This window comes from Myotis yumanensis, unplaced genomic scaffold (assembly GCF_028538775.1).
Source record: "Myotis yumanensis isolate MYYU_CA2020_CCGP unplaced genomic scaffold, mMyoYum1.0.hap1 SCAF_23, whole genome shotgun sequence".
Classification (NCBI taxonomy): domain Eukaryota; kingdom Metazoa; phylum Chordata; class Mammalia; order Chiroptera; family Vespertilionidae; genus Myotis; species Myotis yumanensis.
In genome coordinates this window covers 5,510,598-5,581,426 of record NW_027223774.1, presented here as the reverse complement: position 1 = coordinate 5,581,426, position 70,829 = coordinate 5,510,598, and the positions used below count along the sequence as shown (strand labels likewise).

Sequence of the window (70,829 nt, the reverse complement as noted above, 5' to 3'; positions counted from 1 at the left end):
AAATATAATGAATAGGACAATATATTTAACCTAGAGTTAAGCATTACTAAACATCTATATATAGGGTGTCCCAAAATTCATGCAAGATTTGCAATCTTGCGTGAATTTTGGGACACCCTATATATATAGAAGCCTAAGCGACCTTTATGATCAAATGACCTGTCAACAAGTTGCTATGTTGCACACTGACCACCAGGGGGCAGATGCTCAACGCAGGAGTTGCCCCCTGGTGGTCCGTGTGCTTGCACAGGGGGAGCTCAGCTCAGCCAAAAGCTGGGCTCACAGCTGGTGAGTGCATCAGCGTGGCAGGAGCCTCTCCCACCTCCATCCCCCCCCCCCCCCCCCCCACACACACACCTGCACGGCAGCACTAAGGATGTAGGATGTCCGACTGAGGGTTAAGCTGTCAGTCAGACATCCCCCCAGGGTTCTAAGACTGGCCTGAGGGACACCCCCCAACCCCCAGTGCATGAAATATGTGCACCGGACCTCCAGTTAGTCAATATACATGTAAGAGAAATCTTACAGATATAATGTGTGTAGCAAAGATCTTACCCAAAATTGAATCCATGGAGGTCACCATAATGTTAATTGTGGAAAGCAATGTTACAAATATTAGGAGTAATGATGTGGGTAATTCAAACGCAATGAACAAGGAAAGGCTGTCCCCAGTAGCAGCGAGATGCAAGCAATCAGGGCTGCCCCCTCGCTCCTGCCCCGCCCTCCCTCCCTCTGTCCCTGCACAGGCCTGGCCGCCGGGCTCGGCCCCGCCCCCATCGCGGAGTCGCTCAGCTCAGGCTCTGGCCCCGCCCACCCCGCGGGGAGGCGCATGCGCAGTTCCTTGCAGACGCGGAAGCGGCTGTGGAAGGGAAGGTGGCGCTTCCCCCTGAGGTGGGTGTTTGTCTTTAAAGCTGACGCTCCCCGTCCCCCTCCCCGCAGGGAAGGCTGAGGGCGCTGCAGGCGCTGAAGTCCTTGTTGGGGTCCCCGCCCCGGAGCCTCTCTCAGCGGTGAGTCCGCGTTCCGGGAGGCTGCGCGGTGCGGGCGCCACGTTCCTTTGGGAGGAAACGGAGGCCCGGCCCGGGGTCTCTCCGCCTGTGGCCGTGGCCACCGCCTGCCGCGCGGTTTTCCCGCTGAAAACCGTTCCCGGGGCCGCCGGTCCTCCCCGCGGGGCTGAGAGTCTGGGTCAGGGGGTTCCCGCCCTTGGCGCCCCTCCCCCCGCCCGGCGCTTTCCGCCCAAAGAGCCCGGATGGCTCCCGGCCTGGGGGTCCGCACCCCCCTCTTAGGCCCACCCCCATTTAATAAGGGGTCTGCCTGCCCGGGGAGCACAGTGTCCATGGGGGGGGCTCAGGGGGAATAACGCGGTGTCCCCTGAAGAGGCGACCTGCCCGCAGGGAGGGGCTTTGTGGGCGCGGTGACTGCGGGGGGCGGGGACCCAGGCTGGGGGGTCAGGAGAGGGAGAGAGAGACAGACACGTGGGCGGGAGAGAGCGCAGCGAGGGGTCCACAGAGAGTGGGGCTCAGGGATGAGGGAGCAGAGGGAGCAGCCCTGAGTCAGCAGCTGTGGGAGCGGGACAGACGGGAACAGGCAGCAGAGGGGCCGCGGGCGTGGGGAGGGGAAGACGCAGACGTGTGTGGAGATGGAGCCTCAGAGACCAGGGGAAAGAGCCCCTGAAGGGAAGGAGGTTTCAGGAGTTTCATGGTCCAGGTGTAGGACAGACAGAGAGAAATGGGGAGAAAGAGCAGGAGGGGGGGGGGGGGGGGGGACACAGGAAAGGACCACAGTGGAGAGAAAGGGAGCAGGAGACAGAGACAGATCCACAAACAGAAATACATAGTAGTGGGAGGAGGGGAACCCTAATTTGAATGAGAGATGAGCTGATGGGATGTGGATGGTTAAGTTGTGATATATCAGGCTTTATAGATACAGATTTTAAAGTATATTTTTTATTGATTTCAGGTTCACAGGGAGAGGGAAAGAGAGACAGATAGAAACAGCAATGAGTAGAGACAATCATTGATCTGCTGCCTCCTGCATGCCCCACACCGAGGATCTAACCTGCAACCTGCCCATATGCCCTGACCTTATGGTTCATACGTTCAAGCTCAACCACTGAGTCTTGCTGCCTAGGTGTGCTTATATATTTAATTTAACATTGGCTGAATTGTTTTAGTTATACAGATTTGAATAAGAATGACAAATCTCCAGATTATGAGACTTGGTAATTTTATTATTATTTGCTTCCAATTGCAACCCTTAGTCACTCAGAGGGGAGAGACTTATCTGTTGGTCATGGGTCCCTTGTCATTTCCTGGGATGGCAAGGAGGAGGTCACCTGAACCTGTCATCCATCACCTGATGCTTTTTCAAGGAATACTAGAAGCCTTAGCTTTGTTGCTGTGGTCTGTGGGGGTTGTGTGTGCTTCCATGGATTTACTTTTTCTATATGTGACACTTCATTTATTATTTAAAAACATCTGAGATAAATCCTCTGGCTCTTCTCAGATCCCCTGAGGAGCTTTAAGAAATGCCCTCAGGTGGGCTTTCCCCTGTGGAGTTGGACAGCTGCTCTGGGTGGGGCATCATTGGTTACTGAGGAGCTCCATGTGATTGGAAGGTGAGGCCAGGGCTTAACAGGAGGGGTACAGGATGCCTTTGTGAGAGTGGGGACCAGGCTTTGTTTAGGGGAGGTAAGGGGGTGCTCTGTTTGTTTGGGAGATCAAGGCAGCAATTCACGTTCTCATTTCTTTAGGACTTAGTGGAAGTCTTTGGAAGGAGAGACACATGAAGACAGACACTAGAAAATTCCCAGTGTGGTCTCCAAGGAGGAGCTCATTGTCACCTCACTCTCTCCTGTGACAAAGGACAAGAGGGCATGACCTTTTCCTCATTTGCAGGTCCTTCTGACTGTGTGTGAGGTGAGCTGATTAATAAGCTGTGCTGACTTCTTTGAAGGCACATTCTGTGACTCCTCAACATATTGTCACCTGAGAAAACATCTCAGACTCCGATCAGGACCAGGACTAAATGGCTGCTTCTCAGGTAAAAGATGTGTCCTGTGTCAGTGGCTATGTTTGCTTTTCCTTGAACATCTGTTGATATATTTCTCTTTCCCTTCCCACACCTGTGTCTCCTCTTCTGCCCCTGTTACAGTCTGTCCTGTTACTCACAGCTGGCTGACTCAGTGCTGCTTCTCCCTGTGCCCCGTCATCCCTAAACCCCCCTTTCTGTGCCTGCAGTCCTTCCCACCAATTCTTCTCTTCTGAACCAGTCTCTCTGTCTGAAGTTGGCACCCCCTTTGTTGCCCACACTTCTGTGCACTAGGACCCCTCCCCCTCTTAGTCCCCTTCATCTCTCTGGGGCTCCTTCCTCTCCTTCATATTTCTCTACTTTTGATGTTCTTGCCTTTCCAAGTTTTTTTCCTTTCCTTATTTCTTTTTTTTTTTTTTTTTTTTTTTATTTTCCTCTTAAAGTATTACAAAGGGTATTACATAAGTATCCTTCCCCCCCCCCCCCCCGCCCTTGACAAACCACTACCCTCCCTTACCCCCCAGTGTCTTATGTCCATTAGTTATGCTTATATGCATGCATACAAGTCCTTCGGTTGATCTCTTACTCCCCTCCCTCCTGCCCCCCAACTCTCTCTGGCCTTCCCACTGCAGTTTGACAATCAGTTTGAGGCAGCTCTGCCTCTGTATCTATTATTGTTCAAAAGTTTGTAATGGTCTTTATTATCCATGAATGAGTGAGATCATGTGGTATTTTTCCTTCATTGACTGGCTTGTTTCACTTAGCATAATGCTCTCCAGTTCCATCCATGATGTTGCAAATGGTAGGAGTTCCTTCTTTTTAACAGCAGCATAGTATTCCATCGTGTAGATGTACCACAGTTTTCTAATCCATTCATCTACTGATGGGCACTTAGGCTGTTTCCAGATCTTAGCTATGGTGAATTGTGCTGCTATGAACATCTGGGTGCATATATCCTTTCTGATAGGTGTTTCTGGTTTCTTGGGATATATTCCTAGTAGTGGGATCACAGGGTCAAATGGGAGTTCCATTTCCAATTTTTTGAGGAACCTCCATACTGCCTTCCATAGTGGCTGCACCAGTCTGCATTCCCACCAGCAGTGCACAAGTGTTCCTTTTTCTCCACATCCTCTCCAGCACTTGTCGTTTGTTGATTTGTTGATGATGGCCATTCTGACAGGTGTGAGATGGTACCTCATTGTTGTTTTGATTTGCATCTCTCGGATGATTAGTGACTTTGAGCATGTTTTCATATGTCTCTTGGCTTTCTGAATGTCCTCTTTTGAAAGGTGTCTATTTAGATCCTTTGCCCATTTTTTGATTGGATTGTTTATCTTCTTTTTGTTAAGTTGTATGAGTTCCCTATAAATTTTGGAGATTAAGCCCTTATCAGATATGACGTTGGCAAATATGTTTTCCCACGAGGTGGGTTTTCTTGTTGTTTTGTTGATGGTTTCTTTTGCTGTGCAGAAGCTTTTTATTTTGATGTAGTCCCATTTGTTCAGTTTCTCTTTAGTTTCAACTGCCCTAGGAGCTGTATCAGTGAAGAAATTGTTTTGGCATATGTCTGAGATTTTGTTGCCTTTGTATTCTTCTAGAATTTTTATGGTTTCCTGTCGTACATTTAAGTCCTTTATCCATTTTGAGTTTATTCTTGTGTATGGTGTAAGTTGGTGGTCTAGTTTCATTTTCTTGCATATGTCTGTCCAATTTTCCCAACACCATTTATTGAAGAGACTATCTTGGCTCCATTGTATGTTCATGCCTCCTTTGTCAAAAATTAATTGAGCATATTGGTTCGGGCTAATTTCTGGACTCTCTATTCTATTCCACTGATCTATATGTCTGTTCTTGTGCCAGTACCAGGCAGTTTTGAGAACAGTGGCTTTGTAATACAGCTTGATATCTGGCATTGAGATCCCACCTACTTTGTTCTTTCTCAGGATCGTTGCAGCTATTCGGGGTCTTTTTTTATTCCAGATGAATTTTTGGAGAGTTCGTTCTAGATCTTTGAAGAAGGCCATTGGTATTTTAATGGGAAGTGCGTTGAATGTATAGATTGCTTTGGGTAGTATGGACATTTTAATGATGTTGATTCTACCAATCCAAGAACATGGTATGTTCTTCCATCTGTTTATGTCTTCCTCTATCTCTTTTTTCAACGTCCTGTAGTTTTCTGAGTAGAGGTCTTTAACCTCTTTAGTTAAGTTTATTCCTAGGTATCTTAATTTTTTTGGTGCAATGGTAAATGGGATTGTTTTTCTGATCTCCCTTTCTGAAAGTTCACTGTTGGTGTATAGAAATGCCTCAGATTTCTTGGGGTTAATTTTGTATCCTGCTACATTGCCAAATTCATGTATTAAGTCTAGTAGCTTTTGGATGGAGTCTCTAGGGTTTTGTATGTATAATATCATGTCATCTGCAAATAAGGACAGTTTTACTTCCTCTTTTCCAATTTGGATGCCTTTTATTCCTTCTTCTTGCCTAATTGCAATGGCTAATACTTCCAGTACTATGTTGAACAGGAGTGGTGAGAGTGGGCATCCCTGTCTTGTTCCTGTTCTTAGGGGAAATGGTGTTAGTTTTTGTCCATTGAGTATGATGTTGGCTGTGGGCCTGTCATATATGGCTTTTATTATGTTGAGGTATGATCCTTCTACTCCCACCTTTCTGAGAGTTTTTATCAAAAATGGGTGTTGGATTTTGTCGAATGCTTTTTCTGCATCAATTGATATGACCATGTGGTTTTTTTCTTTCAATTTGTTTATGTGATGTATCACATTTATTGATTTACGGATGTTGTACCATCCTTGCATCTCTGGGATGAATCCTACTTGGTCATGGTGTATGATCCTTCTGATGTACTGCTGGATCCGATTTGCTAAGATTTTGTTGAGGATTTTGGCATCTATGTTCATGAGGGATATTGGCCTGTAATTCTCTTTCATTGTGATGTCTTTACCTGGTTTTGGTATTAGGGTGATGCTGGCTTCATAGAATGAGCTTGGAAGCGTTCCTTCCTCTTGAATTTTTTGTAGTAGTCTGAGGAGGGTAGGTTTTAGTTCTTCCTTGAATGTTTGGTAGAACTCCCCTGTGAAGCCGTCTGGCCCTGGGCTTTTGTTTGCTGGAAGCTTTCTGATGACTGCTTCAATTTCTTCCATAGTTATTGGCCTATTGAGGTTTTTAGATTCTTCCTGATTGAGTTTTGGAATGTTGTATTTTTCTAGGAATTTGTCCATTTCCTCCAGGTTGTCCAGTTTGTTGGAGTAGAGTTGCTCGTAGTATTGTTTAACAATCATTTGTATTTCTGTGGGGTCTGTTGTTATTTCGCCTCTATCATTTCTGATTTGGTTTATTTGGGACCTCTCTCTTTGCTTCTTGGTGAGCCTGGCTAGGGGTTTGTCAATCTTGTTTATCCTTTCAAAGAACCAGCTCTTGGTTTCATTGATTTTCTGTATTGTTTTTTTGGTCTCTATTTCATTGATTTCTGCTCTAATCTTTATTATCTCCTTCCTTCTGCTCACTCTGGGGTTTTCTTGTTGCTCTCTTTCTAATTCTTTGAGTTGTAGAGTTAGATGATTGACTACCATTTTTTCTTGTTTTTTGAGATAGGCCTGTAGAGCTATAAACTTCCCTCTCAGGACTGCTTTCATTGTGTCCCAGAGGTTTTGGATTGTTGTGTTTTCATTGTCATTAGTGTCCAGGATGTTTTTAATTTCTTCTTTGATGTCATCGGTAACCCAATCAATATTTAATAACATGCTATTCAGCTTCCAAGTGTTTGAGTATTTTGGGTTGTTTTTATTGTAGTTTATTTCTAACATTATGCCATCGTGGTCTGTGAAGAAGCTTTTTATGATTTCAATCTTCTTGAATTTGTGGAGACTTTGCTTGTGACCCAATATGTGGTCTATTTTTGAATATGTCCCATGAGCACCTGAGAGGAATGTATATTCCGCAGCTGTGGGGTGAAGTGTTCTGAAGATGTCAATTAAGTCCATCTGATCTAGTGAGTCATTTAGGATTGCTGTTTCTTTGCTGAGTTTTTGTCTAGCGGATTTATCCAGTGATGTCAGTGGTGTATTAAAGTCCCCTACTATGATTGTATTGTTGTCGATCTCTCCCCTGATATCTTCCAGAAGTTTTCTTATGTATGTGGGTGCTCCTGCATTGGGTGCATATATGTTTACCAGGGTTATATCTTCTTGTTGTATTGATCCCTTTAGTATTATGAAGTGGCCTTCCTTATCTCTGGTTATGGCCTTCACTTTGAGATGTATTTTGTCAGATATAAGTATTGCTACCCCAGCTTTCTTTTCCTTTCCATTTGCCTGAAAGATATTTTTCCATCCCTTCACTTTCAGTCTGTGTGAGTCCCTTCTAATGAGGTGGGTCTCTTGTAGACAGCAGATGTATGGGTCATGTTTTTTTATCCATTCAGCCACTCGATGTCTTTTGGTTGGAGCATTTAGTCCATTTACATTTAAAGTTATTATTGAAAGGTATTTGTTTGTAGCCATTTCTTTTTGTGTGTGTGTGTGTGGCTGTTTTCTTTCTGAGCTTGATATTTCTTCTTTTTACACCAGTCCCTTTAGCATTTCTTGCATGGCTGGCTTGGTGGTGATAAACTCCCTTAGCCCTTTTTTGTCTGTGAAGCTTCTTATTTCCCCTTCAATTTTGAATGATAGCCTTGCTGGATAGAGTATTCTTGGATTCAGTCCTTTGCTTTGCATCACTTTGTAGATTTCCGTCCATTCTTTTCTGGCCTGATGTGTTTCTGTTGAGAAATCATTTGATAATCTAATGGGAGATCCCTTGTATGTTACTTTCCGTCTCTCTCTTGCAGCCTGTAAGATTCTCTCTTTATCCTGAACATTTGCCATGGTAATTATGATGTGTCTTGGTGTGGGTCTTTTCGGGTTCACCTTGTTTGGGACTCTCTGGGCTTGTGTGACTTTTTTCTTCCCCACCTCAGGGAAGTTTTCTGATATTATTTCTTCGAATAGGTTTTCTAATCCATGTTCATCTTTCTGTTGTTCTGGCACCCCTATTATTCGTATGTTGTTTCGTTTCATGTTGTCCCAAAGCTCCCTTAGGCTCTCCTCCTGTCTTTTAATTTTTTTCTCCATTTGCCGTACAGTTTGAGTGTGTTTTGCTTCCTTGTCTTCTAATTCACTAATTCGGTCCTCCGCTTCTCCCAGTCTACTGTTGATACTTTCAATGGAGTTTTTTATTGAAGCTATGTCACTCTTCATTTCTTCTTGGGACTTACTTAAGTTGTTGATTTTTTCATCTGTTTCTTCTAGCTTCTTGCATAAGTAGTTGAGTTTTTCATCTGTTTCTTCTTGCTTCTTGAACATGTGGTGCATGTACTCTAGGAACCTTATTCTGAATTCTTTTTCCGTCATGTTGCATATCTCTGTCTCACTTAGCTGCTTTTCTGGCGAGTCCTCCTTTTCTTTCCTTTGGGGGTTTCTTTGCCTACCCATGTTTGATCTCGCTGACATATGTAGATGTTGAGGTGTTCAGTGGCTGCTCCCTGGGTGGCAGGGGCTCCTTGGGTTGTGGTTGCTGCTCAGACGGTTGTGGTAGCAGCTGCTTTCCAGTTGGCAGCAGCTCCTCTGGTGGGTGTTGTTCACAGCTGTGTTGGCTCTTCTGGCTGGTGGGGGGAGGCTTCACGTACAGTTGCTGTTCCACAGACAGAGGGTGTGGTGATCAGGAGGCTGTGGTGATCAGGAGGCTGCGGTGATCAGGGGGCTGCTGTTGCTTGGATCTGCTGCGTTGATTTAAAGGCACAAAATACAACAGAGCAAGGCACAACGTACCAGGCACTGAACACAAGTATATTCACAATATTAATAACTCCAAATAAAGGTGACCACCCGAATTAAGAGAATTAGGGGATAAGGGAGAAAGAAGAGAAGAAGATAAAAGAGAGAACAGAAAAGAAAAATAAGAAAAAAACAAACAAAAAAGGAGTGCAAAAATAGAATTGGGAAAAAAGAGGGGGGAAAAAAAGAGAGCGAAAAAAGAGAATGAAGTAGAAGTGGGGAAGAGACTCCCCGTATGAGGAGCAAACTCCAATAGAACTGCCACTAATCTCAACAAATTCCAGCAACAGATCCCTGGAGATGAATGCAAACTACAAACCACCAATAATATCCAGAGGGGTAAGGGAAAACAGAAGCACAAAAATAACTGGGGTGGGGTGGGGGAGGGAAGGGAAAAACCAGCAGGAAAAAAAAAGAAAAAGAAAAAGAAAAAGAAAAACAACCTCACAACCAGTCCTAAAAAAGAAGAAAAAACACAAAACAAAACAAACAAACAAATTAAAAAAAAAAAAAAAAAAAAGCCCAATATATTCAACAATCAAGAAAACAATAGAAAGATAAGAGAGAAAAAAAATGGTTGGAAAGTGAAGAAGGATAAAGAATAGGTGTATAGGCCGAAACCGGTTTGGCTCAGTGGATAGAGCGTCGGCCTGCGGACTCAAGGGTCCCGGGTTCGATTCCGGTCGAGGGCATGTACCTGGGTTGCGGGCACATCCCCAGTGGGAGATGTGCAGGAGGCAGCTGATCGATGTTTCTCTCTCATCGATGTTTCTAACTCTATCTCTCTACCTTCCTCTCTGTAAAAAATCAATAAAATATATTTAAAAAAAAAAAAAAAAAAAAAAAAAAAAGAATAGGTGTATAAGGATTTAGAGCAGTAGATTGGAAATAGGATATATAAGTAGGGTGGAATTAGACAGGGGGTAAAAAGAGGGAATTGGGAAAGTCTGGAGCAGGAATAGGGTAAGAGAAACAGGACACCAAAAGGGGAAAAGTAAGGAAGAGGGTTTTAGCAAAGAGGTGGAATTGAGATAGGGAAAATTAATGCTAAAGGAACGATGAAAATAGAATGGAGAACACTAATCCCAAAAGAAAATAAAGAGAAAATAAAATGGCACTTTAAAAAATGGTAAAATGGTAGGAGTAATAATACTGGTTAAAAATAAAAATGTGGTAATTGAAAGGGTAAAATCAGGTGATGGAAAAAGAAGAAAAAGAGAAAAAAAAAATTGGTTTCTTAGTAAAAAGGTGAAAAAATTAAAAAGAAAAAGAAAAAGAAAAAATTTGCAGTAGTGATGGTCTTTCGGTTCTTCTACTCTTCAGCCTGGTTCGCCATAGTCCTGCCAGGTATTTAGGAGAGTGTTGAATTTGCCTGCATTACACTGTTCCTCCGTGTTGTAAATCACAGTCCTGATTTTAAAGCAGGCCGTATTTGTGATCCAGTCTGCCTTAATTTGTATTCCCCTAAGAGTCAGTTTGTGGCTCAACCTCTGGGTGGCAGTGTTTTTGGGTTGGCCTCTGAGGCTATACAGCTTCTCTATCCTTTTTTAATCCTTACCCTGCTCTGTGTTGTTGGTGGGACTGAAAATCCCTCTATAGGCCAGACCCTGGTAACTCCCAGGGACTAATCAGCTTGTTTTAGTCCTTTATCTCATACAGGGTGGAATCTGGGTGTGGCTGTGCTCCTTGCCTGGGGGGCTGGAGGGAGGAATTCCACCCTCTGGAGGAATGGCTGCCCCAGTCCTGGGCCCAGGGGGGTCTCAGCACTCAATTCGCTGCCACCTCCTCCGGCTCCCCCTCTTTCCTCAGCCTCTCCCCAGATTCCCCTCGTCTGCACCTTCACCCTCTCTTCAGCACAGGTGAGTGTCTGTATCCGAACTGTCCTATGAGCAGGGTTCAGTGAAAACAAAGAAACAGACAAACGCCGGCCGGCCGCGGAAACGCTCCTCTTACCGGTCTGGGAAACGCTCCTCTTACCAGTACTGCATGGTCTGGGAAACGCTCCTCTCTTATGGGCACTGCATGGTCTGATCAGCTCCTCAGGATGCCCCCTTTAGTCTCAGTTCTCCGCAATCACAAAATCCAAATCTCAAATCTCCTGGCGCCAGCAAACCCGCGGAACTCCTTACCCTGGTCAGGGTCTGTGTCTGTCCCAAGAGACGCGGCTGTCTGCCATGCGGTCTCCCTCCGACCCTCTGGGCTCAGGTCTGGCAAACTTTCCTGCCCAGATCCCTGGTTTTTAACCTTTCCAGGGGAGGTCTGCCCTTCCAGGCTGCAAGCCGTCTCACCAGCTGAGTAAATTTGCCAATTCGGGGTGGGTGTTATTAGTTTCAGCTGCTTACTCCGTTTGCTCCGGGACAAGACCTGGGACGCGTCTGCCTATATCGCCGCCATCTTGCTTCCTCTCCTTTCCTTATTTCTTTCCTTTTTTCTTATGATAGTCAGGGTCAGCATTTTCTATATTTCCCTCTCTTTTTTAATATATGTTTTATTGATTTCAGAATGTAATGGAGGGGGAGAGAGAGAGATAGAAACATCAATGAGCAGAGAGAATCATTGATCAGCTGCCTCCTACACACCCCCCCCCCCCCACTGGGGATTGAGTCTGAAACCTGGCGTGTGCCCTGACCAGGAATGGGAACCTGCCCTCCTGGTTCATAGGTCAGCGTTCTTCCTCTGAGCCACTCTGGCCCGGCTATACTTCTCTCCTTTGTCCCAGAGCCTTCTCTGCATTCATTTTATGAAGCCTCCCCAAGGTCAGGAAGCATTCCCACCTTTAATTAATGACTTTCAACTACTCAGAACATCCCTTTTGTGACAGATCCACCTGGAAAGGCAGCCATTTATAACATCCCTATTAGGATGGGGTCAGAGGCTCGTATATCTTGAAGAAGGGAAATGTAGGTTTTAGGTTCAAGTGGCTGCAGCATCAGCCTCTTGATATGGGGTAAGAAAATGCACATTTGACTGCTCAGAGTAGCTCAGAAAGTTCTGAAAGAAGAGTAAATAGAAGAGATTTGCTCACTAGATTAGTACAAAAGACTTGGTAGGTAAATGTACTATTAGCTTACAGAACATGAGAGGTACACGGGCATTGACACGTGCAAAAATTAATGTTTATTTGTGATTATTTCCACATAATTATTTCTTAATTGAAGTATTTTTGCCAGTAATGTCAGTACTGGAATGACCTGTCCTTCCATGTACCTTAGTCACCTGATACCCATTGTCTCAGTCAACATGATGTTCACGTGGCAGAGGTGTTGCACTCACTGTAGAGTTAATAGTCCCCCTTGCTCAGTAAGAAGGGTTAGTGGGGGTTTAATCAAAGTTGTGCAAAGACCATTACTTCATATCTGGACAATGTCTCTAAGTTTGTGTTTGCTTTTTAAAATGAAGGGCTTAATTTTATTTCCTACAGATCATTGGCTTTTGCATGGGAGCTTTAAATAATCAGGACTTGATTCTTTAAATTTTCATTATATTTTATACTCATGTAATGGACATACCCTTCATGATCACCTTTTGAATTTTCTAGAAAGTTTCCAAGAATGATATTATTAATGTATGTTCAGTTACATTAAATTTTTACAATATAGGTCTGCACTAATGACACACAAAAATTTTGAAAGGAACGTACTAGTAAGAAAAATTTGTTCCTCCAGTCTGGTGTGGTGGTGGAGGGTTTGATTCCTTGTCCAGGGCAACTAGGTCCTGGATCCGTATGATAGGCAACTAATCCATGTGTCTCTGTGTCTCTTTTACATTGATCTCTCTCTCCCCCCCCTCCTCCCACCCTCACTTTCCCTCCCTTCCCTGCTCCCTCCCTCCCTGTCTTTTCCCTTTCATGCCTCTACCTCCCTGCATTCCACTTTCAAAATGTCAATGAAAAAAATCTCCGCAGGTGAGGTTTTACAACCACAAAAAGGAAATAATAAGTAATTTGTCTTGTATCCTTATGTTTCTCCTTATTGTATTTATATAAAACCCAAAGGGGATCATACACAAATAGATTCATGAGATTTATGGAATCACTAAACCATCTTGATTTCTTAGTTGTAAAGTGTGTGTCTCTGTGCTTTATTTCAGCTATTTTTTTTTTTCCCCAAGTACATTTTTATAGATTTCAGACAGGAAGAGAGAGGTCGAGAGAGACAGAAACATCAATGATGAGAGAGAATCATTGATCAGCTGCCTCCTGCACACCCCGTGCTGGCATTGAGCCCACAACCTGGTTGTGTGTCCAGACAGCAATCGAATCTGACCTCTTGGTTCATGGGGCAGCACTCAACCACTGAGCCACACCAGCTGGACCATGCAGAATAATCTTATTCTAAAATTACTCATGTTAGATTTTCCACTAAGATTATGGTTCATATGTGTCCTATTCCATGAGAACTGTAAATTCCATTAATGACCCTTTTAGTTCAAAATTCAGTATGAATTTTTTCCTCTGTTTTCTTTTTCTGTGTATTCAGAGGTATGGCACCTGATGCGGACACATTGACATCACAAGTAAAAAAAGTGAGTTTGTTACACGTGGAAACACAGGCCCCATCTGAGAACCTGGATCACAATCTGTGTCTTTACAGAAGTTCATTTCATTGTGGTCTGCTCTACACTTGAGAAGAAGTTCATATACTTCCAACACACCATCACATTTACAGCTGAGAAATATACACTATTGACCCTGAACGATGATGCAACACAGCACTCAGAAATCCATATGCCAGTGTCCATGCCTTGATTTATTGTTTAAAATATATTTTTATTGATTTCAGAGAGGATGGGGGGGAGAGAGAGAGAGAGAGAGAGAGAGAGAGATAAAAACATCAATGATGAGAGAATCATTGTTCGGCTACCTCCTGTAAACTCACCTAGTGGGGATTGCGCATGCAACCCAGACATGTGCTCTTGACTGGAATTGAACCCGCGATTCTTTAGTCTGCAGGCCGACACTCTATCCACTGAGTCAAATCAGCTAGGGCTATGCCTTAATTTTAAAGTTTATTTTCTTGTAAAGGAAAATCTGTACTGTGCATCTGTGTACATGTTTCATCCTCATTTGTTAGTGTCAGAAGACACATCAGAGAATGTTACTGGGGCAAAGTGATCTTATTGGGTGATTCAGGATACTCCCCTAGGACCCAACCTCTTCTCCTAACACTGTTTTCATGTTGGGTGACATTATGAACTCTTCTGGTGACCTCTTGGTCAATGTGTCTTTTTGTTCAGGGACCATTGACATTCAGGGATGTGGCCATAGATTTCTCTCAGGAGGAGTGGGAATGCCTGGACCCAGCTCAGCGGAAATTGTACCTGGATGTGATGTTGGAGAACTACAGCAACCTGGTCTCCGTGGGTGAGGATGACTCCTTCCCGAGTTCCTACTCCACCCCCACAATTTTTTCCTTTATTATTATAACATCTCTAAGGGGTTTCTGCTTTCTATGGTAGATTCTTGCTCTTGAGGAACAAATTGGGCCCTAGCTGGCTTGGCTCAGTGGATAGGCCCAGTGGCCTGCATACTGAATGGTCCCGGAATAGATTCTGGTCCAGGGCCAATCCCTGGGTTGCTGACTGGCTCCCCAGTAGGGGGTGTGCAGGAGGCTACAGATCACTGATTTCTCTCTCATCATTGATGTTTCTCTCTCTCTCTTTCCCTCTCCCTTCCTCTCTGAAAGCAAGAGAAAAAAAATATTTTTTTAAAAAGGAACAAATTGGAGATTCTTTGGTGTAGAAAAGAAAGGCTTTGTGAAATGAATTAGGAACTCAGTGTTTGTACACTTTACATGTTGTCTACACTAATTAAGGTAATATCAGAAAATAATATTTTGGAAAATAATTTTCTAGAATATTCTAATATTCTACCATTTCTTCTGGCCAGAGGACAACCTGCATTGGAAATGGGAAAGCTTCTATCAAAATTCACACTCCATTTTCCTGTTTTAAATTAATTTTAAGATTTTGTTTATTTCAGGGTGGAAGGGATAGTTAGAGATAGAAACTTCAGCTGGGCATTATTTGATTTTTTTGTATGTGCTCTGTCAAGAGGTCAATCTTACAACGTTGGTATATCAGTACGATCCATGAAGTAACTGGGCTAACTGGGCAGGTAGATTGGATTCTTTCACTTAGATCTGTGTATCTAGGTTTCTATCATGTCTTTTCATGGCTTGATGAATTATTTTTTTACAGTAGTGAATAAGACTTCATTGTATGTACTTCACTGTATTTATAATCCATTCACTTGTTAATGGACCTCTGCATTGCTTCCAGTTTTTATAAATTATGATTAAACAGCCCCTTGTAGGCTTTTGTGTAGATAAAAGGTTTAACTCTGGCTTAATAGTATGGAGCCCAATTATTGGATCCCATGGTGAGTGTATATTTAGTTTTATAAAAACCGCCAGACCATCTCCCCAACGGGCTGTAGCATTTGGCATTTTCAGCAGCAGTGATTGGGAGTTCCAGGTGCTCCACATCACCAAGGTACTTGGTGCATTCAGTGTTCTGGATTCTGACCTGTTCAGTGGTGGTTGAGTGTTGCTTGCCTGTGCTGTTGTTACTTCTCATTGTTTTAATGTGAATTTCCTTAGTGACATAAGATGTGCAGGATTTTGTTAACTGATATTCTATGTGTATGTCTTTTATAGTGCTGTGACGTTAAGGTGTTTGGCCCTTTTCAGTCATGTTGGTTCTTTTGTCCATGTTGAGTTGGAAGATTTCTTTGTGGTTTTGCATAATTGTCCCGTACATGTTGACTTTTTTACTAATGTAGTTGTGGCCCTGTGCACGGATTCGTGCACATTGAAAGGAAAATAATTAGAAGAAATATTTTAATATTGTTATTTTCCCTCTCTGTATAATAGAAGTGTCTGAGATGAAAGAAAATGAGTTAATTGTATATGAAAATAATATATACCATAAATTGATTTTTAAATAAATAATAACATGATACAACAACAACGACCTCGTATGAAAACAAGAAAAACATGATATAAAACAACAAAAACATGATATAAAAACAACATTGATACAAACGACTAATAAATTGATTAAACTTATTCTGATATCTCCCTATATAACACATTAAAGAGTGAAATACCAACAAACACCTAACAAGATGACAATCATTTAAGCATAAAACCTGTTGGGAAAATTGGACAGATATATGCAAGAAAATGAAACTAGACCATCCACTTACACCATACACAAAAATAAACTCAAAATGGATAAAGGACTTAAATGTACGATGAGAAACCATAAAAAGTCTAGAAGAATCCAAAGGCAACAACATCTCAGACACATGTCGAAGCAATTTCTTCACTGATACAGCTCCTAGGGCACTTGAAACTAAAGAGAAAATGAACAAATGGGACTTCATCAAAATAAAAAGCTTCTGCACAGCAAAAGAAACCATCAACAAAACAACAAGAAAGCCCACTGCGTGGGAAAACATATTTGCCAATGTCATATCTGTTAAGGGCCTGATCTCCAAAATTTATAGGGAACTCATACAACTTAATAAAAGGAAGATAAACAATCCAATCAAAAAATGGGCAAAGGACCTAAATAGACACCTTTCAAAAGAGGACATTCAGAAAGCGAAGAGACACATGAAAACATGCTCAAAGTCACTAACCATCCGAGAGATGCAAATCAACAATGAGGTACCATCTCACACCTGTCAGACTGGCTATCATCAAGAAATCAACAAACGACAAGTGCTGGAGAGGATGTGGAGAAAAAGGAACACTCGTGCACTACTGGTGGGAATGCAGACTGGTGCAGCCACTATGGAAGACAGTATGGAGTTTCCTCAAAAAACTAAAAATGGAACTCCCATTTGACCCTGTGATCCCACTTCTAGGAATATATCCCAAGAAACCAGAAACACCAATCAGAAAGGATATATGCACCCAGATGTTCATAGCAGCACAATTCACCATAGCTAAGATCTGGAAACAGCCTAAGTGCCCATCAGTAGATGAATGGATTAGAAAACTGTGGTACATCTACACGATGGAATACTATGCTGCTGTTAAAAAGAAGGAACTCCTACCATTTGCAACATCATGGATGGAACTGGAGAGCATTATGCTAAGTGAAACAAGCCAGTCAATGAAGGAAAAATACCACATGATCTCACTCATTCATGGATAATAAAGACCATTATAAACTGATGAACAATAATAGATACAGAGGCAGAGCTGCCTCAAACAGATTGTCAAACTGCAGCGGGAAGGCCAGGGAGGGTTGGGGGGCAGGAGGGAGGGGGTTAAGAGATCAACCGAAGGACTTGTATGCATGCATATAAGCATAACCAATGGACATAGACACTTGGGGGTAGGGGAGACCAGGGGATTGTCAAGGGCGGGGAAAAAAAAAGACACATATGTAATACCCTTTGTAATACTTTAAGCAATAAAAAAAAAAAAGAAAAAGAAAAAATTGAAGAAGCAAAATCATAAGGGGTTGACTGTTGTTGTCCAGCCCCGTGCACGTGCCTGGGGTGGAGCCAGCATAGGGTGGGAGCTGGAGACAACACAGTGCATTGGAAGCTTCAAACTCAAGAAAGAATAAAAGGGCTACAGTGGGTCAGAAAAGGATGAGAAATCACGTGGCTGCAACAGCAGACACCTGGGCTGCAGCGTAGGGGATGTGGGGCCTGAATTGAGGGGAAAGTTGGGAGGCTTTCTCCTCCAGGCCAGGGAAGCCATAGGCACCGGTGCAGTTTCCAGAAAGTGCGTGCGCAGTGAGAAGATGGGGACCAAGGTCAGAGGCCCAGGAGCACTGTCCTTTGGGAGAAAGAAGAGCCCTTCAAGCTGAGGCTGAACAGAAAGGTGGCAGCAAGGAGCCAGGGCATCTCGAGAACTACGGAGGGCCTGGCAGCAGGGTCACACACTGCTGGGAGGGCACCACTACAAGGAGCCACTGATGACCTGTCTGGAGCCCTTCCATGGAGATAAGGCGGGAGCCAGACTGCGGTGGCGGAGCAGTGACTCCGGAGGGAAATAAGGTCAGCAGTGGAGGCAACCCTCAGAAGTTTGACTGAGATGATAAGGAGCAGCAGCTGGAAAAACACACGAAGTCCAGGGAGGCATGTCATTAAACTTTTAAAATGCTCTTTTAAAGTTCCTAATCTGGTTTAGCCCCAAGAAGGCAGAAAGAGGGGCCTCAGACCTCCCTTCTCCCCCCCCTCCCCCCCATGCTGGCAGCTGAGCCCCTCAGATGGTCACTGGGGCTGAAGCATGGCTGCAGTGGCATGGGGAGGCGGGAGGCAGGATGCTGTCTCCTGACTTGTTCAGAGCTGCTGCTAGATGTGATGGGGAAAGAGAAAGCAAACTGACATTTAGTCGCTTTTATTCTAGTTTTTAAGTTCTCTATGGAGAATACACCCTTTCTAGCCTGCCTGCTAGAAAGGGTATATTCAGACAGACAGCTCCTACCATCTGACCCCTGTGCCACCAGTGGGGAGGGACAGGGCTGGCCCCAGGACCTGGGTGTGCATCTTGGCTCCTTCACAGTCTAGCGGACTGGTCTAGACAAGCTCCTCACCTTCTTTGAGCCTCAGTGCCCTTTGGCTCACGGAACTTGAGGCTAATTCTTACCTGTCAGTGTTATTGTGAGGAGGGAGGGAGATAATAGGATAGCTCAAAGAGCAGAGCACATGGTAACTACTTACTAAGTGTCCTTTCAGAGTAAGGAAACAGAGAAGAGGTGGCTAGTGTTGCCCTGCCTCCGGGCCCCAGAAGCTTGGCCCTGTGCAGATGCCTGGGGTGGATCCAAGCAGGTTAGACAGGGTGGTGGGTGGGGGTGAGTGTCCTTGCAGCGGGTCTAACCCAATCTGAGGGGTGAGCGTCCACTCCTCAGGTTGGGCTGGACCCGCTGCAATTCTTCTCACCCTGTGCTCAGCACAGTCGCTGTCTGTGTGCAAGGTCCTCCCCAGAATCCCAAAGGCCGGGCCTATGCCCAGCCCTTGCCCTCCCCACAGTCCTCAGGAAGCACCACTGCCTGGGCCACAGGGGGCAGTTGTCATGGGGATGCTGGGCCTGCTGAGCTGCCTCCTTAGCAACAGGACTTTCAGGTCAGTTACCATGGAAACAGCATCCACTCAGCCATCAGTAATGGGAAGCGGGTTCCCTGCCCTTTCTGAGGACTTCCCTCTCTGCCATGCGGATGGGGCACCACGGCACTCCCTGAGCAGCCAGGAGCCCCCAGGGACTTGGCTTTTCCAATGGCAGATCACTGCTTCTCCCCTACTGGGCAAGGTCCCAGGGCTTACAGGGACCTTCTGCAGCCAGGGGTGGTAGAGGCTGTCATCTAAGGGTTTCACAAGGGTCTGGGGGCCAGGCCTAGCATCCTCCCCAGGGCAGTGGGGAGTGGGCAGCACTTCCTAACAAGGCCTGAATCCAGAGGATGCCCTCAGGTTCCCTGACCCATACAGAGCCCAAAGGCTGTGGCTCATTCTTGGCCACTCTGAAAGGCAACCCTCTGTCCTGGTCATGAAACCCCCAGCTCAGTCTCCTTTTGTCCCCAACCGCCCTCCAGCTTCTGAGGGCCCAACTGACCAGCCTAAGATGGTATATCCCTGTTTGGAACCAGCTGGAGCTCATGTGCACATTACTGTCCCCCTCCTCCTTCAGGGAGCATCAGGGAGTCCCAGGGACTCTGGCAGCTGGGGTGGGAAGGATCTCAGTCAGGGTCTCCCCCTCCACTACCTGACAAAGGATGCGCACACACACTCTCATTCTCCTCCTTACTCTCACCAGCCCATACACAGAGCACAGCTGCCTCCAGTGTCTGCAAGTGCTCTAGGGTAGCGGTCGCCAATCTTTTGGACCTCATGGACCACCAGTGGTCTGTGGACCACCAGCTTGCGACCACTGCTCTAGGGGACCTGTCCACTGCCCTCCACAGCCTTGCTCCTGAGCCCCCAGTATTCATACCCCAATAACTTCATTCCCCCTCAATCCCTGGCCCCTAAAAGAAGGCAGCATCTATTGGATTTTTTTTTTTATTTAAATAAAATATATAACACGGCAAAAAAAAAAAAAAAAAAAAGAGTAAAACCACTCATTTAAAAGTAAAAACACTTTCGGAGTACTTAACTAATTACCCTTGTGATGCGGTTTTTACAATTTTAACGTCACGTGCTCTTTGAGAGAAAGCAACATATAACTGACTATATCTGAAAACGGATTCAGGTAGGAATATTCGTACTCTGTCTAGAGTTTGTTCTTGTGATTTATTAATAGTTATTGCAAATGCTGGCATCACAGGAAACTGTCTTCGAATTATTTTATATGGGAGGCCAGTGTCAGACAAGGACAAATATCGTACTTGGGCGAGTCAACATTTATTTTTCAATTTCCAGTGCGTGTCATATGTTCCGGGTGGTCGGACAGATGTATGGTCGGTCACTTAGCCTTTTATATATATATACTAGAGGCCCTGTGCATGAAATTTGTGTACGGGTAGGGTCCCAAGGCCTGGTTGGCGATCAGGGCCTATTGGGCTTTCCAGCTGCAGGCTGGGGCCTTCCTTCCCTGGCTGTCATCTGGGGCCTTCCTTCCCTGAATACCAGCTGCTGGCCAGGTCCTTCCTTTATTCCAAGCCGCTTCCTGGTGGTTAGAGCATGTCATAGCAAGCAACCGAACTCCCTGTCTCTCAGTCAAACTCCCAAGGGGAGACTTTGCATATTAACCTTTTATATATATAGATTATATATATAGATTTTCGTTATATTATATAGTTGTCTTTCTTTTCTCCTTTTCAGCTTTAAGATACTTAGTTCCATTCTTTTACAGGTAAATAATATATTTCCATTAATGTAGTACCAGTTTGATTACAATTATTTTGTGTTTCTGGTGGTACACTAATTCGGTTTCTTTGCATGACTTCATATCTTTTGTTGATATTCAGGAATTGTATACAAACAGGCTTTTAAACAAGTTTTCTATAGGAGGAAACAAATAATAACCATCTGTGGAACCAATTCTACATTCTGTCAACACTGATTTCAGGATCTGTATTCCTGGCTTGTTTGTCTGTTTAATTTTCCAGACCCACAGTATCTTTTCAGGCTTGATATACATCTTCAGTACCACAGTCTTTGTGGTGCTTGAACAACTTCTCATTCTTTCTTCGCAGTAGCCACTATAGGACTCTCACCACGTGCTGCCATTCTGTTCACACTCTTTTGTGTCATGCACAACAGACACATGTTCTTCAAGATGCTTCAAAACAAGGAGATCATTGAACATGCCCTTCCTTCATTTCTCTCTCTCTCTCTCTCTCTCTGTCTCTGTCTCTGTCTCTGTCTCGAAGAAACTGGGAATTTGGAGTGTTTATATAATATTGCCATTTTGTTCCAGGGGGTTTGAGCAGGTATCATTGCAAATGTAAGCAACTCTTTCTCCCCCTTTGATGTGAGTTTTCTTCATTGTACCTATCTTGAGCTTTCGTTGAATCCTACACTGGCTCTTGGAGTACTCCAAAATGTCATTTGATCAATACTTGCTGTAAGGTTAAAGTGCATTCACCTGATTATAAAAACTGAAAATTTGTTTTCTTTCAGCTATGTCATCTGAGGATAACCATGTCTTTATGCCAAAGCCCGGAATACAAGATTTATTCTCTGAAATAATACTGGTAAGATATAAAAGGTGTTGCTTTGATAATGTACACTTAATGAAAGCCTTGGAATTTGAGGAAGAGTGTGATGAGAAAGAGAATATTGATATAAAGAGAACTAATCTGAGACAATTATCATAATAAATTTCTTTTTACCTAAAGTGGTCAGGTATATTATGCATTTGGGAAACCTCCCAATTTAAAGTCAGTTAAACATTGGCAGATCAGTGTGTTTGTGCACGTGAAGGTTGAAAACAAGTTTTTACTGTTATGCATTTTCGGAAAGGAAATCTAGAAAAAGTAGGAATTTGCATTGTCTATAGTGTAAATAATGATTTGCTTTGTTTAAAATGTAGGGTAGGATTAAACTTCGTCAATTATTTCTAAAATATATAGATTTATATTGTACCTATAAAATTACAATGTGCTAAATTTGGCAATATGTTTTTATTTATTTATTTATTTATTTATTAAAAGCATGGAACGCTTCACGAATTTGCGTGTCGTCCTTGTGCAGGGGCCATGCTAATCTTCTCTGTATCGTTCCGATTTTAGTATATGTGCTGCTGAAGCAAGCACACTTTTATGTTTTTATATTAAAAATATATTTTAATTGATTTTAGAGAGTAAGGGAAAGGAAGAGGGAGAGGAAAACATCAATGATAAGAGACGATCATTCATTGGCTGCCTCCTGCATGCCTCCTACTGGGGACTGATCCCTCAGCCGGGCCATGTGCCCTTACCGGGAATGGAACCGTGATCTTCTTGTTCATATGTCAAATCTCAACCACTGAGACCTGCCGGCAGGGCAATTTGGTAATCTTTCATTTATTTATTTTTATGATTATTTTAAAATATATTTTTATTGATTTCAGAGAGGAAGGGAGAGGGAGAGAGAGAAACATCAATCATGAGAGAGAATCATTGATTGGCTTTCACCTGTACACCCCCTCCTGGGGATCGGGACCTGAACCCAGGCTTGTGCCCTTGACTGGAATAGAAACTGGGACCCTCCAGTCTGCAGGCCAATGCTCTATCCACTGAGCCAAACCAGCTAGGGCAATCTTTTAAACAAGGATTCATCCTTTTTCCTCTGACAATTAATGTCTTGTATTTATTTTTTGTCTATAATTTTAATATATTAGGAAAGCTTTTGTTATACAGCGATTTTGGTTTAATGTTTATCACAGAATGGTTTTTATGGAACAAGTGTACATGTTTAATGAAATTATAACTATCACTAAAGGTCTTTCTATCTCCCATAATCACCAGAGTACACATAATGAAGTTAGAAGTTATCAATGGATTGAATATTGGAAAAACTTTAAGCTAGAATCATATCTTAATCATCAGACAAGTGGGCTTGCAGAGGACCATTATAAAAGTGGAAAAGTCTTTGACCAAATGTCCAACAACAACATACATCAGGTTATTGCTATTATGGAGAAGACACACAAAGGAAATAAATATGTCCAGTCTTTTCAGGAGTCTTCAGATTACACTGAACAAGAGATAATTCATCATGGGGCAGAAGCTAACAAATCAAATCCGTGTGGGAGAGTCTTCAGTCAAATATTCAATCTAAATAGACGCAAAAAAATCCAAAGTGGAGAAAAACTTTATAAATGTCAAGATTTGAGTAAAATATCTTATTGGCCTTCAGGTTGTACTTTAAATCACAGGATTCATCCTGGAGAGAAGGCTTTCAAATGTAAAGCGTGTGGCAAAGCCTTTAAATGCCATTCCTCTCTTATTGTACATAAGGGAAGAATTCACACAATAGCAAAATTTTACAAACTCAGGGAAAGTGGAAAATGCTTTATTCAGTCCTCAAGACTTACTCAAAATCATAGAAATCATAGGGAAGAAAAGTCTTATAAATGTTCTGAATGTGGCAAAACCTATAGCTGGCCCTCAACCTGTACTCTTCATCAGAGAATTCACACTGGAGAAAACCCTTTTAAATGTAGAGAATGTGGCAAATCCTTTAAAAACCATGCAGTTCTTACTAATCATCAAAGTGTTCATACTGAAGATAGGCCTTATAAATATAGAGTGTGTGGTAAAGCATTCCTCCACGCCTCAAACATTCGACATCAGAAAGCTCATACTGGTGAGAAACCTTACAAATGTAGAGAATGTGGCAAAACCTTTACTCGGTCCTCACATCTTACTTGTCATCAGAGAGTTCATTCTGGAGAAAAGCCTTATAAATGTAGAGTATGTGGCAAAGCCTTTAGTGATCCCTCCTCTTTTAATAGACATCAGAGAGTCCATACTGGAGAGAAGCCTTATAAATGTAGAAAATGTGGCAAAGACTTTAGGCAGTCCTCTGCTCTTAATTATCATCAGAGAGTTCATACTGGAGAGAAGCCTTATAAATGCAGAGAATGTGGGAAAGCCTTTACCCAGTCTGCATCCCTTACTAATCATGAAAAAGTTCACACTGGAGAAAAACCTTATAAATGTAGAGAATGTGGCAAAGCCTTTGCCCGATCCTCAATCCTTATTGCACATCAGAGCATTCACACAGGAGAAAAGCGTTATACATGTAGAGACTGTGGCAAATCCTTTGTCACTTCCTCAAAACTTACTAAGCATAAGAGAGTTCACACTGGAGAGAAGCCTTATAAATGTAGAGACTGTAGCAAAGCCTTTAGCCAGTCCTCATCCCTTATTAATCATCAGAGAGTTCACACTGCAGAGAAACCTTATAAATGTAGAGAATGTGGCAACTCCTTTCTCAGCTCCTCTGGCTTTACTAAGCATCGGAGAGTTCACACTGGGGAGAAGCCTTATAAATGTAGAGAATGTGGCAAAGCCTTTACCTGGTCCTCAACCCTTATTGCACATCAGAGCATTCACACAGGAGAGAAGCGTTACACGTGTAAAGACTGTGGCAAATCCTTTGTCACTTCCTCAGAACTTACTAAGCATCAGAGAGTTCACACTGGAGAGAAACCTTATAAATGTAGAGACTGTAGCAAAGCCTTTAGCCAATCCTCATCCCTTACTATTCATCAGAGAGTTCACACTGCAGAGAAACCTTATAAATGCAGAGAATGTGGCAAATCCTTTCACAGCTCCTCAGACTTTACTAAACATTGGAGAGTTCACACTGGAGAGAAGCCTTATGAATGTAGAGAATGTGGCAAAGCCTTTAGCCAGTCCTCACAACTTACTTGTCATCAGAGAGTTCATTCTGGAGAGAAGCCTTATAAATGTAGAGAATGTGGCAAAGCCTTTAGATGGTCTTCACACCTTACTAGACATCAGAACGTTCATACTGGAGAACAGCCTGATAAACAGAGAATGTAACACAGCCTTTCATCAGTGTTTCTGCCTTACTGTACAGCAGAGTTCGTACTTGAGAGAAGACTCAAAGATGTGAGGAGTGCCCTAACCACTTTGGTTCGGTGGATAGAGCATCGGCCTACGGACTGAAGGGTCCCAGGTTCGATTTCAATCAAGGGCTTGTACCTTGTTTGTGGGCACATCCCCAGTGGGGAGTGTGCAGGAGGCAGCTGATCGATGTTTCTCTCTCATCGATGTTTCTAACTCTCTATCCCTCTCCCCTCCTCTCTGTAAAAAATCAATAAAATATATTTTTAAAAAAATATGTGAGGAGTGTCGTGAATTCTTTACCAGCTGTGAGAACTTACTAACATCACAGAATAGATACTGGCAAGAAGCCTTATGAATGTGAAAAATGTAGACAAGCCTTTAAAAGGCATTCATGTCTTACTGTACCTGAGAGACCTCATACTAAAGACAGTCCTTACAAATACAGACTTTGGGCTGGAGCCTTTACCCACAGCTCAAAATTTACTGAACATCAGAGATTTTATAGTGGAGAGAAGCTTTACACTGTAGAAAATATGAGAAAGCCTTTAACGTGAGGTCTAACCTACTCAGCATTTTAGGAAACATTCTAAAGAAAAACAGCAAAAATATAAAATTTTCATCTAAAGATTTAAGTTTCAATGGTTGAAGCTACATTGAGAATGTTAAAATAAGGTCTTACAGCCCTGACCGGTTTGGCTCAGTGGATAGAGCTTCGGCCTGTGGACTGAAAGATCCTAGGTTCGATTCCAGCCAAGGGCATGTACCTTGCTTGCGGGCACATCCCCAGTGGGTGGTGTGCAGGAGGCAGCTGATCGATGTTTCTCTCATCGATGTTTCTAACTATCCCTCTCTCTTCCTCCCTGTAAAAAAATCAATAAAATATATTTAAAATAAAATAAGGTCTTACAAATTATCAGGCATATGTCAAAGTATATATCCTCATTTATATGTCATAGAACCTCTTGGAGTTATTACTGGATCAAAGCCCAGCAGATACAAAGAATGTGACAAAGCTTACTCAGTATGCAAACCTTACCTGACATCAGAATTCATACTGGGGAGAAACAATACAAATGTAAACATTAAAGTCTTTAATCAGCATCCGAAGCTTATTCCTCACATTGGGATTTATTCTAGGGAGAAACCTTAAAACTGAAGAATGTGGGAAATCGTATAGTTGGATCTACGGCCCCAGTCTGTTGATGTTCTGTTTGTGAACGGTGACGCTGAGGTGATCTCGGTGTACAGGATCAGTTTAGAGAAGCCGAGGGCTACCGCTCACTCAGGCAAGTAGCAAAGCCCCCAAAGCTCTCATGGCTTTTATTTGGGGAGTACAGCAAATAACAAGAGTACAGTAAGTGACAATGATTAACAAGCATGCTTATGAGATCATCTGAGCTAAGTTATACGTTAAACTATTAATTTCCTATGTTATACAACGACCCTTTCCACCTGCAGCAGTGTACCTTCCCTTGAACTTTCCATGCCCTCATGGGCTATTTATCACCTCACAGAAAGTTCTGCCTCTGAACAGTAAGTCTTGCTTGCAAGACTTTGTTCTGATGTGGCCCGCTTGCAGGCCCCTGCCTTTTCTTGGCAGAACGTCCTCTTATAGTTAACTTCATTCCACTTGACCAGCTACACAGTCTTATCAGGGATTATAATTGGGTAGAAATTTTATGGTTCTGATAGAGGAGGAAGGACTTTCGTTTAAAATATACAATTTATAAAACTCCAAGAATTTTGCCTTAAGTGACTTCAAAGATGTAAAAACTTTATCCAAGTATGTAATTGATTATAAATTTTAAAAGTATCACTGAATTTTCACTAGATCAATAGCCAAAATGCCTTTCAGGTATAGCCATAAATCAGTACGCACAGTGTACTCCTAACTTTAAATGTTAGGTAATGTTTGTATACTTGAATATATCAAAGGAATTGATGTTTCCATATGTACAATTACTTAGAAGTTATATTGAAATTATTTGAAGTCTTTTGAAAAGGAAATATTAATTTGATTGTCTTCCCATATCACTTGATGCTGCTGTTTCATTCCTGGTGTTTGTGTGAGTGAACTCATGGGGTTGATTGTTTCAGCCTTAACCGTTTTGAGTCCCAAGCAGCGCGATTGCGCTGCTGAGATTTTATGTCGAGAAAACATACGATTCGTTTGAGTCCCAGGGGGTATTGAAAAAACACTGTCGAAGAATCCCAAACAGCGCAACCGCGCTTTCTCTAAATGAGTACGAAAAGACCCAAACAACGTGATAGCGCTTGTTTTATTTTATGTTGAGAAATACCAAGCAGCGCAATTGCGCTGCTTGGGACTCAAACGGTTAACGATCTATGAGCTGTTGTATATTATATGGACTTACTTGTGTACACATTCCCATGGAATATTGGGTATATTGTAAGGCACAATATTTTCTTCTATTAGAGAACAATCCTATTGAATAAATCTTTTAAAATAGTTCTCCAGTTTTGTAAATGATGTCATCAAAGTTACTTTCTTTTCTGTGCCAATGTGTTCAGCTGAACACATTTTTGAGGGCATGTCAATTTGTGGTTGTCACATTTAGGTGACCGGAACTACACTTAGTACAGTGCTGTCTGTGTAATAGATTGCCATAGTTAAGAGGAATATTGCAATACCAGTGACATTGATGTACCCAGGATGCAGAATTGGCATGAATTCTGCATGTGGAGCGAGGACATCTTTCGCAGGCTGCACTGCTGGCTGAACTCAGAAAAATTAATTCTATGTCTTTCATTTCTCATTTCCTGTTCCTCTCTGATTTTTCACTTCGTCTTCTAAGCTCCATTCCTTTGGCAGTGGTGGAACCACAGCATGTAAAGCTTCCTGTCCCACATCAGCCTTTCAAGCCCCTGTAACTTCCACTCAGTAGTTTGGAATTTTTAATGCAATGACTGACATCATAATTTGGCAAATATTTTGCTTTATATTCATGAAGTAGGTAGGCCATGATTCGAGTTCTCATGCTGATACCTATAGGTATTTTTTGGTGTTTTTTTTAGACTGGATTAATGCTTTTATTAATGATAGCATTCATACTACATTTCTAAGATTTACAACCAAAAGATCATATTGTATTTACATGCAATGGACAGTCCAAGCTAACAAATTCAAACCACAGCTCTGGTTAAGACCATGGTTTGTTCCAAATTAAATACATAATACTCTTACCTCTTCCTTTCAACATGTACAGTAAAAACCCACTCTTCCATCTCTTTTTAAAAAAAAAAAAATATATATATATATATATTTATTTATTGATTGATTGATTTTTTACAGCGAGGAAGAGCGAGATAGAGAGCCAGAAACATCGATGAGAGAAACATCGATCAGCTGCTTCCTGCATATCTCCCACTGGGGATGCGTCTGCAACCCAGGTACATGCCCTTGGCCGGAATAGAACCTGGGACCCTTCAGTCCGCAGGCCGACACTCTATCCGCTGAGCCTAACCGGTTTCGGCTCTTCCATCTTTTAAGGAATATAAAAATTGCATTGACAACTGCACTGATTAGCAAAGATATTTAAAACCTGAGAGATAAGCCCAAATATATTTGAGTGCTAACACGTGTACATTTGAACACTTGATAGCACAGACTGGTCAGTGGTCAATAATGCATGATGCAGGTGGCTCGGAGGGCCTGCCGGGGCTGGCTTGAGACCCATGCCGCCTGAGCTGTATACCACAGATGAACTGGGGGTTTTCTCCCTATGGTTGTTTTCTTTCTGTTTTCATTTCTTCTTGCTTTAAGAGGAAAAAAAAAACTCTCTGGCCCACTCAGATGGGGTTTTTACATGAGAACATAGACATAGTGATACCTATAGTTTTTAATATGAAGTTTTGGAATACCACAAATTAGCATCTGTGTACTTCGTAATTTGAATGATTTTTCTTGTCCTGATTCTCATTAGAAACCATAAGAATTTCTCATTGTTATCCCGTTAACTTCTTTATTGGGAGGAATTAAGCCATGTTATATTGGTTTTATTCTTACTTTTAAATTTGGATGCAAAGTTATTTTGTTTATTCACAGCCTGACCAGAAGTATGTCCGTTGGCATTAGCTGTCCCTGGAGTGTTTTCCAAGCCGTCACTCTAGTACCAGGGACAGCAGGTAAGCAGAGATTGAAATGAAAGCCCCACATTTATTACTTCTCTGCTATCCAGTGCTGAATTTTACAAGGTGATAAATATCAGTTCCTATGCGCGTGCCACCCAAAGGACAGACAAAGTCATTGCAGAAACAAGATGTTCAATATTTTTCTTTGTTTTTTCCTTTTTCTTTTTTTTAAATTTTAGAGATAACATAGGAAGGGGAGAGAAAGAAACATGGATTTGTTGTTCCACTCATCTGTGTCCTGACTGGGGATCAAATCACTATCTTTGGTGTAGCAAGACAATGCTCTAACCAACTCAGCTACCCTGCCAGGGCCAGATGACATGAATTTGAAAGCAGGAAGAATTTTCACAGAGGCAATAGGGGACAAACAAGAACATCCTAAAGGAGACCAAATTTGTGAAACCCAAATTTATTTCTATTTATAAATGCTCAAGAAACTTTAAAAAGCCCAAAGGCATCCAAGTTTAATTTCAGATCATCCTGACTTGGCGTACTTCCGTTTCTCCTTTGTGAGGCATCGATTTGATCCTTGTTAATGAGACACCTCGGCAATTCTAGTTGGATTGTGCTGACATCTTGTGACTCCCGGTATCTGTCATAAGTGGCCATCAGGTTATGAACGATGAGAAACGAAAGACCAGAAATAATCACGAGACGTCTGCAGATTTTACTTGAATATCCTTTCTGAATTATTCTTTGCAACCAGGCCCAGTGATCAATTTGAGTAGGGGAGATCATAATGAGTGTCACCTGCAAAGACTGGTATTAAATGCAACTCTTGCAGAAAGAAACCAGCAAACACCCTTCAAGATGAAACAACCCAATATTTTTCTACTCTACTTTCTGACATACCCATGGAGCATTCGTATCTATATGTATCTGTTGATATTTTGTGACTGGGACTCATTTGGACCAGGGGCTTTAGAAAATGTTCTGTTACAGGACATACTAAGTGTACCGGTTAATAATGCGGATTTTGTAATCAAAGAAAACAATAATTTCAAGAGAAACATCAAAAGTGCTTTATTTGCCGAAAACCGGTTTGGCTCAGTGGATAGAGCGTCGGCCTGCAGACTGAAAGGTCCCAGGTTCGATTCCGGTCAAGGGCATGTACTTGGGTTGCGGGCACATCCCCAGTAGGAGATGTGCAGGAGGCAGCTGATAGATGTTTCTCTCTCATCGATGATTCTAACTCTCTATCTCTCTCCCTTCCTCTCTGTAAAAAATCAATAAAATATATTTTAAAAAAAAAAAGTGCTTTATTCGCCCGAACCAGTTTGGCTCAGTGGATAGAGCGTCAGCCTGCGGACTGAAGGGTCCCGGGTTCAATTCCGGTCAAGGGCATGTACCTTGGTTGCGGGCACATTCCCAGTAGGGGGCATGTAGGAGGCAGCTGATTGATGTTTCTCTCTCATTGATGTTTCTAACTCTCTATCCCTCTCCCTTCCTTTCTGTAAAAAATCAATAAAATATATTTTTTTAAAAAAGTGCTTTATTCAAGGTAATGTCCATTGCTAGGTACACATTTCCCCCATCTTTCAGGGAATTTGTTGGTACCGTCCCAATAGAACTTTTCTTGTTTTGAGGCAAACCGTTCGTACGTTTTGATGTGCTGCTCAAAAAGTGCATGTGCCATCAATCAGAACAAGTGGTAATCTGAAGGAGCAAGGTCTGGTGAATAAGGTGGGTGGTTTAATACTTCGCAGGCAAGAGCTTTTAACATGTCTTAAACTGCTTTCGCAGTGTGTGATGGGCATTATCATGAAGCACAATTTCTTTGCTGTGTCTTCTAGCCCATTCTGGTCATTTTATGATCAAAGCGTGGTTCAATTGACCTGAACATTCTTTGTCTTTCACATAGAAATCATCACTTTGAAAGCAATTAAACCAGTATTCACAAGTATCTTGAGAGGGAGCATGTTCACCATAAGTTTCCCAAAATATATGATAACTTTCAGCACCAGTTCAAAATAAAGTAATGAATTAAAACTTCCCACAAGTACTCTATTTTTTGGCACAGAATTCAACATTTTTAAGCATAAAAATATGGTGGTAACACCTTCAGAAAAAAAATTTTTTAAATATATTTTATTCATTTTTTACAGAGAGGAAGGGAGGGGGATAGAGAGTTAGGAACATGGATCAGCTGCCTCCTGCACACCTCCCACTGGGGATGTGCCCGCAACCAAGGTACAAGCCCTTGGCCAGAATCGAACCCGGGACCCTTCAGTCTGCAGGCCAACGCTGTATCCACTGAGCCAAACCGGTTATGGCACCTTCAGAAAATTTGACATGAAGTATTGAAGCTTTTTGTCAATACAACAAAATAGCATACATATCAATATATGTGTAACTCCGTCTATTGAAAAAATCCGCGTTATTAACTGGTACACCTAGTACTATGGGCTCCAGATCATTCAAAGAATTCAATCCCTTCTAGACAATAGTTCCATGTTCTGGTACTTTAATGAGCAATGTTGAGGAGATGTATTGATACAAAATACACATAAGATTTTTTTTGGGGGGGGGCCATTAAGAAAATAGATGAAGCAGACACTGTCCCTTGGGTTAGAGGGCATTCTGTCTTCATTTTGTTCAGAATGCATATTCTTCTGGTTTAGGGTGAGAGGTTATAAATGAGAGATTTCTACCTTTTTATCTCATGGCACACATGAATTACTGAAGTTCAGTGGTTTACCAAAATATGTATTTTGCCAATCTTCCAAAGGAAAAAAAAAGACGTCTGATTTTGATCCATGCACACCCCACAGCTATTACTGTGTTGGCTGTTGTCACCTATTTTATTTGACAATATATGGGTAATGTAGTCTGTGCCATTTACTAAACAGTCACTGTTGCTTGTTTTAAAAATTCTTGCAGCACACCAGTTTGCTCATGTGACACTCCGGTTGATAATCTCTGCAGTAAACATCAAATCCTGGGGCGGGTGAGGAGCTGTTTTGTGGGGGGGGGGAGAGGGGGAGACATATGTAATACTTAAAACAGCGAATTTAAAAAACATGTGAAATCCATCTTCTCTAATGATTCATTTAAGACCACTTTTTCCTTACTGATTTATTTGTCTAGGACAGTGGTTCTCAACCTGTGGGTTGTGACCCCTTTGGGTGTCGAACGACCCTTTCACAGGGGTCGCCTAAGACCATCGGAAAACACATATCTAATCTAATAAAAGACAAACATGGTAATTAACCATACCTCCAACACGCTTCCCATAGGCTAATCAGGGTGATATGCAAATTAACTGCCAACCAAGATGGCGGCCGGCAGCCACGCAGCTGAGGCGAACAGGAGGCTTGGTTGCCCCGGTGATGGAGGAAGCCAAGATTCCCCGCCTCTGGCAGCCGGGCTCTTAGCTCCACTCTAAGAAACAATGTTGCAATTATAGAAGCTAAACAAACCTCCGATACCTACTTTCAGCCAGCGAGTCCTCAGAGCTGGAGCTGCAACAGTGTTTCAATTATAGAAAGCTAAACAAACCTCAGATACCTGCTTTCAGCAGCGGAGGTCTCAGAGCTGGAGCCGACCTCAGAGCTAAAGCCGGCTCTAAGCTCCAGTGACAGCCATAGAAAGTAAGTAAATCCCAGAATAAAAAAAAAAAGAAAAAAAGGAGAGGTTGGGAGCTTCAGTCGCCCACCAGCCTGAAAATGGCCCTCAGCCCCTCACCCAGACTGGCGAGGCATCCTAGTGGGGACCCCCCACTCTGAAGGGGGTGCAACCAGCTCCAAACAGCCATCATTCACTCATCCAGGCTGGCCAGGCACCCAAGCATGACCCCCACCCTGATCCGGGACACCCTTCTGGCCCCCACACGTGCACCAGGCCTCTGTCCTATATAGTAAAAGGGTAATATGCAAACTGACCCTAACAGCGAAATGACTGGTCACTATGACACACACTGACCACCAGGGGGCAGACGCTCAATGCAGGAGCTGCCCTCTGGTGGTCAGGGCGCTCTCACATGGGGAGCTCTGCTCAGCCACAAGCCAGGCTGATGGCTGCCAGTACAGGGGTGGTGATGGGAGCCTCTCCTGCCTCCTCAGCAGCACTAAGGATATCCGATTGCAGTTTAGATCTGCTCCCCGCTGGCAAATGGACATCCCCCAAGGGCTGTCGGGCTGCCAGAGGGATGTCTGATTGCCAGCTTAGGCCCAATCCCCCGGGGAGCAGGCCTAAACCAGCAAGTGGTCATCCCCTGAGGGGTCCCAGACTGCGAGAGGGCATAGGCCAGGCTGAGGGACCCCCCTCCCTGAGTGCACAAATTTTTGTGCACCGGGCCTCTAGTTGAATATATAATTACATATTGTTTTTGTGATTAATCACTATGCTTTAATTATGTTCAATTTGTAACAATGAAAATACATTCTGCATATTTACATTATGATTCATAATAGTAGCAAAATTACAGTTATGAAGTAACAACGAAAATAATTTTATGATTGGGGGTTACCATAACATGAGGAACTGTATTAAAGGGTCGTGGCATTAGGAAGGTTGAGAACCACCGGTCTAGGACATCTAACCAGTGATGTCAATGGGAAGTTAAAGTCCCCTCCTATGATTGATTGAATTAATTTGAAAATGCCGATAACTATATACCTATCAATAGTCACATACAATATAAATGTTTTAACTACTTCAGCCGGAATACAGAAGGTAGCTGGATAGATAGGAGAACAAGACCCTTAACATACGCTGTTTACACCAGGCAAAGCCTGTTCCTTCTATCCATTCCCCCCCGCCCCCCCATAGGTTCCTATGCATTTGTACACATTAATACATCACTACATATGTAGTCTCTTTGTTCCTGGTTAGTGTATTGCTTCCAGGACACCCATCCAGATGGGGGCCCCTAAACAATCTTTTCTGACCAACCTGGCTGATAGTCCAGAGCCTACTTGCAGGCTCTAGTCCATGTGTGAATAGACACCCCTTCTCAAAGTGATCACCTCACCAAAGCCTGTGGATGAGTTCCATGGTACTGCCTCATACAAAGGCATGTGGTAAGGATGTTTATTTCCTTATGTGAGCATAAAAGCAAACAGTAAAACTAGCTTTCAAATGTTTACTAGCATCATTTAAACCAAAAATAATTTTAAACTCAAAATAATACAAGTTAATATTCATTATTCTGTTTACTGTGGAAATTCTGAAGATGGAGCTAGTGGGTTTTGCATCAAGCAGATAGCATCTGTATGTCCCACAGACATTTCTAAAAGCTTATTTCCAATACAGGGCCTCTGTTGGAGGCTACCCATTGTCTTCACTATCAGAGAAGTGTAAACAAGGAGCCCGGAACGCTGGTGAACCTTGAGCCCTGGCAAGGGCCAGAGGTATGCACCGATTATTTAGTCGAGACAATGGTAGCTCAAGCAATTTCCTGACAAAATAGTCTCAGAGTAAATGTTTACCAGTATTTACTGACCTTTAAGATAGTCTGTCTGTTACCGGAATTGCCTGCCTGAGTAAGGGCAATATGTGTATCCAAAATTGGATGAAAGGTTGGAAAGGCCTGGGTACGTTAAGTCCTTCCCCTTGCATTGGACTCTCCTCCTGGCCCCCATTATTTTTAAATTATTATTTCTTGTCTCCTATGTCATATGCAGGCGGCCCTTCTCCAGATTCCGAACCGTGAACCACATGGGACGTGGTTCACACATTTCGCACCTTGAACGATGGACATCTGGAGGAGAAGATTTCGCCTAGAGCGGAAAAACGAAGTTTCACCGGCAAGGTCCAAAAGAATTCACCGGATAGGTGGGGAAATTCGCCATGTTCAACGCCCACAGCCAGCTGAAGAAGTTGCGATCTGTAAGTTGGGTGGAAACGTCTTTTTTTTTTTTTTTTTAGCCAGGCTAATGGGGCAGAATTCGTCAAAAGGGGAGAAACTTTATTGTAGACTTTTGGTTTGCATGCTTAAGGATAAAGGAATTAAAATGTCAGAAGGTATTCTTTTACAGTTTTTGCATGTTATTATAGAACATAACCCTTGGTTTCCTGAGGAAGGTGCTTTAGATCTTGAATGTTGGGAAAGAGTTGGTCAAAACTTGAAAAAAGCCCAGCAGCAGGGAAGAAGCTTGCCTCCAAATTGTTTCTCCTTGTGGAACGTGGTATTGCATTTGCTAGAGCCTTTTAGAGAGGCTAAGGAGGATAAACCACCTCCCCTTGCACCCTCCGCTCCTAAAGAGGAGCAGAAAGAAAAAATGGGAGGAATGGCCTCATGGTCCCCTCCACCTCCATGTCGTAATCCTGAAATGTTTAAGTTGCCGTTAATAGCATCACCTTTGCAAAAAGCTATCCAAGAAGGATTGAAGGAGATGTCGGTGGAGGAAAGACTTGCTTTTCCTATTATACAGACATCTGACCCACAGCTCCCGAATCATATAATAAGACACCACGAAAAATTTGACTTTAAAATGATAAAGGCTTCTAAATAAATAAATAAATGAATAAATAATAAAATGATAAAGGCCTTGCATGAAAGCATAGTTCATAATGGTCCGATAGCTCCTTTTACAGGAGAAATTATGAATGATATTTCTGAAGCATTCTTAGCTCCTTATGATTGGTATTCTCTGGCTCATGCAACTCTGGATGGAGGAGATTATTCACTATGGAAGGGAGAAGTTTTGGAGAAATGTCAGGAGCAAGCCCACGCAAACCGCAGGCTGAATGCTCAAATAACTTATGAAATCCTGGCAGGACTGGGACGATATAATGATGTGCAAAATCTGCTAAATTACGTTTAACGGGCATATGAGCAAATTAGACTTTGTGGAAGGAAAGCTTGGTGGGCTTTACCAGCAAAAGGGGATCCTGAGGGAGCTTTTAGTAAATGTATGCAGGGGCCTTTAGGAATCACTTTCCGATTTGTGGCTCATCTCGCTCGAGCAGTGAGACGACAGGTTCAACATGAGACCGCAGGAGACGTTTTAATTCATCAATTAGCTTATGAAAATGCCAATGCTGATTGTAAGAAATGCCTGACGCCTCTGAGAAAAAATAGTACCACGACAGAAATGATTCGAGCGTGTCAGAATGTGGGGTCAGGCACTTTTCAAGCAAATTTACTCACTGCCGCTGTAAACAGTGGGGAATAAAAGTTGTTATAATTGTGGAAGAACAGGACATTTTAAAAAGGAATGTAGGCAACCCATAAGGACACAAGGGGGTGCTCTAGGGAAAGGCATGAGCATTCCGCCTCCCGATTCAATCAATGCAGATTCAACCTCTCTGTGTCCTAGATGTCAGAAGGGCCACCATTGGGCTGGTCACTGTAGGTTGAAATTCATAAAAATGGGCAGCCGTTAGATGAAGACATAGGGAATGGCCAACCGCAGGGAAACGGCCAGAGGGGCGGCCCCCAGCCCCATCATCAATAGGGGAATTTGCACTGCAAGGCCCCCGGTGAACTCCCTCATCCGAGCAACTCCAAGGAGCGCAGGCCTAGATCTTAACAGTACTGTAGCGGTCACTTTGACCTCCGATATGGCTCAGCATGCTGTTCCTACAGGATTCTGGGGACCTGTGCTACCGGGAATGTTAGGATTAATTTTAGGGAGGAGTGGAAACACTTGAAAACAGTGGTTCTCAACCTTCCTAATGCCGCGACCCTTTAATCCAGTTCCTCATGTTGTGGTGACCCCCAATTTCATTGTTACAAATTGAACATAATTAAAGCATAGTGATTCATCACAAAAACAATATGTAATTATATATGTGTTTTCCGATGGTCTTAGGCAACCCCTGTGAAAGGGTCGTTCGACCCCCAAAGGGGTCACGACCCACAGGTTGAGAACCGCTGCTCTAAAAGGACTAACTGTTCTGCCTGGAGTCATAGGTTCAGACTATGAGGGAGAAATTAGGGTGATATTATAATGCAATCATATTGTGAAAATTACTCCAGGACAAAGAATTGTTCAGATACCACTTCTACCTTATGTTCAGCAAGGCAAAACTATAAATAGGAAAAGAGGAACGTAAGGATTTGGGAGCTCAGACATCTATTGGATACATGAAATTAGCAAAACCCGTCCTATGATTAATTTAAGAATAGAGGGAAAACTGTTTAAAGGTTTAATAGACACTGGAGCATATGTCAGTGTTATCAGCAACGAATTCTGGCCTCCAAGTTGGTCATTGGTAGAAGCTGTGGGCTGAATTAGGGGGGTGGGAGTTCCTGATAACACACAACATAGTGCTGCAGTGTTAAGGTGGCAGGATGAGGAAGGATAGACAGGATGGTTTCAGCCCAAACAATTCTCAATCGTCTCTGGAATTGCAGGCAACTTATGGGGCTAGGATGTTTTAGAAGGTTTACAAGCTTGTATTATTATTTCCAACAAAGGACAGCAATTAATAACTCAGATGGGATATTACACTGGTCAAGGCTTAGGAAAAAATAATCAGGGAATTAAAGAGCCCATCCAAGCCAAAGGAAACCCAGGAAGACGAGGATTAGGATATCAACCTTTTTAGGGAGTGGTCACTGCTCAGTCTCCTTACCCTCATGCTGACCCTATACAATGGGAAAATGAGACCTATATGGGTGGATAAGTGGCCATTAACCAAGAAGAAATTAGATAATATTCATGAATTAATACAGGAACAAATAGAAGCTGGTCACATAGAGCCTTCCAATAGCCCTTGGAATACGACTATAATATACCTAAGAAGGTGGCAGGAAAATGGCAAGTATTACATGATCTTAGAGCAGTTAACACTATTATGCATACCATGGGAACTTTACAGCCTGGACTTCCAGCGCCTTTGCAAATCCCGCTAGATTGGTCTCTTATAGTAGTAGATCTTTTTTTTTTTTTTTTTAATATATTTTATTGATTTTTTACAGAGAGGAAGGGAGAGAGATAGAGAGTTAGAAACATCGATGAGGGAGAAACATCGATCAGCTGCCTCCTGCACATCTCCCACTGGAGATGTGCCCGTAACCCAGGCACATGCCCTTGACCAGAATCGAACCCGGGACCCCTCAGTCCGCAGGCCGACGCTCTATCCACTGAGCCAAACCGGTTTCGGCTATAGTAGTAGATCTTAAGGATTGTTTTTTCACCATTCCCTTGGCACATCAAGATAAACAAAGATTTGCATTTTTAGTGCCATCTATTAATAATATAGAACCCATGAAAAGATATCAATGGAAAGTTTTGCCTCAAGGAATGGCCAATAGCTCCACCTTGTGTCAAAAATATTTAGCTCAAGCTATTCAGCCTTTAAGGGACAAGTATTCCCGATGTTACATTATTCATTACATGGATAACTTGCTCTTAGCAAGTCTACGGGAAGAGCAGACTTTGGCAATGTTTTCCTAATTAGAAAAGAAACTCCCTAAATGGGGCTTTAAAATTGCTCCAGAAAAGGTACAGAAAGAGATGCCTTTCAAATATCTGGGAACCGTAATTGAAAACCAATGTATTAGGCCTCAAAAGTTGGAAATACGAAAAGGTTGCCTCAAAACTTTAAATAACTTGCCGAAACCGGTTTGGCTCAGTGGATAGAGCGTCGGCCTGTGGACTGAAGGGTCCCAGGTTCGATTCTGGTCAAGGGCATGTACCTGGGTTGCGGGCACATCCCCAGTAGGAGATGTGCAGGAGGCAGCTGATCGATGTTTCTCTCTCATCGATGTTTCTAACTCTCTATCTCCCTCCCTTCCTCTCTGTAAAAAATCAATAAAATATATTTTAAAAATAAATAAATAAATAACTTTCAGAAATTATTAGGGGACATTAACTGGTTAAGACCTTATCTGAAAATCTCAATGGGAGAAATGACAAATTTATTTAATATACTTAGGGGTGACTCTAATCTTTCCTCACACCGAATATTAACAGATGAAGCTAGGAAAGAGTTGCTAAGAATTGAACACACAATCTCCTCAACCCAAGTAGCATGGGTACAGCCTGAATTGCCTTTATTGGGACAGATTAACCCTACTGCAAATAGTCCCACTGAGTCATCTTCCAAAATAAAAACTCTCCTGCTATTATTTTTATATATATATATTTTATTAATTTTTTACAGAGAGGAAGGGAGAGAGATAGAGAGCTAGAAACATCAATGAGAGAGAAACACCGATCAGCTGCCTCCTGCACACCTCCCACTGGGGATGTGCTTGCAACCAAGGTACACGCCCTTGACCGGAATCGAACCTGGGACCTTTCAGTCCGCAGGCCAACGCTCTATCCACTGAGCCAAACCGGTTTCGGCTCCCCTGCTATTATTGAATGGTTCCACCTAGGGCATCTGTCCTCTAAAACTGCAGTTACATATGTAGAACTGATGGCTCAGTTGATACCTCAGCTTAGAAATCACTGCAGGCAGCTTACAGAAGAGCCCCAGTGCATCTATCTTCCCCTCACTGGGAAACAATTAGAAATGTTATTTCAAACTGATTTAAATTGGCGAATTGGACTAAGTGGATATTCAGGGGAACTTAGTTGTCACCTATTAAAAGACAGATTACTACAATTTCTATATTATACCCCCATTATTATACCCAAAAATACTAGGCAGGAACCTATTCCTGGAGCATTAACTGTTTTTACTGATGGATCATCTAATGGGAAAGCCGCCTATCATGCAATGAATTCAGACCGAATCATACTGACCAGTCATACTTCTGAACAAAGAATTGAATTAGAAGCTATTGAGGCTGCATTGCAGGATTTCCAAGAGCCTCTTAATATTATCTCTGACTCTTCTTACACTGTGGGCCTAGTGAATAGAATTGAAACTGCTCAGTTAAAATGGCTCAGTGACCAAAGTTTATTTTTACTATTTAAACAAGTTCAGATTGTACAACAGAGACAATATCCTTTTTATATCACTCACATCAGGGATCACAGTATATTACCTGGCCCACTCACAAAAGGAAATTCACGTGCTCATCAATTGGTTGCTTTATTAAAACAGGCCTCAGAATCTCATCAGCTTTTACATCAGCCTGCCAAAACGTTGTCCAAACAATTCCCAATCACTTGAAGCAGGCAAAACAGATTATTAAGGAATGTTGCACTTGCATGTTACATCTGCCTCAAGGGCCTAACACAGGAATTAACCTTAGAGGATTAATAAGGGACCATAACTGGCAAATGGATATGACACACTATACTCCCTTTGGATGCCTTGGAGCATTGCATTGTGCTGGGGAAGGAAATGAAACATGAGAAACTTACTGAATGTGTTGCGGGGAGGGACTGCGGCCTGGAAAAAGTTACTGATTGTGTCAAGGGCAGGGACCATGGGAGAGAAAAATTGCTAATTATCTCGCTAGAAAAGCAATGTGTTATGATTGAACTCAGCCAGGTATGACCCTGCTCGTAAATTTTATGTAAACCTTTTACCCTGACAGTACCAGGAACGGCTAATGAACCACTTTGTAGTTGGTTTTTTCTTTTTTTTCTAACACTGTGTAGTTGGCAATAAAAGATCTTGCTGCACACTTGGTCGGGGCCACATGCTCCTAATCTCCCAGAGGGGGAGATAGGTGCTGTGGTCAGCTGGCCAGCTTAATAAAAGGCGTTTAAATTTAAATTCTGAGTCGGTGGTCTATCTCGTTGAGCCAACCCATAACAGCATGTCTCTGTAGACACCTTTTCAAAAGTCCTATGGGCTACTGCATCTACAGGGGAAACAGCAAATCACGTTACTAATTGCCTAGCTGCTTTTGCCATAATGGGAATTCCAAAAATTATTAAAACTGACAATGGACCCACGTACACAAGCTGTCATTGCCAGCATTTTGTAAAAAGTGGAAAATACAGCACATTACAGGAATACGATATAATTCACAGGCACAGGCAATTATAGCGCACCAACACCAAAGGCTAAAATCCCAAATTGAAAAACAGAAAAGGGAGATTATGGAGAAATAGCCTTTAAGTAGTCTACACCACGCCTTAATCACTTTAAATTTTATCACTTGTGATGCCGATGGGAAGACACCCATGGAAATACACTGGTGTCAGAATAAGCCAAAGGAAAATGGTCTGGATAAATCAGCAGTTCTCAACCATCTGGCTCTTTAAATACAGTTTCTCATGTTGTGACCCAACCATAAAATTATTTTCGTTGCTACTTCATAACTGTGATGTTGCTACTGTTATGAATCGTAATGTAAATATCTGATATGCAGGATGGTCTTAGGCGACCCCTGTGAAAGGGTCGTTCGACACCAAAGGGGTCACAACCCACAGGTTGAGAACCGCTGGGATAAATGGAAAGATCCTGAGTCTGGTTTATGGAAGGGCCCCAACCCCCTTTTAACATTTTGTTGAGGGTATGCTTGTATATATTTCCAGAAAATTTCTCCAAGCCCGTGTGGATTCCCGCAAGAAATATTAAACTTCAACATGGATCCGAGGGAGGAACTGACCAGGTTAATGAGGACCTTGCACCTGGAGCCACACCTTACAGACAATCGACTATCCCAGTCGCAGCCAGCAGCAGCCCCAAGCAACCCACTGAAGATAAGGAGTGGGAGGAGGATGAAGCTGAGGACGAAGCTGATGGCGAACAGCCCTGAGATCGCCTGAAAGCTGAGCAAATTTGTGAGGAGACCAGAACCCTGAGAACGTCTTTCTTGCCATGCTAGCAGTAATCAGCTGTGCAGTAATACTTCCAGGAGCAAATGGGGAAGTATTTTGGACTCATGTTCCTGACCCACCATGGGTAAGACCCCTTATGTGGACTGATCCCCCGCCTAATGTAGCCACCAATAATACCAAACGCCTTGGTCACCCAGGAGGGGTGGGGGAAAGAAGTGTATGGACAAAGTATAATTATAAGGGTGTCGCCACCCAGCTTCCCTTTTGTATAACACAGGATCAAACCACTGCTCCTTTGTGTGTAAATTAAAAGAGAGGCTTCTGGCTAGTATGGACTCCAAAGAAGCGGGAGACAAAAGCCCAAATACATTTACTATCGCTACTTGCTCTGGGGAGAGCTGGAGAAAATGTAACTTTACTAAGACACCCGCCACTAAGCCATTATGTAAAAAGTCTTATGAATGGCACCCCACCAAGGAAGAAATTAATTGGCAAGACTGAATTATTATTTCTTGTCTCTGTCATTTGCGCGAGGCCCTTCTCCAGATCCTGAACCCTGAACCACGCTAAGCATGGTCATGGTCCACACAGGCCTCTTGGTTTTTCTCAGAAATAATATGAGTTTTGAAAAATTTAAAGAATTTTTATTTTACTATGTTAAGGTTTTATTATTTTATTTTTATATATTTTTAAATTTTTAAATATAATTTTTATTAAATGCAGAGAGGAAGGGAGAGGGAGAGAGAGATAGAAACATCAATGGTGAGAGGGAATCATGGACCCCTGCCTCCTGCATACCTCACACTGGGGATGGAGCCCTCAACCAGGGCATGTGCCCTGACCAGGAATGGAACCCTGACCTGGTTCATAGTTCTATGCTCAACCACTGAGCCGTGCAATCTAGGCAGGTTTTTTGTTTGTTTGTTTTAAATTCTTTATTAGTTAAGGTTTTACAAATGTGTCCTCATCCCCCCCATTAACACCCAACCTCCCTCCCCACACTCATGCTCTCATCCCCCTGTTGTCCATGTCCATTGGTTTGGCTTATATGCGTGCATACAAGTCCTTCGGTAGATCTCTTCCCCTTACCCCCTCCTCCCCTACTTTCCTTCTGGGGATTGATAGTCTGATCGCTGTTTCTCTGTCTTTGGATCTGTCCCTGTTCATCAGACTATGTTGTTCTCTATAATCCACAAATGAGTGAGATCATGTGGTATTTATCTTTCTCTGACTGGCTTATTTCACTTAGCATAATGCTCTCCAGTTTCATCCATGCTGTTGCAAAAGGCAAGAGTTCCTTCTTTTTTACAGCAGCATAGTATTCCATTGTGTAGATGTACCACAGTTTTTTAATCCACTCATCTGCTGATGGGCACTTAGGCTGTTTCCAAATCTTAGCTATGGTAAATTGTGCTGCTGCGAACATAGAGGTGCATATATACTTTCTGATTGGTGTTTCTGGTTTCTTGGGATATATTCCTAGAAGTGGGATCACAGGGTCAAATGGGAGTTCCATTTTTAGTTCTTTGAGGAAACTCCATACTGTCTTCCATAGTAGCTGTACCAGTCTGCATTCCCACCAGCAGTGCACGAGTGTTCCTTTTTCTCCACATCCTCTCCAACGCTTGTTGTTTGTTGATTTGTTGATGATAGCCATTCTGACAGGTGTGAGGTGATACCGCATTGTTGTTTTGATTTGCACTCTCGGATGATTAGTGACTTTGAGCATGTTTTCATATGTCTTTCAGCCTTCTGTATGTCCTCTTTAGAGAAGTGTCTATCTAGGTCTGTTGCCCATTTTTTTTTTATTGGATTGTTTACCTTACTATTGCTAAGTTTCATGAGTACCCCGTAAATGTTGGAGATTAAACCCTTATCGGTGATATCATTGGCAAATATGTTCTCCCATGTAGTCGGTCTTCTTGTTGTTTTGTTGATGGTTTCCTTTGCTGTACAAAAGCTTTTTATTTTGATGTAGTCCCATTTGTTTATTTTCTCTTTAGTTTCTATTGCTCTAGGAGCATTATCAGAGAAGAAATTCCTTCGGCATATGTTTGCGATTTCGCTGCCTGTGGATTCCTCTTTTATTTTTATGGTTTTCCCTTCTTACTTTTAAGTCCTTTATCCATTTTGAGTTTATTTTTGTGTATGGTGTGAGTTGGTGGTCTAGTTTCATCTTTTTGCATGTATCTGTCCAATTTTCCCAACACCATTTATTGAAGAGACTGTCTTGACTCTATTGTATGCTCTTGCTCCTTTGTCGAATATTAATTGGGCATAGTGGTTTGGGTCAATTTCTGGGGTCTCTATTCTATTCCATTGATCTATATGTCTGTTCTTGTGCCAGTACCAAGCTGTTTTAATAACAGTGGCTTTGTAATACAGTTTGATATCTGGTATTGAGATCCAACCTACTTTGTTCTTCTTTCTCAAGATTGCTGCAGCTATTCCACGCCTTTTTTTTTATTCCAGATGAATTTTTGGAACGTTCGTTCTAGATCTATGAAATATGCTGTTGGTAATTTAATGAGGATTGCATTGAATCTATAGATTGCTTTGGGTAGTATGGACATTTTGATGATGTTGATTCTACCAATCCATGAACATGGTATGTTCTTCCATCTGTTTATGTCTTCCTCTTTCTCTTTTTTCAGTGTCCTGTAGTTTTTCGCATATAAGTCTTTTACCTCCTTAGTTAAGTTTATTCCTAGGTATCTTAATATTTTTGGTGTGATGGTAAATGGGATTGCTTTTTTAGTCTCCCTTTCTGTAAGTTCACTATTGGTGTAAAGAAATGCCTTAGATTTCTTGGCATTAATTTTGTATCCTGCTACATTGCCAAATTCATTTATTAAGTCTAATAATTTTTTGATGGAGTCTTTAGGGTTTTCTATGTACAGTATCATGTCATCTGCAAATAAGGACAGTTTTACTTCTTCTTTTTCTATTTGGATGCCTTTTATTTCTTCTTCTTGTCTAATTGCAATGGCTAATATTTCCAGTACTATGTTGAACAGAAGTGGTGAGAGCGGGCATCCTTGTCTTATTCCTGTTCTCAGGGGAAATGGTTTTAGTTTTTGCCCATTGATTATGATGTTGGCTGTGGGTTTGTCATATATGGCTTTTATTATGTTGAGGTATGATCCTTCTATTCCTACCTTGCTGAGAGTTTTTATCAAGAAAGGGTGTTGAATTTTGTTGAAAGTTTTTTCTGCATCAATTGATATGACTATGTGGTTTTTATCTCTCAGTTTGTTTATGTGATGAATCACGTGTATTGATTTGCGGATATTGTACCATCCTTGCATCCCTGGGATGAATCCTACTTGGTCATGGTGTATGATCTTTCTGATGTATTGCTGGATCCGATTTGCTAGAATTTTGTTGAGTATTTTGGCATCTTTGTTCATGAGGGATATTGGCCTATGATTCTCTTTCATTTAGGCAGGTTTTATTATTTTAAATAAATGCTTATGCTGACATAGATTGAAAGTTTGGGAGATCTATTGCTATTGGACAAAAAACAAACAAAAAAACAAAAAAACCCGAAGCTCCTAGAACTCAGCTTACTCCCACTCAGATCTACCCACTACACAGAGAATTCCCTGCTGTTTGTCTATAGGTGAAATCTTTTTCAATGAAACATACTTCATATTAGATGTTCACTAACATATTGTGGCAAAAATTATTGTGATTATAGAGGGAGATTTCACTATTGGATATTTGATCAATGGTTGTACTCTTTTATGGGCTTACAGTATAGAGAATATACCACCATTCAAAATGATTCCTTTCTTGTTTATTTTTGACTCCTGATTGTGCCCCATTATGGGCTCGATCTCGCAATCCTGGCACATTGGGATGGCACTCCAGCCGGCAAAGTTACTCCTTGGCCAGGACAACATTAATGAATCTTTTTGTTGTTGTGAATCCTCGCCTGAGGCTATTTTTCAATTGAATTTTAGAAAGAGTGAAAGGAAGGGGCACAGACCCAGAGGGAGAAACATCAGTGTGAGAGACACATCGATTGGGAGCCTCCTGCACGGGCCAAGAGTCCAGCCTGCAAGGTAGGTACGTCCCCTTTATCAGAATCAAAGCCAGGACTCTCAGTCCATGAGCCAATGATGTACCCACTTAGTGACACCAGAATTAATGATTCTTGAGCTAAAAATATGTCCCAATGTCTTCTTCAGTGTATATATTTGGCAGGTTTGTTATGCATACGTGACAGATCACTGAGAAATAGAAAAGAAAGCAAAAATAGGGGATTCAGGAGGGAGGAGGCAATAAAATAGGTTATAATTGTAGGAAGTTAACTTTCTGGCCCAGCCTGTGTTACTTAGTGGATGAGCATTGACCTATAAACCAGGAGGTCGGGTTAGATTCCTTGTCAGGACACATGCCGGGGTTTCCCCTTCAATCACCAATAGGAATCAGTGGAACATTGATCCTCTCTCATCATTGATGTTTTTTCTCTCTCCTTTCCTCTATAAAATCAATACAATATTCTAAAAAGTAAATGTAGTTTCTCTTTAAAATCCTTATCCAAGGATATTTATTATTTCCATTTATCTTAGAGAGAGTGGGAGAGACAGTGGGTAGAGAGGTAGAGAGAGAAGCATTGATATAAGAGAGACACATCAATTAATTGCCTCCCTCTGGCACACAGGGCAGGGTGGAGAGCAAACCTTTCACCCAGGTACCAGACCTGACTGGGAATCAAATCTGTGACCTTCTGGTGGGAGGGATGACACTCTAACCCACTGAGCCACACCTGCTGAGCTGGAGATTCTCTTTGAAGGGACATATAATAAATTTGAAGTTACCTTATATGAGATATGACTGACAAATATGTCACCATGTAAGGAAGTTTATCTCAAAGGTCTTTCTAACCCTGTTCATTTGGCTCATTTGTTTGCCTGTAGTGCCCTCCACCAAAAGGTTGCAGGTTTGATTCCTGGACTTGCAAATGTCGGGTTGGGGGTGTGATTCCAGAGCTGCTCAGGGCGATTTCGGGAAGCAACCAATGGATGTTTGTCTTGCACATGGATGTTTCTCTCCATCTCTGCCTTCCTCTGTAAATTCAATTTTTAAAAAAAAAACTTTAAAAATATTTTCAAAACAAGGTATTTTCCAGCTCCCTGGGGCCCCAGACAGCTGCCCTGCCAGGAGAAGGCACCTGTGTGTATGAGCCTAAGTGAAAGCAGTGCTGAAGGGCTCAGCCACCCCGGAGTTATGTGCTATGATGAATATTGGTTGATTTCAGCCACTAAACTTTGGGCTTTTTATTCCACAACAAAGACTAGTTGTAAGAGAAAAGAGTTCCTGAGATTGAGGTGCTCAGTAATAAAAACCTAATGCGTGTGACATGGCTTTGAGACTGGCTAGTGGATAGATGCTGGAAGGAGGCTGTTAGTAGACACTGCAAGCGAGGAAACTAGGATTGAAGTCTAGAAGCACGGGAAATCATGTGTTTTTTTGTTTTGTTTTGTTTGGGGAAATCATGTTTTGATCTAGTGAAAAAGTTCACAAAACTTTTTCCAATACACATGAAACAGAAAAACCACCTAGGCAACCCGTAGACCAGGGGTCCTCAAACTTTTTAAACAGGGGGCCAGTTCACTGTCCCTCAGACCGTTGGAGGGCCGGACTATAGTTTAAAAAAAAACTATGAGCAAATTCCTCTGCACACTACACATATCTTATTTTGAAGTAAAAAAACAAAACGGGAACAAATACAATATTTGTATTTGCATGTGGCCTGCGGGCCGTAGTTTGAGGACCCTTGCCGTAGACTCTTAAGAAATATTGAATATTGTTGCATTAAGAGAATCAGTTTTGGGTGGTTTTACATAACAAATAATGAACTTGAGATGCAGACTGTTACGGACTGAATTGTGTCCCCTCAAAATCAATTTTTTGAAGGCCTAACCCCCAATATGTCTGTATTCGGAGATAGGGGGCTTAGGGAGGTCATTAAGGTTATATGAGGTCACAAGAGTGGGGTCCTAATCTGATAGAAGTGGGGTCCTCATAAAAGGAGATAGAATAACCTGTCTGGACATATTCTTGGATTTTTATATAGATAACTAGGGGCCCAGTGCACAAAAATTTGTGCACTGGCACGGGGAGGGGGGTCCCTCAGCCCGACCTGTGCCCTCTCACAGTCTGGGACCCCTTGGGAAATAACCACCTGCTGGCTTAGGCCCACTCCCCGGGTGGCAGATGGCAGGCCTGATCCCGTGGTGACTGCCCCGCCTCCCTGGGTTGCAGACGGCAGGCCCGGATGGCAGCAGGGCGGGCGGCGGATTGCACTGTCCCACCCTGCCTGCAGTATGCAAATTGAACGACCATCTTTCTTGGGTTAATTTGCATACTCATCTGATTGGCTGATGAGCGTAGTGAAGGTACGGTCAATTAGCATCTTCGTCTTTTATTAGTGTAGATATTATCAAAAAAGGATAGTTCAATATCTTTTTTTGAACTAAGTTGGCAATGTTTATTTCTGATGTGTCTATTTAATTTTGTAATAGGTGTTACATTCAAATGCTGCCTGAAATAATAAAAGGTGTGTAGTGAAAAAACAGTATTTAAGGTAATTTAATTCAAGTGTCGGACACAACATTTGATTTAGTAATCCAGTTTACCTCAATTTTCTTTAAAAGATTTATTTTTCAGCAATGCTATTGTCCTAAATGATCACACATCTTACTCATCCAAGTCTCATATCCCAGGTCGTGTTCCTACGAAAGGCTCTGGAACTCAGCCATCTTGAGTCTTGGCCTCCCTGGGGAATGAGGAAGGGAGCAGGAAAGGCTGCTGGTGTGAGTATGAAAGTGCCTATCTTATCCAGGGAGAGTTTTGTTTCACCTTCTAGTTCTTCATCCTCACACAGACCATTGCAACTCTTTGTTTAATTAAAGTACTTACATGAATTCCAATTGCAGTCATGTTCCTGGGTTCAAGCCCCTCCCCGCCTCCAACCCCTCCCTGAGATCCCAGTTCCTTCCTACAGACTTGCTTCAGCCTCACTACCAACATCTGCCTGCATGGCCCAGGGGAAGGTGGGGGCAAATTAACTGCTGGCATTCTCCTCCGTTCCATTGGTGTATGTATATGTGTTAATCCAAGATCCCAACCACTTGGTTACTCTTGCTTTGTAAAATGTTTTTAGGGTGAAAAAGTGAATCTTCCCACTTTTCTATATTAGGAATATTTTGGCTGTCCCACATCTCTTGGCTGCCCACAGACAAAATTGCCTTGGAATTTTGACAGGTAATCTATTTATTCTGTAGAACAGGGGATATTAAGGAATGTCTCAAATTATTTGTATCTGCTTTCTGCAGCATTGTTGTGTCATTTTCAGCGTAGAAGTCTTTCACTGTCTTTGTAGAATGGCTTGGTCTTTATGTATTTGTCTGATAGTTATATGTGGTGTGTTTTCTGGCTTTGGCTGGCAGTACTGAGGGTTGATATTTATTGGCCTAAAGTGACTAAATACTTATATAGGTTAAACATAATCCTCTGGTCTAATTTACTCTATATTACTTACTGTATAGTAAATAAAGTTTCATAAAACTCTAGGGTAGGGGTCCTCAAACTTTTTAAACAGGGGGCCAGTTCACTGTCCCTCAGACCGTTGGAGGGCCGGACTATAGGTTTAAAAAAAAACTATGAACAAATTCCTATGCACACTGCACATATCTTATTTTGAAGTAAAAAAACAAAACGGGAACAAATACAATATTTGTATTTGCATGTGGCCCGTGGGCCGTAGTTTGAGGACCCCTGCTCTAGGGAATATCTATATTCATGACAATATTCGAAAATGGACCTGGAGAGCATTATACTAAGTGAAATAAGCCAGTCAGAGAAAGACAAATACCATATGATTACACTTATATGTGGAATCCAATGAAAAAAATAAACTAGAAACAGAAAAAAAAATTGATCATATCTACAATTACAGCCCTGTTTATTCTGAGTATCATTTCTGTGGTCTTTTTGTGTCTTCTCCTAGATGGGTTTTACCAGAGATTAGTTTTCATTACATTTTCAAGGAGCTCAATTTTGTTTTTATTGATTTTATTGTTTCCTGGATTTTTACATTTGTTTTAAATAATAAAACTTTAGGTACTCTCACAAATTTGTATATATTTTTATAGTCATTTAGTAACAAGTATGTTATAATTTCCCTCATGAGTTATTTAGAAATGCATTTTAAATTTCCAAAAAAATTAAAAAATTTTGATGAGAATAAATAAACTGATAATAGTTATTATTCTTATAACTGTTTTAAATATTGTTGATTTTTAAATTATTTTGTTTCCCAAATATAAGGAATACTAACAGGAGACGTTGTACATTATTGTCAATGGCCCATTATCTAGATTATAGGGACTACTAAATTAAAGACATTCATTTCAAAATGCACTCCCAGAACACAAAAACTTCAAAGACCACAAACAGAACATTTCTATCCCTGGAAAAATATCTGAATAACACTATCTCCCCCACAGTGTTGGATGGGATCTTATCTCATTAGGGGCCTAACCATGAATGGATATCTGGGTCTGTCTCTGACACCCGATCCACCTGCTTCCCTAACTCAAGCTGCCTCTCCCTTCAGATGGGGAGACAGGGAGGGGCTGAGAGAGCAGGCTGCCCTTCCCCTCCCCCCTTCTCACTGAGGGTTTAAGGATCCAGGCAAATCGCAGGCAGAAAGTTTCTGGTTTCAAACCCAATCTGCCCGCCTTCTGAATTCCCTGTAACTTCACTGTAAGAATGTGCTCCCGGCTTGTGAAGATCCTGGGAAAGACCCCTCCCTGGGACACCTGCAGCTGAAGGGCAGAGCAGCCATAGCTCTAAGCACAGCCTCTGGGAGCTGGGAAACTTCTGTGTGAATTCCAGGTTCCTCCTCCCTCTTTATGCTTTTGCCACAGGTGCCATTCACTCGCTAGCACCCTAATAAAGGAACAGCCCCTCTATCTGGGGTGCCTTGTGCCATCAGAGGGCACCTGGCCCTTTCCTCCCTTTAAAGAAGTAAAATAAACACCCTCTCTCTGCTCCTGTCTCTTCTCTCCCTTTCGCAGCCGCGTCACCAGCCAAAACCCTGACAATGACGTGGGAAACTCCCCCAGGAAGGGCTGTCCCTGTGGGAGGAGGTGCGGGGACCCGGGGCTGCCCCCTCGCTCCTGCCCCGCCCTCCCTCCCTCTGTCCCTGCACAGGCCTGGCCGCCGGGCTCGGCCCCGCCCCCATCGCGGAGCCGCTCAGCTCAGGCTCTGGCCCCGCCCACCCCGCAGGGAGGCGCATGCGCAGTTCCTTGCAGACCCGGAACCGGCTGTGGAGGGCAAGATGGCGGCTTCTCCCTGAGGAGGGTGTTTGTCTTTAAAGCTGACGCTCCCCGCCCCCCTCCCCGCAGGGAAGGCTGAGGGCGCTGCCGGCGCTGAAGTCCGTGTTGGGGTCCCCGCCCCGGAGCCTCTCTCAGCGGTGAGTCCGCGTCCCGGGAGGCTGCGCGGTGCGGGCGCCACGTTCCTTTGGGAGGAAACGGAGGCCCCGGCCCGGGGTCTCTCCGCCTGTGGCTGTGGCCACCGCCTGCCGCGCGGTTTTCCCGCTGAAAACCGTTCCCGGGGCCGCCGGTGCTCCCCGCGGGGCAGAGAGTCTGGGTCAGGGGGTTCCCGCCCTTTGCGCCCCTCCCCGCCCGGCGCTTCCCGCCCCAAGAGCCCGGATGGCTCTCGGCCTGGGGGTCTGCACCCCCCTCCTAGGGCCACCCCCATTTAATAAGGGGTCTGCCTGCCCGGGGAGCACAGTGTCCATGGGGGGGCTCAGGGGGAAGGACTTCGGTGTCCCCTGAAGAGGCGATCTGCCCGCAGGGAGGGGCTTTGTGGGCGCGGTGACTGCGGGGGGCGGGGACCCAGGCTCGGGGGGGTCAGGAGAGGGAGTGAGAGACAGACACGTGGGCGGGAGACAGGGCAGCGAGGGGTCCACAGAGAGGGGCCCATAGGCGGTGTGGGGGGGACTGGACAGCGACCGTAGGAGTGAGGGGGTCACTCGGGAAAGTGGCCTGAGGAGGAAGGAAGTGGAGACACAGGGAGGAGGGGGAGCCCAGAGAGAGGAAGGGGGGTTGAGAGGGAGCGGGTCCTGGGGAGCAGAAGTGGGGGCCGCACAGGAGGAGGCACTTGAGACAGAGACACTGGTTCAGGGAAGAGTTGGGGAGCGAGTGCAGGGCCAGAAAGGGGGGCCCAGGGATGAGGGAGCAGAGGGAGCAGCCCTGAGTCAGCAGCTGTGGGAGCGGGACAGACGGGAACAGGCAGCAGAGGGGCCGCGGGCGTGGGGAGGGGAAGACGCAGACGTGTGTGGAGATGGAGCCTCAGAGACCAGGAGAAAGAGCCCCTGAAGGGAAGGAGGTTTCAGGAGTTTCATGGTCCAGGTGTAGGGCAGACAGAGAGAAAAGGGAATGATCGAGGGACAGGGAAGTGAAATATAGGAAAGGACCGCAGTGGGGAAGAAGGGAACAGTGAGACAGAGACAGATCCATAGACAGAAATACATAGTAATGGGAAGGAGGGAAACCCTAATTTCAATGAGATGGGAGCTGATGGGATGTGGGTGATTAAGTTGTGATATATCTGCTTGAGTGTTTATATGGTTAAGTTAACAACTGAATTATTTAAACAGATTTGACTGAGAATTATAAATTTCCACTTTATAAGGTTTGCCAATTGTATATTTATTTCATTCCATTTGAAACCCTTATTCACACAGAGGGAGAGACTGTTCCTGATGGGCCCCCTGTCATTTCCTGGGATGGAAAGAGGAGTTGACTTGTGACAAGAAATGACTGAGTCTGCCCCCACAGGATGCTTTTTATTAAGAAACCAGGAGTCCAGCCTTGCTGCTGGCCACTCCCTCTCTGGCCATTCAAGCATCCATGCTGCAGCTGATCAGGCCCTCCCCCAGCTCAGGTGTGGGGAGTCCCCTGCCTCCCTGCCCCCGATGCTGTGCTCCGCAACCTCTTCCTGTCCTGTGGACCTGTTAGGGATCCCAGTTAATTAGCATATTTCTCTATTTTATATACACTGAGTGACCAGATTATTATGACCACCCCATCAGTACTTCATTGACGGTACCAAAAATACTGATTATTGAATACTTCCTAAGCAAATTCTCTTAATGTTTTATTATTATTATTTGCATAACTAATTCACTTCATTGTACTGATGGGGTGGTCATAATAATCTGGGCACAATGTGTGTGTGTGTGTGTGTGTGTGTGTGTGTTTGTGTGTGTATATATATATCTGGTTTACAAAAATGTGTGCATTCGGGGGTCCCTCAGCCCAGCCTATGCCCTCTTGCATTCTGGGACCCATCAGAGGATGTCCACCTGCTGGCTTAGGCTGGCTTCCTGGGGGATTGGGCCCAAGCTGGCAGTCAGACATCCCTCCGGCGGCCCTCTGGGGATGTCCACTTGCCAGCGGGGAGCAGGCCTAAGCTGCAGTCGGGCATCCTTAGCGCTGCTGAGGAGGCGGGAGAGGCTCCCACCACCACCCCTGTACTGGCAGCTGTCAGCCTGGCTTGTGGCCGAGCAGAGCTCCCCCTGTGGGAGCACACTGACCACCAGGGGGCAGCTCCTGCATTGAACATCTGCCCCCTGGTGGTCAGTTTGTGTCATAGTGACCATTCATTCCCAGTCATTCTGCTGTTAGGGTCAGTTTGCATATTACCCTTTTATTATATAGGGTAGAGGCATGGTGCACGGGTGGGGGCTGGCTGGTTTGCCCTGAAGGGTGTCCCTGATATGGGTGGGCATCCCACTGGGGTGCCTGGCCATCCTGGGTGAGGGGCTGATGGGTGTTTGCAGGCTGGTCACAGGGGTCCCCACTGGGGTGCCTGGCCAGCCTGAGTGAGGGCTGGTGGCTGTTTGCAGGCTGGTCAAGCCCTCCCCGGTGGGGACTCTCACCCCATGGAGGTTTGGCCAGCCTGGGTGAGGGGCTGATTGCTGTTTTCAAGCTGGCCTCACCCCCTTCAGGGTGGGGATCCCCACTGGGGTGCCTGGCCAGTCTGGGTGAAGGGCTGAGGGCCATTTTCACGCTGGCCAAGCCCCTAACCCCACCCCCCACTTCCCCCGGTGACGGAAACTCACAGCCTCTCCTTTTTCCTTTCTTTTTTTTTTTTATTCTGGCATTTATTTACCTTCTATAATTGAAACTTTGTTGCTTTGAGTGGAGCTCAGAGCCAGGCTCTGGCAGGCGGGAAAGCTTGGCTTCCTCCATCACTGGAGCAACCAAGCCTCCTGCTCGTTCCGTGGCTGCCGGCCGCCATCTTGGTTGAGTTAATTTGCATATAGTCACTCTGATTGGCTGGTGGGTGTGGCTTAAGGCGTAGCAAATGTTCAGTCAATTTGCATGTTTGCCTTTTATTAGTGTAGATACACACACACACACTAGTGGCCTGGTGCATGAAATTCTGCACAGGGGTGCGTGTGTTCTCAGCCCGGCCTGCACCCTCTCGAATCTGCGACCCCTCGAAGGATGTCCCGCTGGCTTACAGGGATCAGGCCTAATCCGACAGTTGGACATCCCTCTCGCAATCCGGGACTGCTGGCTCCTAACTGCTCACCTGCCTGCCTATCTGCCTGATTGCCCCTAACCACTCTGCCTGCCGGCCTGCTCACCCCCAGCTGCCCCCCACCGCCGGCCTGCTTGCCCCCAGATGCCTCCCCCCGCCAGCCTGATTACCCCCAACTGCCCCCGTGCCAGTGTGCTCGCCCCCAACTGCCTTTCCTGTCAGCCTGCTCACCCCAACTGCCCCCCGTGCTGGCCTCCTTGCCCCCACCTTCCCTCCCCACTGGCTTGCTCATCCCCAACAGCCCCCCTGCTGGCCTGCTCACTCCAAACTTACTGCCCCTCCCCGCTGTCCTGATCTCCTCCAACTGACCCCCACTGACAGCCTGCTTGCCCCCAACTAGCCCCCATGCTGGTCTGCTTATCCCCAATGGCCCCTTCCCCCTTGGCCTCTAACCGCCTCTACCTTGGCCCAGCCACCATGCTTTGTCCAGAAGAATGTCCGCAAGGTCTCCTGCAAGGTCTCCTAGTCTAATTAGCATATTACCCTTTTATTAGTATAGACTGGAGGCCCGGTGCACGAAATTCGTGCACTGGGGGGTGGGGGTTCCCTCAGCCTAGCCTGCCCCTCTCACAGTCCGGGAGCCCACAGTGGATGTCTACTGATGGCCACAGTCTGGCAGCAGAGGCTCGGAGTAGGCGTCCCGTGTGTGTGTATGTGTCTGCGTGTCTGCTGGGGCCTGCCCCCAGCCATGCCACGTAGGCTTGAAGCAGTTGCCGTGTGTGTGTGTGTGTGTGTGTGTGTGTGTGTGTCTCTCTCTCTCTCTCTCTCTCTCTCTCTCTCTGCTGGGGGCCTGCCCCCAGCCACACCATGGAGGCTTGGAGCAGGAGCTCCTCTGTGTTGATCTCTCAGGCTCCTGGCCTCCACTGCATGTTGTACTCTCCCTTGAGCTTTGGCCAGGATGAGGGTGCTGCTTGCAAGCTGGGCTTTCCTGCTCCAGGATCGCCATGGCGACGGGGCAGCAGGCCCAGCTGGGGGCTGCCCACAGGCCGGGCTTTACCACTTCCAGGTCTCCATGGCAACCGGGGAGCAGGCCCAGCTTGGAGCTGCCCATAGGCCGGGCTTTCCTGCTCCTGGATCAGGCCCAGCTTGGGGCTGCCCTCAGGCCGGGCTTTCCTGCTCCCGGATCAGGTGCAGCTTGGGGCTGCCCGCAGGCTGGGCTTTCCTGCTCCCTGATCAGGAGCAGCTGGGGGCTGCCTACAGGCTGCACTTTTCTACTTACCGATGGCCGGATCACCACAGCAACCCAGGGCCCAGCGGCACTTTCCTGCTCTCCAATAGTCATAGGGTCCCGGCTGGGGGCGGGTCTTAGCAGTGCGGGGCTTAGGCGACACGGGGTCCCGGCTGGGGGCTCAGGTGGCACATACGGGTCCCGGGTGGGGGCAGGGCTTATGCCCCGCTGCCCAGGGCTACACATGGGGCCCAGATGGCCACTCGTGCTGTCCCGCCCTGCCTGTAGTATAGGATAGAGGCCTGGTGCACGGGTGGGGGCCGGCTGGTTTGCCCTGAAGGGTGTCCTGGATCAGGGTGGGGGTCCCACTTGGGTTCCTGGCCAGCCTGGATGACGGGCTGATGGCTGTTTTTAGGCTGCCCACACCCCCTTTAGGGTGGGGGTTCCCACTGGGGTGCCTGGCCAGTCTGGGTGAGGGGCTGAGGGCTGTTTTCAGGCTGGCCACACCCCCTTCAGGGTCGGGGGTCCCTTTGGGGTGCCTGGCCAGCCTGGGTGAGGGGCTGATGGCTGTTTGCAGGCTGGCCACAGCCTCTGGCAACCCAAGCTCCCAGCCCCTCCTTTTTTTCTTTTTACAGTGCCTCCTTGAGTGGAGGGAAGCAGGTATCTGGGATTTATTTATATTCTATAATTGAAACTTTTTAGCCTTGAGCGGAGGCCAGGGTGGGTGGGAAGCTTGGCTTCCTTTATTGCCAGTGGAAACTCAAGCCTCCTGCTTGCTCCAGTGCCATGGCCGCTGCCATCTTGGTTGGGTTAATTTGCATACTTGCTCCTGATTGGCTGGTGGGTGTGGCTTGTTGCTGTAGCAGAGTGGCACCAATTTACATGTTTCTCTTTTGTTAGTGTAGATAGATAGATATAGATATCCTATCTAATAATAGACAAACGTGGTAATTGACCATACCTTCGCTATGCCTCCCATTGGCTAATCGGGGCTATATGCAAATTAACCGCCAACAAAGATGGCAGCTAATTTGCATACTGTAGGCATGGTGGGACAGCACGAGCCGCCATCCAGGCCTCTGTGTGCGACCCCAGAAGCCCCCTGCCTGCTGCCCGTGATTGGATCCAATCCCAGGCCACGGGCCAGCCCCGGAAACCCCAGAAGCCACCTGATATGACAGTAACTATATCAGTAAGCACTCTGAAAGTCAGTGGCATAAATGCACCAATTAAAAGACATTATGAGGGTGAATCAAAAACAAAACCCACTTTAAATATGAAGACACATATAGATTAAAAGTAAATGAATTAAGCTGCAGCCTGTTTTGCTCAGGGGATAGAGCATTAGCCCATGGACTGAAGGGTTCCAGGTTCGATTCCAGTCAAGGGCATGTACCTCAGCTGCTGGCTTGTTCCCCAGTCCCTATCAGAGCATGTGCAGGGGGCAAACAATCAATGTGTCTCTCCCTTTCCCTTCACTCTCTCTAAAATTCAATGGAAAAACATCCTTGGGTGAAGATTAACAAAAACAAAGTAAATGGATTAAGTAACATTAAAGAGATTATAAGAAAAATATATTCCAAATTTTGTTAGTTGTATAATGGTTATGTTTAAATTATTAACACCTAAGAAATTGGGTGAAGGGCATAAAATATATGCTGTAGTATTTTATAGTTTTTTTTTACATGTATGAGATTATTTTAAATTAAAATATTAAAAAATTAAAAATTAATAAAATGTTAATTGAAATGTATCTGAATTACATGAAAAATCTACTAATTGCTTCTAGCATAATTTATTAAATTGTGCTAAAATTTACAAGTGTTCAATTAAAAAGTATCTTTTTTTTAAAATATATTTTATTGTTTTTTTCCAGAGAAGAAGGGAGAGGGATAGAGAGTCAGAAACGTCGATGAGAGAGATTGATCAGCTGCCCCTGCACAGCCCCTACTGGGGATGTGCCCGCAACCAAGGTACATGCCCTTGACCAGAATTGAACCTGGGACCCTTCAGTCCGCAGGCTGACGCTCTATCCACTGAGCCCAACCGGTTTGGCAATTTAAAAATATCTTAATTCTAAATGATATAATAGAAAATATGTAATAGTGCAGTTATAAGCACTTACCTGAAAATTAAAATTTAAAGAAGTGAATTTAAAGGGATTAGCCAAAGAAAATATATGCACAACCCATGGACACAGAGAACAGTATGGTGATGGTCAGAGAGAAGTGGGGGGCAAGAGCTGGATAGAAGGCCAAAAGGGGGGAAATAGGGAATCCTATATCCTATCTAATAAAAGAGAAACATGCAAATTGACCATAACCCCGAACGCTCCCCATTGGCTAATAAGCAGATATGCAAATTAACTGCCAACCAAGATGGCTGCCGGCCGCCAGGCACCTGAAGCGAACAGGAGGCTTGCTTGCTGCAGTGACGGAGGAAGCCAAGGTTCCCGGCCTGCGGCAGCCCAGCTCTCAGTTCCGGATGCAACAAAGTTGCAATTATAGAACCTAAACAAGCTCCAGATAGCTGCTTTCAGCCGGTAGTGGGCTCAGAGCTTAGAGCGGCAGTGATGGCAACAGTATTTCAATTATAGAACCTAAACAAAGCCCAGATATCTGCTTTCAGCAGCCGAGGCCTCAAGCTGGAGCCGGCCTCAGAGCTAAAGTCGGCTCTTAGCTCCAGTGACAGCCATAGAAAGTAAATAAATCCCAGAATAAAAGAAAAAAAAAGGAGCGGCTGGGAGCTTCAGTTGCCCAACAGCCTGAAAACAGCCCTCAGCCCCTCACCCAGACTGGCCAGGTACCCCAGTGGGGACCCCCACCCTGATCCGGGACACCCTTCAGGGCAAACCAGCTGGCTCCCACCCATGCACGAGGCCTCTATACTTTACTACAGGCAGGGCGGGATAACGTGAGCTGCCATCCGGACCGCATGTGCAGCTCTGGGCAGCAGGGCATAAGCCCCGTCCCAGCCGGGACCCTATGACTATTAGAGAGCAGGAAAGTGCCGCTGGGCCCTGGGTTGCTGTGGTGATCTGGCCATCGGTAAGTAGAAAAGTGTGGCCTGTAGGCAGCCCCCAGCTGCGCCTTCTCCCTGGTCGCCATGAGGATCCGGGAGCAGGAAAGCAAGCCTGGCCTGCAGGCAGCACCAAACTTTGCCTGCTCCCCAGTTGCCATGGTGATCTGGGAGCAGGAAAGCAAGCCTGGCCTGAGAGCAGCCCCCAGCTGGGCCTGATCAGGGAGCTGGAAAGCCCGGCCTGCGGGCAGCCCCAAGCTGGGCCTGATCCAGGAGCAGGAAAGCCCGGCCTGTGGGCAGCCCCAAGCTGGGCCTGCTCCCCGGTCGCCATGGGGATCCAGGAGCAGGAGAGCCAAGTCCAACCTGCAGGCAGCTCTAAACTGGGCCTGCTCTCCGGTTGCCATGGAGACCTGGAAGTGGTAAAGTCCAGCCTGTGGGCAGCCCCCAGCTGGGCCTGCTGCCCCGTCTCCATGGCGATCCTGGAGCAGGAAAGCCCAGCTTGCAAGCAGCAACCCCATCCTGGCCATAGCCCAAGGGAGAGTACAACATGCAGTGGAGGCCAGGAGCCTGAGAGATCAACACAGAGGGGCTCCTGCTCCAAGCCTCCATGGTGTGGCTGGGGGCAGGCCCTCAGCAGACACACACACACACACACACACACACACACACACACACACAGTGCCTGCTCTGAGCCTCTAATGTGGCTGGGGGCAGACCCCCAGTGGGGACATACACACACACACACACGCACACACACACACACACACGGGACACCTGCTCCGAGCCTCTGCTGCCAGACTGTGGCCATCAGTAGGACATCCACTAAGGGCTCCCAGACTGTGAGAGGGGCAGGCTGGGCTGAGGGAACCCCCACCCCTCAGTGCACGAATTTCATGCACCGGGCCTCTAGTAATAATAATAAAAGGCTAATATGCAAATTGACTGAATGGTAGAATGACCAGTTGCTATGATGCGCACTGGCCGCCAGGGGGCAGACGCTCAGTGCAGGAGCTGCCCCCTGGTGGTCAGTGCACTTTCATATGGGAAGTGCCACTCACCCAAAAGCTGGCTTATGGCTGGCCAGTGCAGACGTGGTGGCAGGAGCCTCTCCCACCTTCTTGGCAGCACTAAGAATGTCCAACTAACGGTTTAGACTCGATCCCTTCGTGGCCTAAGCCTTTAGTCAGACATCCCCCGAGATCTCCCTGGCTGCCAGAAGAATGTCTGACTGCAAGCTTAGGCCTGATCTCCCGGGGAGTGGGCCTAAGTCGACAGGTGGACATCACCCAAGGGGGTCCTGGACTGCAAATGGGCCCCGGCCAGGCTGAGGGACCCCTCCTCCCCACCGAGTGCACAAATTTTTGTGCATCGGGCCTCTAGTATGTAGACATTAGAAGGATCAATCTTTTTTTGTCTGCCATGGCTTTGATTTTCTCTGACATTTCATTCACGTAAATAGTCGTTAACTTCTGAAATAAGCATTGGTGACATCTCACAAGCAGCTATTATCATTCTTTGCTTATATGAGGTAGTCTCCACATTTTTAAAACTTTAAATGTAGAAATCATCACATTAAAAAAACAACCACCCTAATTGTTTTTGTTTGTTTGTTTTCTTGCACTGTTCCCAGAGATACTTCAATACCCGCTTGGTGCATGGATTGGGCGGAGCAAAATCCTGTTCCATCTCCCTGCTCTAAAAATACATTTAATATATGTCCTTGGATAGAGGTCGTATCACATATTAAACTAATAAGAACAGATACTACACTTGATCTTAGACAAAAGGCCCAGCAGCGATGTTTTTGGTTTTAAGTATTGTGTGTAGTTCAGATTCTGAGACCTGTTTCACTTCCACTGTTTATCATCCCTCAATGCATTCATTGACACTTAGTCAATAATATGAGGCTATCTCAGCGTGCACTGGTAAGGATGTCAATGATCTTAACAGTCAGAGTCTAGTTATGTGAGTTGGTCTAATGTTCAGTAGTCGATTCTTTTCCTTTATGTGATTTGTTGAATTTGTGTCTATGAGTCACAGAAGAGCCATTCCCCTCAAGTACCTGTTGTCCATCCTCAGAAAATATTGAAGAATGGACTGGATTGACCTGAAACTTGGTTCCCACAGAGCCCATCTATTCATGGTGAATTCACTTGATCAGCATATTTGAATATCTAACGTTTCCCAAAGACTTTAGTATGAAGATCTACTATTTGTAATTTCCTGGAAAAAGAGGAAGGAAATCTACCTAGGAAACCTGCACTGGTAAAACTTCTTGCTTCCAGCCATCTGTGGGAACCATGTCAGAGATACCAGATAGTCAAGGGTAATTAGAGTGTGAAGGACTCATCTGTAATATGCCAGACAGCCAAGGACACTCTGAGCATGGGAATCTTAATCAGGTTGATCAAAGACTATACAGAGATACAAGGCCACTGCAATCTACACTGTGTCCTTCTATAACCCAAAGGATTGATGTCACTGTTAGCAGGAAGCCTCTTATGTCTAATTATTAAAGTATATTAGTGAGGCTAGAGACCTCAGATGAAGCTGCGAGCTGCTACTGCTATGATGTTAGGCTAAGAGCTTATGGAGAGCTCAGATATAGCTACCTTGTGAAGCCTGCATGCTAAAGAGGCTGGGAAGATGCAGGGAGCTCAGGTGCCGCTACTATGTGAGGCTGTGAGTACAGAGGCAGCATGTGGCTGCTCAGATGATAGCTGTAGGCACAGAGGATACTGCTGCTGCTCAAGGCTGTGGGTACAGAGGCTACTGCTACTTTTTGGGAAAGATGTATTTGTTTATCAGCTGGTGTGCGGCTGCCTGTATAGGACTGTTATAAAGAGCTGTTTTGTCTGATGGCTCATGGTTAGCAGTGCCTATAGGGCCACTAGCTTCTATAATAAAGACTCATATATACCCACAACTTCTCATGGCTTTTTCTACTATTTGGTATTCAAGAAGTTCCAGCCCCTGGCAGAGGAGCTCAAACCCCACAGTTGGTGTACTCGAGCTGAGGGTAAAGGAGGAACTTAGACTACCTGTAAGTTCCCAGCAGTTAGTTCAGCGAGCAGGGTTCAAGGAGGAATTTGCTCTCACAATTAGCACTATGAGCAGGATTTAGCAGTAAGTACTCCCGGAGAAATGGATCCTACTCTGACACATGGTGTGGTCAAGCAGAATTCAGAAGAATATAGGGACTCCGAGTAGGTGTGCTGTGACACCATCACACTACCCAGAGGTCTCAGGTGTGCTGGGACTTACGTCTGTTACCCAGGGCTACTGAAATCAGCTCTAAGGGAGTCTTACAGGCCTCAGGAGTGAACTGGAGAAAGATGGCATAGCTTGGGCCTCTGCAGGCTTTTTTCAGGGTAGGTAAGCAGTGCTCTGTTGGTTTGGTGTTTTAGGAAATCAGCACATGCTCTCATTGATGTAGGAGTTTGTAGAAGTCTTTGGAAGGACAGACATATGAAGATAGAATAAAACACCTCACATTAGTATCTCATTGTTCCTGACTCTCTCCTGTTACAAACGTAGGATGGGGTGGCCTTTTTCTCATTTCCAGGTCCTTCTGACTGTGGGTGTGAGGTGAGCTGTTTAACAGGCTGTGTGGACGCCTTTGAAGGCACATTCTGTGGTTCCTCAGTTGTCACTTGAGAAAACATCCAGGACCAGCATCAGTAACCAGGACCCAAATGGCTGCTTGTCAGGTAAAAGATGAGGCTATGCTTGCTTTCCTCTAACATCTTCGAATATATTTCTCTACTTCTGATATTTTGCCTTGCCAGGTTGTTTAACTTTCCTTATTTCTTATGATAGTCAATGTTAGCAGTTTTATATTTCCCTCTCTCCTTAAAAAAAAAAAATATTTTATAGACTTTTTAACAGAGAGGAAGGGAGAGGGATAGAGAGTTAGAAACATGGATCAGCTGCCTCCTGCACACCCCCCACTGGGGATGCGCCCGAAACCAAAGTAGATGCCCTTGACCAGGATCCAACCTGGGACTCTTCAGTCTGCAGGACACTCTACCCACTGAGCCAAACCGGTTCGGGCTTCCTCTCTCCTTCTTGATGTATATTTTTACTGATTGCAAAAGGAAGAGCAAAAGAGAGAGAGGTAGTAACATCAGTGATGAGAGAGAATCTGATTTGCTGCATTCTGCACGTCCCACACTAGGATCTATCCTGCAACCTGGGCATGTGCTGTGATTAATGACCTCTTGGTTAATAGCTCAATGGTCAACCACTGAGGCACACCCTCCGGACCAGGCAGAATAATCTTGTTCTAAGATTATTCATAGTAAAGTTTCAAATAGGATTGTGGCTCTTATTCCATGAGAACTGCAAGTTACATTAACAAACCCCTTGAGTTCAAAGTTATTTGTGAATTTTTTCCTGTGTTTTCATTTTCTGTGTATTCAGACATATGGCATGTGATGTGGTAACATTGATATCACAAGTAAAAAGTGAGCTTCTTACACATGTGAAACATAGGCCCCATCTCAGAACACGTAGCAGAATCTGTATTTTTAGAAAAGTGCAATCATTGTTTATGTTACATACACTTGAAGAAGTGCTTATATTTCTTTCTTTTTTTAAAAAAATATATTTTATTGATTTTTTACAGAGAGGAGGGGAGAGGGATAGAGAGTTAGAAACATCGATGAGAGAGAAACATCGATCAGCTGCCTCCTGCACATCTCCCACTGGGGATGTGCCCACAACCAAGGCACATGCCCTTCACCAGAATCGAACCCGGGACCCTTCAGTCCGCAGGCCGACGCTCTGTCCACTGAGCCAAACCGGTTTCGGCAAAGTGCTTACATTTCTGACTCACTATGACATCTCCAGCTGAGAAATACACACCACTGACCCTGAATGATGCAAACATAGCCCTCAGAAACCCATATGCCTGTGTCCATGCTTTAATTTTAAAGTTGTTTACTGAAAAGCAAATTCTGTACCATGGATTGGTGAGCCTGTGTCATCCTCATTTGTCACATCAGAGAATGTTACTGGGGCAAAGTAATCTTTTTATTTTTATTTTTAAAAATTTTTTATTGTTTAAAGTATTACGAATAGTAGTACATATGTCTCCTTTTTTTCCTCATTGACCATCCCTCGGCCTCCCTACCCACCGGAACATGCCCTCACCACCACCACCACCACCACCACCCCCACCCCAGTGTCTTGTGTCCATTGGCTATGCTTGTATGCATGCATTCAAGTCCTTCAGTTGATCTCTTACCACTGGCCCCCATCACTCCCCAGCCTTCCTGCTGTACTTTGACAGTCTGTTCGATGCTTCTCCAAAGTTATCTTATTGGATGATTCAGGATACTCCCCTAGGTCCAAACCTCTTCTAACACTGTGTTCATGTTATTGTGAACTCTTCTGGTGACCTCTTAGTAAATGTGTCTTTTCTTTCAGGGACCGCTGACCTTCAGGGATGTGGCCATAGATTTCTCTCAGGAGGAGTGGGAATTCCTGGACCCAGATCAGAGGAAATTGTACCTGGATGTGATGTTGGAGAACTACAGCAACCTGGTCTCCGTGGGTAAGGGTGACTTCCTTCCTGAGTTCCTACACCACGCGCAGGGTTTTGTTTCCTTTATTACTTTAACATCTCTAGGACCTTCTGCTTTCTAGGGTAGATTCTTACTGTCTGTATTGTGTATCTGATCTCTCAAAACTTCCATCTTATAGAAATGTCTCATTATGTATTAAACCACTACTTCCTCATTTGCTTTAAAAGTACGGCCCATAACTACCATTTTTTTTTATATAACGTGGACTACATTTGATTACTCACCTGAGGGAAATCCTGTAGTATCTTTCTCTTTGTGACTTGTGTGCTTCACTTAAAAATTGTCATGAACGTTTCTCTTTGTGGTATCAGGTGACAATATCTATTTTTATTTTATTTTATTTTATTTTTTAAATATATTGATTTTTTTACAGAGAGGAAGGGAGAGGGACAGAGAGCCAGAAACATGGATGAGAGAGCAACATCTATCAGCCGCCTCCTACACACCCCAACTGGGGATGTGCCCCCAACCAAGGTACATGCCCTTGACTGGAATCGAACCTGGGACTCTTCAGTCCACAGGCATACGCTCTATCCACTGAGCCAAACTGGTTAGGGCTCTATTTTTATCTTATTGGCAGAAAGACATTCCATTATACATATATGGTAAATTTTCTTCATTCATTCTATTATCCATGGACATTTGAGTTGCTCCCATCTGTTGCAGCCTCTTGTGAATAACAATTATAATGGACACAAATGTGTAAATGGCTCTTTCAGATCTTTTGTGAATATTTTCCGATATATACCTAGAATTAGGATGGCCGCCAGCAGTATTTTCTTTTCTTTTTCTTTATGCTATTATTTAATTACACACTTAATTTGTTATTTTGTATTAATTTCTGTTTCTGTACAGGGACACAGCTAACTTTGTGACTTGGTCTTATATATTGTGTTTTGAGAAATTCATTGGATTTTTCAATTCTAGTCAAATTCACTGTGATTTGCAATACACAATTCTGTTACTTCTTAATGTGATCATTTTATTATTTTATATTTTTTCTTGTGATGATGGGAGCTACTTAAAATATTTTAAGGCTCTAGCTGGTTTTGCTCAATGGATAGAGCGTCAGCCTGCAAACTGAAGGGTACCGGGTTTGATTCCAGTCAAGTGCACATGCCGGGTTGCATGCTGCATTCCCAGTGGGGGGCATGCAGGAGGCAGCCAATCAATGATTCTCTCTCATCGATGTTTCTCTCTCTCCCTCTTCCATGAAATCAATAAAAAAATATTTTTAAAAATATATTTTAAGGTTATAACAATATACTTTAAACTCAGTGTGTCAGTTGCATAGAAAAACTCTGCTACTTGCCATCTGTACCCGTGTACCCATTTAAGTTATTGATATGACATTATCATACCAGGTATACGTTGTGTGTCTTATAGCAGAGATATAAGATTTTATTTATTTATTTATTTTAAATTAAATCTTTATTGTTCAGATTATTACATTGGTTCCTCTTTTTTCTCCCCATAACTCCCCTTCTCCCAGTTCCCACCTCACCCTCCGCCCTTACTCCCCACCCACTGTCCTCATCCATAGGTGCACGATTTTTGTCCAGTCTCTTCCCGCATCTCCCACACCCCTTTCCCCCACAAGAATAGTCAGTCCATTCCCTTTCTATGTCCCTGATTCTATTATAATCACCAGTTCATTCTGTTCATCAGATTATTTATTCACTTGATTCTTAGATTCACTTGTTGATAGATGTGTATTTGTTGTTCATAATTTGTATCTTTATCTTTTTCTTCTTGTTCCTCTTCTTAAAGGATACCTTTCAGCATTTCATGTAATACTGGTTTGGTGGTGATGAACTCCTTTAGCTTTTCCTTATCTGTGAAGCTCTTTATCTGACCTTCACTTCTGAAGGATAGCTTTGCTGGATAAAGTAATCTTGGTTGTAGGTTCTTGGTATTCATCACTTTGAATATTTCTTGCCACTCTCTTCTGGCTTGCAAAGTTTCTGTTGAGAAATCAGCTGACAGTCGTATGGGTATTCCCTTGTAGGTAACTGATTTTCTTTCTCTTGCTGCTTTTAAGATTCTCTCTTTGTCTTTTGCTCTTTGCATTTTAATTATGATGTGTCCTTCACCTTGAAGGCAAAAATGTCACAACTGTTCCTCTGCCTCTTCTAGCTCCTTCTCAATTTCCTTAAAAACATGATTTGCCTTAAGCCCTTCAACTGCAGCTCTGGTTGGAGCAGACTCAATTTGATGAGTTCTGGCAGCTTCGGGAAAACCCATCTTGTAGATTGCGACCACTACAGCTCCTCTGAGGCCTAAATTATGCTGCAGAGCAACCTTTGCACCAGGAACTTGCCTTTTCTCTACTGTATTTTTTCATTTGGGTATTGAGTTTTTTAATTTCCCACTTCGGAGTGGTTTTTTAAAATATACTTTCTCATTGTATTTTTATTTTGGTCATAACGTTTTCCTGATGTTATACAGTAGTCATTTTTTTCTACATTTTGTTTTTAAGATACTTATTTTCCTTTTTTTCCATTTAATTAATATATTTTCATTGATGTAGTGCCACTTTGATTACATATATTTTGTGTTTCTGATGGGACACTTTCTGTTTCTTTGCATGACTTGACATCTTTTGTTGAGATTCAGGAATTGTAAACAAGCAGGCTTTTGAACATGTTTTCTGTAAGAAGAAACAAATAATAACCGTCTGTGGAACAAATTCTAATTTCAGTCAACACTTTTTTCAGGATCTGTATTCTTGGTTCGGTTGTCTGTTTAATTTCTCAGTTAGAAATGTTCTCTGTTTCTTTCTCAGGCCCACGGTATCTTTTCAGGCTTGATATACATCTTCAGTACCACAGTCTTTGTGGTACTTGAACACTTTCTCGTTGCTTCTTTGTAGCAGCCACTACAGTGCACTCACCGTGTACTGCCATTGTGTTCTCACTCTGTGTCATGCACAACAGACACATGTTCTTCAAGATGCTTCAAAACAGGGAGATCATTGAACATGCACTTCCCTCATCTCTCTCTCTCTCCAACTAAGAAACTGGGAGGTGGGAGTGTTTTTATAATGTTGCCATTGTGTTCCAGGGAGGTTAATTAAGCAGGTATCATTGGCAAAAGTGAGCACCTCTTTGTCCCACTTTGATATGACTTTTCCTCATTGTACCTATCTTGAGCTTTTTTTGAATCCTTCACTTGCATTTGGAGTACTCAAAACTGTCATTTGCTCAACACTTGCTGGTAAGTTGAAAGTATAGTCACCTGATTGTCGAAACTGAAAATTTATTTCTTTCAGCTATGTCATCTGAAGATGAACAGGCCTTTTTGCCAAAGCCCGAACCACAAGATGTATGCTCTGAAATAATACTGGTAAGATATAAAAGGTAGTAGCTTTGATAATGTACACTTAATGAGAGCCTTGGAATTTGAGAAAGTTGATGAGAAGAGAGAATCCTATGTAACAAAAGCCTGATATGCTAAGTATCTGGTTGTCTAGGCATCTGTTCAACCAATCAAAGCAAAATATGCTATTGATATGCTAAAGCTGCTCAACTGCTCACTATGACATGCACTGACCACCAAGGGGTAGACACTCAACATAGGAGCTGACCCCTGGTGGTCAGAACACTCCCATATGGGGAGTGCCGCTCAGCCAGAAGCCAGGCTCATGGCTGGCGAGTGCAGTGGCAGTGGCAGGAGCCTCTCCCACCTCTGCCATGGGAGTTGGACATCCCCTGAGGGCTCCGGACTGGGAGAGGGTACAGGCCAGGCTGAGAGAACCCCCCCTAAATGCACAAATTTTGTGTACCGGGCCTCTAGTATTAATATAAATAGAACTAACCTGTAATCATTATTAATAATAAAATTATTGTTACCAAAAGAGGTCAAGGGTATTATGCATTTGAGAAACCTGCCACTTTGAAGTCAGTTACATTAGCAGATCAGTGTGTTTCTGCACATGAAGGTAGAAAATGACTTTTTACTGTTGTGTGTCCTTAGAAAGGAAATCTGAAAAAAACTAGAAACTCAGTCTGTGTTATGAATAATCATTTAATTGTTTAAAGTGTGTGGTGGAATTAATTGTTCAGTCAATCCTTTCTAAAATTTTGAGATTTATAATGTACTTATGCAATTTAAATGTGCTCAATTTTACAATATATTTTTATTTTTTTTAAATACATTTTTTATTTCAGAGAGGAAGGGAGAATGAGAAGAACATCAGTGTTGAGAATCATTGATTGGCTGCCTCCTGCGCACCCCTCACTGAGGTTCAAGCCCACAACTCAGGCAATACATCTTCACTCAAACACTTAGCCACGCCTTCCAGGCATTTTGGCAATCTTTTTTTTTTTTTTTTTTTTTAATTTTTTTTTTTTTTAAATATATTTTTTATTGATTTTTTACAGAGAGGAAGGGAGAGAGATAGAGAATCAGAAACATCGATGAGAGAGAAACATCAATCAGCCGCCTCCTGCACATCTCCTGCTGGGGATGTGCCCTCAACCCAGGTACATGCCCTTGACCGGAATCGAACCCGGGACCCTTCAGTCCGCAGGCCGACGCTCTATCCACTGAGCCAAACCGGTTTCGGCCATTTTGGCAATCTTTTAAACAAGGATTCATTTTATTCCTCTAACAATTAAACATTTTATTTTTTGTTTATAATTTTTTTTTTTTTAAATATATTTTATTGATTTTTTACAGAGAGGAAGGGAGAGAGATAGAGAGTTAGAAACATCGATGAGAGAGAAACATCGACCAGCTGCCTCCTGCACATCTCCCACTGGGGATGTGCCCGCAACCCAAGTACATGCCCTTGACCGGAATCGAACCTGGGACCTTTCAGTCCGCAGGCCGATGCTCTATCCACTGAGCCAAACCGGTTTCGGCTGTTTATAATTTTTATAGATTGGGGATGCTTTTTTTACACAACCATCTTGGTTTAATGAGTATCACAAAATGGTTCTTATAAAACAAGTGTACATGTTTAATTAAATTATTACTGTCACTGAAAGCCTTTCTATCTCTCGTTATCACCAGGGTACATATACTGAAGACAGAAGTTATCAATGGGACGCATATTGGAAAACCGTTAAGCAAGAGCCATATCATAATAATCATTGGAGAAGTGAGCTTGCAGAGGATCATTATGAAAGTGAAAAACTCTTTGACCAAATGTCCAATCACAATATACATCAAGTTATTCCTATTGTGGAGATGATACTCAAAGAAAGTAAATGTGAGGAATCTTTTCAAGAATCTTCAAGTTACACCAAACAAGAGGGTATTCATGCTGGGGAGGAGGCTTACAAAGGGAATGCCTGTGGTAGAATCTCCAGTCAAATATTTAATCCAAGTAAACTGAAAGAAATCCATAGTGGAGAAGAACCTTATAAATGTAAAGGTTCTAGTAAAACATCTAATTGGCCTTCAGGTTGTACTCTAAATCAGAAATTTCATACTGGAGAGAAGACTTACAACTGTAAAGTATGTGGCAAAGCCTTTAATCACTCCTCACACCGTAATCGTCACCAGCGTATTCATACTGGAGAGAAGCCTTATAAATGTATAGAATGTGGCAAATCCTTTGGGTCATCCCCACAACTTACTCTGCATCAGAGAGTTCACACTGGAGAGAAGCCTTATAAATGTAGAGAATGTGGCAAAGCCTTTGGGTGCTCCTCAGGCCTTATTAAGCATCAGAGAGTTCATACTGGAGAGAAGCCTCATAAATGTAGAGAATGTGGGAGAGCATTCAGTGAGACCTCAGGCCTTAAGCGACATGAGAGAGTTCATACTGGACATAAGCCTTATAAATGTAGAGAATGTGACAAAGCATTTAGCTACTCTTCATCCCTTACTTCTCATCAGAGAGTTCATACCGAAGAGTGGCCTTATAAATGTAGAGAATGTGGCAAAGTTTTAAGCAAGGCCTCAACTCTTACTGAACATCAGAGAGTTCATACTGGAGAGAAGCCTTATAAATGTAATGAATGTGGCAAAGCCTTTAGTCAGTCCTCAACCTTTAATAAACATCAGAGAGTTCATACAGGAGAGAAACCTTATAAATGTAATGAATGTGGCAAAGCCTTTTGGCATTACTCGGGATGTATAAACCATCAGAGAATTCATACTGGAGAGAAGCCTTTTAAATGTAATGAATGCGGCAAAGACTTCAGGGAGTCGAGAAAACTTACTCGCCATAAGAAAATTCATACTCGTGCCCTAGGCGATTTGGCTCAGTGGATAGAATATCGGCCTGCAGACTGAAGGGTCCTGGGTTCAATCCCAGCCAAGGGCACATGCCCAGGTTGTGGCCATGATCCTCAGTTGGGGGTGATCAACTAGTCTCTCTCATCATTGATGTTTCTGTCTCTCTCTCCCTCTCCTTTCCTCTGAATCAATGAAAATTTAAAAAGTTGCAGGTTTGCCCTAACTGGTTTGGCTCAGTGGATAGAGCGTTGGCCTGCGGACTGATAGGCCCCAGGTTCTATTCCAGTCAGGGGCATGTACCTTGGTTGTGGGCACATCCCCAGTAGTGGGTGTGCAGGAGGCAGCTGATCAATGTTTCTCTCTCATTGATGTTTTTAACTCTCTATCCCTCTCCCTTCTTCTCTGTAAAAATATCAATAAAATACATATATATATTTTTTTAAAAGTTGCAGGTTTGGTTCATAGTGCACAAAGACCCAGATTGGGAGTGGGATTCCTGGTCTGCTCAGGGGATGTTTGGGAGGCAACCAATAAACGTCTTGCACATACAGTGGGGCCTTGATTTACGAGTTTAATTCGTTCCGTGACGGAGCTCATAACTCAAATTACTCGTCTGTCAAATCACTGTGACGTTCGCTGTGCCAACTAGCAGTGGGGTATC

General features: G+C 43.8%; 2 protein-coding genes, 1 long non-coding RNA gene and 2 other non-coding genes across 12 annotated transcripts; 3 read left to right on the top strand and 2 right to left on the bottom strand.

Annotated features, from left to right (window-relative positions):
• The first annotated feature begins 855 nt into the window (after positions 1-855).
• LOC138999659 (zinc finger protein 420-like) lies at positions 856-26,206 on the top strand. 2 transcript variants are annotated; one of them, XM_070401842.1, is made up of 6 exons: positions 856-891; positions 2,895-3,039; positions 13,337-13,382; positions 14,094-14,220; positions 21,442-21,515; positions 25,980-26,206. In XM_070401842.1, the coding sequence occupies exons 3-6, from the start codon at positions 13,341-13,343 to the stop codon at positions 26,043-26,045; spliced, it is 309 nt and encodes a 102-aa protein (XP_070257943.1). In that variant the 5' UTR covers positions 856-891; positions 2,895-3,039; positions 13,337-13,340; the 3' UTR covers positions 26,046-26,206. The 2 variants fall into 2 exon arrangements, with proteins under 2 accessions (XP_070257943.1, XP_070257942.1); XM_070401841.1 differs by lacking the exon at positions 25,980-26,206 and adding an exon at positions 22,770-24,903.
• Positions 21,970-22,076, bottom strand: LOC139000407 (U6 spliceosomal RNA). Its single transcript, XR_011469583.1, has one exon. It is a non-coding gene; the product is annotated as a U6 spliceosomal RNA (small nuclear RNA).
• Positions 26,207-34,694: 8,488 nt separating the features above from the next.
• Positions 34,695-49,700, top strand: LOC138999667 (uncharacterized). Its single transcript, XR_011469420.1, has 5 exons — positions 34,695-34,823; positions 41,330-41,699; positions 45,541-45,642; positions 48,310-48,399; positions 48,786-49,700. It is a non-coding gene; the product is annotated as an uncharacterized lncRNA (long non-coding RNA).
• Positions 49,701-50,928: 1,228 nt separating this feature from the next.
• On the top strand, positions 50,929-70,613 carry LOC138999664 (zinc finger protein 724-like). Of its 7 annotated transcripts, none has more exons than XM_070401851.1 (6): positions 50,998-51,065; positions 60,432-60,534; positions 61,957-62,101; positions 63,822-63,948; positions 67,251-67,324; positions 68,996-70,613. In XM_070401851.1, the coding sequence occupies exons 3-6, from the start codon at positions 62,087-62,089 to the stop codon at positions 70,223-70,225; spliced, it is 1,446 nt and encodes a 481-aa protein (XP_070257952.1). In that variant the 5' UTR covers positions 50,998-51,065; positions 60,432-60,534; positions 61,957-62,086; the 3' UTR covers positions 70,226-70,613. The 7 variants fall into 7 exon arrangements, with proteins under 7 accessions (XP_070257955.1, XP_070257954.1, XP_070257951.1 ...); XM_070401849.1 differs by having other exon boundaries at positions 60,432-60,656; XM_070401854.1 differs by lacking the exon at positions 60,432-60,534 and having other exon boundaries at positions 50,929-51,065.
• Positions 60,002-60,191, bottom strand: LOC139000445 (U2 spliceosomal RNA). The gene has a single exon (XR_011469622.1). It is a non-coding gene; the product is annotated as a U2 spliceosomal RNA (small nuclear RNA).
• Positions 70,614-70,829: the final 216 nt, after the last annotated feature.

What these genes read in the sequence shown, in the direction of transcription:
- LOC138999659 (XM_070401841.1), top strand. Translation starts at nt 13,341, where the DNA reads ATGGCACCTGATGCGGACACATTGACATCACAAGTAAAAAAA. An exon ending in CAGCAACCTGGTCTCCGTGG is followed by an intron (nt 14,221 to 21,441) that starts GTGAGGATGACT and finishes GTTTTCTTTCAG; the next exon opens with CTATGTCATCTGAGGATAAC. An exon ending in TATTCTCTGAAATAATACTG is followed by an intron (nt 21,516 to 22,769) that starts GTAAGATATAAA and finishes CATAATCACCAG; the next exon opens with AGTACACATAATGAAGTTAG.
- LOC138999664 (XM_070401854.1), top strand. An exon ending in CAGCAACCTGGTCTCCGTGG is followed by an intron (nt 63,949 to 67,250) that starts GTAAGGGTGACT and finishes TATTTCTTTCAG; the next exon opens with CTATGTCATCTGAAGATGAA. An exon ending in TATGCTCTGAAATAATACTG is followed by an intron (nt 67,325 to 68,995) that starts GTAAGATATAAA and finishes CGTTATCACCAG; the next exon opens with GGTACATATACTGAAGACAG.